The sequence below is a fragment of the Ornithodoros turicata genome, chromosome 1 (genome assembly GCF_037126465.1).
Source record: "Ornithodoros turicata isolate Travis chromosome 1, ASM3712646v1, whole genome shotgun sequence".
In the NCBI taxonomy this organism is placed as follows: Eukaryota; Metazoa; Arthropoda; class Arachnida; order Ixodida; family Argasidae; genus Ornithodoros; species Ornithodoros turicata.
Window position 1 is genome coordinate 146,066,381 of NC_088201.1, and position 72,089 is coordinate 146,138,469.

General features: G+C 46.5%; 1 protein-coding gene across 1 annotated transcript; it reads left to right on the forward strand.

Moving 5' to 3' along the window:
- Positions 1-12,416: 12,416 nt before the first annotated feature.
- On the forward strand, positions 12,417-13,364 carry LOC135386595 (uncharacterized). Its single transcript, XM_064616374.1, has one exon. The coding sequence runs from the start codon at positions 12,417-12,419 to the stop codon at positions 13,362-13,364; it is 948 nt and encodes a 315-aa protein (XP_064472444.1).
- Positions 13,365-72,089: the final 58,725 nt, after the last annotated feature.

The window sequence follows — 72,089 nt, forward strand, 5'->3', positions numbered from 1 at the left end:
GTTTTGATTTTGTTTCAAGTATTCACTCGACTGATATTCTATGAGTTGTGAACTTACTGCCTGAAATAATTATTGTCGTATATTTGTTTCAATTGTTCACTCGATTGACATAATTAAAACTCATCTCTTAGATGGGAATGCCTCGTACCTCTGAGTTGCATTTCGGATTTGGTATTTCTGTGTGGTTCATCCACATAGAACTTTCTGTTGCAAGATATTACAAAAATTGATGTAATTAAATTTGTTTCTCATTTTTGAGTATTGTTGCTACCATTTAATACATGTTCAATAAGAATATCGCATCTGTACAAACTTAGTCGACTTGTCAACCACTTTGACAAAAGATTTCCGTTTCAAGGAAAGGATGCGAAAAGATAGTGATCCCAACGAGTAATATCGGCATCTATTTGCACTGAACAATAAAATATATCGCCTTTGAACTATCTTATCTGACCCCTAGAGCGTTCTGTTTGCTGGACGAAGGAATATAGCTCCCAACCCTTTGAGTGATAAAGCATGCAGAGTGCTTTGACCATATAGATAGAGACATAAAGTCTCCCGATTTTGAGGATAAGAGCGAAAACCGAGATGATAAGGGTGCATATTTTCTATGTCTTGGATTCCTCCATCAAGGTTCGTAGTGTTTGTTAGAATAAAAATTGTATATTTTTCGATTTTCTGATGGTTCAAGGATAGATTATTTTCCTCTGTTGTTGTTTACGTGTCGCCGCTTAGTGTGTTCCTCTGTTCTTCAGCTATGTGTGCTATATTGTGCTATTTCGCCTTTTGATAGATTGATTAGCTATTATTTCTCTATGTGTTGGATGGTGCGCAGGTTTGGCTCTCTATTAATTGTAGCTGTTGGTTGTGTTGTTTCTCGTTATTTCCTTATGTCTATGCTGTAAATTTAATAAGAAAAGGATTAATTAAAAGTTGAGTAATGTTGGAATATGAAACTGAGATTTCCTATTGCGATCGAAATGTTATGACAGATATTCACGCTATTGTAATGATGGTTCTCACGTATAGGAATATTAGACTTTTTATAATACAATTTGTAATTTTATTGTCACCATATTGATTAAGAATATCTTCTGTGTAGTGGTATAGATTTTATTTCCTCTTGTCGTTCGTGTTCCGTGGTCTTCCATACATCTATCGGCACCCGTCTTCAACAAATCAAGGCAGATAACATTAGATCTGGTTGTTGGCTAGGAGCGTGCTATATGGTGAAGTTCATTTTTAACATGTCTATTTTCTGATGAGTTTGATTTTTTCTTCTGATTTTCTGAATGATAGATTAATCTGTTGTTTTGATTAGGAATATCTTCTTTGTAGTGGTATAGATTTTATTTCCTCTTGTGTTCGTGTCATTCGTGTTCCGTGGTCTTCCATACATCTATTGGCACCCGTCTTCAACAAATCAGGGCAGATATCATTAGTTCTGTTTGTTGACTAGGAGCGTGCTATATGGTGAAGTTCATTTTTAACATGTCCATTTTCTGCTGAGTTTGATTTTTTCTTCTAATTTTCGGAATGATAGATTACTCTGTTTGGTTCTCTATTAGCTGTTGATAGTGTTTATCATTATTTCCTTGTGTGTGTGCTATTGTTTACGTTTGTATGGTGTGCCGTTCAGAGTGTTTCTTTGCTATTCAGTGCTAGCTCCGTGCATGTTTCTCGTTTTGATAGATTATTTTTCAATTATTTTCCTGCATGTGTCTGTTGTTTACATGTTGGATTGCGCATTGTTTTGGCTCTCTATCAATGCTGCTGATTGTTTCGTTTCTAATTATTTCCTCACGACTATGCTGTTCACTTTATAAGAAATGAATTAATTAAAAGTTGAGCTAATGTTGGAATATGAAACTGAGATTCCCTATTGCGCTCGAAAATGTTCGTAACTGTCGCAAAACAGGTGTACGCCTCCCGTCTTCAACAAATCAGGGCATATATTATTAGAGCTGGTTGTTGGCTAGGAGCGTGCTATGCGGTGAAGTTCATTTTTTAATATATTTTCTGTGTTGGATTCATAAAACAAAGTAAGGTTTTTAGTGACTCTTAGAATGAAAATTATATAGTGTTCGATTAGACTATGTCAGGAGGATGATTTTATGATAGTTAAAACGATAGATTATTCTCCTCCTCTGTTGTTTTGATTAACCAATGTAGTGGTATAGATTTTATTTCATCTTGTGTTCGTGTCCCATACTCTTCTAGAGTCTCTGCTGTTCACAGTTAATTACATAAAACTATCAGAACTTCCCGCTATTGCACTGATGGTTCTCACGTATAGGAACATTAGACTTTTTATAATACAACTTGTAATTTTGCTTGTAATCATATTGACTAAGAATATCTTCTTTGATTAAATGTGATGATCGTTTTTCGTTGTGATATGGTGTAGCTATTGCTTCCCTACATGTTGGACAATTGGTTCTCTATTAATGTTATGTGTTGATTCGAATTATTTCCTTATGTCTGCGCTATTCACTTCATAAGAAACTGATTAATTAAATTTGAGTCATATTGGAATGTTAAACTTAGCTTCCATATTGTGCTCGAAATTACTTACATCTATCAGGTTCTCACGTCTCAGACTTTTATAATAAAACTTGTAATATTGACTGTAATCGTATTGAGTAAGAATATATTATTTGATTAAATGTGTTATCACTTCTGATTCATTGAAAACTTTTGTGATTACAGTTGATAAAAAATATTGTTTGATCTGTGATACCTATTCAATACTATTGTATCATACCTGTAATAAGTATATTCTTTGTTACGTGTACTGTGTTTCTTCTGCATCAGGTTTCTTGGCTGGGTTTTTCTCCTTCACACAGAGTCATAACATAATTTCTGACACTAATGACTTTAATACATATGTGTTCACTTGTACTTTTGTGTATGGCTATCCTTTGCATGTAAACAGCCTATTGCACACCTGTTGTAGCTGAAAAAAATTACGATTGAAGTCGGCACAGATTGAAAAATGTCGAAAGAAGTCAGCCCAGGCTGAAAAATGTGAGAGTGTAAGCGCGCACGCAGCCCGCTCCCGCCGATAAGCACGTGGACAATCCTCCGCACACGCGCCGCGCGGGAAAAAAATACGCGCAGGGCTCAGGGGCAGGGCGCCATAGTTTCGCCCACCTGTAGTCTCGGCCTGCCCTCCTACTACTTGGATACTAGTAAACGAGGTTAAGATTTGTGCGAACAGATGGCGTCCCGCTTGATTTTCCCTATCGGTGGGTCGTTCTCGGTAACTTTTCGTCTGCAAACTAAAACTGTAGACAAGCGCTTTACGAATCATTCCCACCTACTCTTGAGCCGTATCTGTTTTTCGGAGAGCGTATCGATCGGCGTGTTATCCTGATGGGAACTAAAACTCCCCAATGGTTGTCTTCGTTCTTGACCGCGACCGAACAAAGACATGTGAGACGGGTCAAAAAACGATTACAACAAGGATGGGTCATATCTTATGTTTTTTATTGTTCCGGTGTGGTTCTTTTAATCCGGCCTCTCACATAGCTTTGTAACTCGCGTAGTTAGGTTTTGGTTTCTATTCCGTAGCCGTGAAGCGGTCAAGCCATAAAGCGCATCAAATAACTTGAATTACTGAGTTTACCGGCGATTTCAAGAGTTCCTTGGCTAGCGATGCCTCTAAAAGGAGCCGAAATCCGAAAGCTTTCACGTTCAGTTTCGGAAAATCGGCAACGTCAACTTGCCCATAAATACATCATAGAGAACAGGAAGCAGTGTAGAGAGATATATAAGGAGTTCTTTCCCCAAGTAAGTAGGCTACTTTTCCTATTGTCATGTGTGTGTAATTCTTCAAATATATGTTTGAATAAATAAAGTTTGTCTTTCCCTGGCTGTCGAATTTTGTACAACAGAGTACCAACGTATACAAATCCTTATATTTACCGTGACTTGTAAATTTAAACATTAGAATTTATTTTTTTACTAACAAAGCCTTGACTAAAGGGCACATGCCGTTGTGCACCTACTGCTCCGAGAGCGGCAACCCACCTTATCCCAGTTACTTATACTTGATTGACACCATCCGTCATATTTTTGTTCAACCACCCAAGAAAAAGTACTGAAAGGAGCAGTACAAGTTACTGAGAAAATAAGTGTATATCAGATACTAGTACATAGAGAAGCACCTTGTATTCTCTTCAAGATACACATAATACAAGCACTCAGATACTTTCATTTGCACCATCCCATGAGCAGCTCTACACAGGAAGGCTCAGCCGTGATGGGACGCATGCACCTGTACGCTGAAGACCCTACAGCCTTTTCAGACACATTTTAAGGTGTATTATACATACGTTACATAAGGAAAAAGAGGACAGTACTTCTGTTTGTTTCTGTTACAATATTCATGAAGGTTTGTCGCCCTCAGAGGCACCCTCGACAATATACGGAACGGTTTCCGCCATGGGTTCGAAAGCTTGACGGAGTGAATGCGAAACTCTACACTGCACACACGACCTGATGTGCTCAACTGATTTGCACCAGGCCCCGTTTCATGGTGGATACAGTGGAGCTGTACCGAAGCCTGATGTATGCCCTAGGATTCCGACACCACGTCAAGAAAGCATACATGTTCAGGTGATGGGGCTCACACCTCAAGCAGCAAACAGTATTGGGCCCATATTGGCTGGTCATTGTCGATACGGGTCCAATATGGGACCCGTTTCGCCAAGATTTTCCCCATATTGGCTGAAAATGGGCAATATGGGCCCCATATTGCCTAGTTTGAGGCAATATTGGGAAAATCCTTGCAATATGGGCCCCATATTGTGTGCGTACACCCCATATTGACTGAAAATACAGAAAATGGTACGTACCCGTGCTGCACAAATGCCCAATCAGCACGGCACGATTGAACGTTGAAGCGTGTCAAATACCCAATTCAGGACATCGTTACATCCAACAACTTCACGCAGATGGTACACATTGTTCGAAATAGTCAACGTACTTGGCAATCCCAATGTAACGTTCGACAGGCTTCGACAACGTACGACTACAATTCGACAACTCAACATCCCACGTTCTGGAAATAGTCACCATCTTCCTTCGCGATGCCAATCGGTCACGCCGACTGACAGCGAGCGGGTTGTTTGAGAGAAATCACGCGTCCTACAGGTAGTGCGCGTGCGCGACAGCTCGAACGGACGTTCCATAGGGCTAAATTGTCGCTGGTTGCTGTAATGATAACGGAATTGCGGCAGGTCAAGTAAAAAACACAATGTCTGATAGGAAGGCATGGCTCTTCTGTCAAATTAGGTGCTTTCAAGTTGCTGCAAGCAGTGTGAATTGCTCTGGTGTATGTCCGCCACCGCCACGAAAGTGTGTCGCTCCTTTGTAGTCTCGGAGCGGGTTGGAAAGTTTTAGTTCACAGAAAATTGCGATTCCAATGAAGGCTTCTGAGGGATCATTGGCATTGGCAGTTCCAGGCCCCCATAGCTCCCCCTCTTAGCGGCTCTAAAAAAAGCTTCGCACGTCATAAACACGTTGTTAAGTAAGAGGTGGATAAACAGCTGGGCTCGTGCTAATCCCCGAGCTAAGAGGGCGTGCATTATTATCCTTTTGGGTTTTGTTCAGTAAACGCTTTGCTCTGGCTCCGATCGTCTGGCTCTTCCTCTACACAAATTTGGTGCCGAAACCCGGGAACCCCTGCTAGGGACTTGAGAGTGGAGGACATTCACAGGCCAGCACGATGACAGAGGCGTCACAGGAATCGACTTCGAGGGTTTTTCTCCTGCAAAAGAGGAAGTCGTTTCGGCAGAGATTGACCACTGTACTGAATGAAGCCGAGCAACCTATACAGGTCGTTGAAAGCTCTCAGGATCACACCACTCGTTGTGAGGTACTGCTTGAGCGCATCGTCAAATTGTCCGCCAGCCTGGATGATATGTGGACAGAAAATTGGAGCCTATGTTTACAGTCGAGGAGGTTGAAGCGGAACTGGAGAGAATGATCGACTATCAAGACCGGGTCACCACCTGCTTACTGAAGAAACATATCGTCGCACAGTCTTTGAGAGCTGCTTCCACACTGGAGTCCAGAAATCCTGGTGAGCTGGCGCTTCCCATTGGAGAACGTAGTCGAACTGTAGGAGATGGCCGTCACAGACCACAGTTACTGAAATTGGAACTACTCAAATATAATGGCAGTCAAGAGCACTGGCAGGAATTTTGGATAAGGTTCGACTCCCTAGTCGACGGCAATGCTTCCTTGTCGAACAACGGGAAGATGTGCTACCTGACAGCGGTTCTTACAGGCGAGGCTGCAGCTTCAATAAAGGGCCTCCAGCTGACGGGAGATATGTACGGCACTGCGGTCAAGATGATTAAGGAAAGATTTGGAAATCCAAGCATGCTGGTACAGTTTCATCCGAAGCGGTTGCTAGGTCTTCAGCCAGTACGCTACTCCCGCAATGTCCTCGAATTGAGACGTCTCCACGACACAGTGAAGGCTCATATGAGGAGTTTAGAAGCGCTGGGTACTACCTCAAAGTCATTTTGCTCTCTACTGTTTCCTGTTCCACAACAAGCGGTTCCGCAAGATATGGTTCTCAGCTTCCAGAGGAATGTTCACGGCAACGAACAATCGCTTGGAACTGCATCGTCAGAAGATCGGTATGAGATACTTCTCACGAAGTTGCTATACTTTATCAAGAGGGAAGCTGAGTGCAGGGAGCAACTGCCACTGGCTACAGGAGACAGTGTCTACGACACGAGGAGGCCTATTCCGACGATCCAGAGGAAGTTACGGAAAACTTCTTCTGAAGGACTGTCGTCCGCCTCACTCTTGGCGTCGAGGCCAGGAAACCGACTACAGCTCGTGACAAGACGGAGCCCTGCTTCTTTTGCGGGAATAATCACGAGATGCTGAATTGCAACTTACAAGCAAATGTGGCAGAGTTAGAAGAAAGGCTTCGTAGCAGCCAGAGATGCTTCCGATGAGGCAAGCAGTATCATACAGCAAAGGTCTGCCGATCATTTCGTAGCCTCAAATGCAGAAAATGTAATGGACGGCACTTAACTGTGCTGTGCAAGCAGAAGAGTACAGTACCAAGGTCTGGAGGGACGGTACTCGCAAGTGTCACGTGGCAACGTACAGGTTTGCGACAGGACATAGTCCTGCTGCAGACTGCGCAAGTTTGCGCGGCCGGAGGAAAGGAGAAGTGCGTCCGTATCCTCATAGATGGGGGAAGTCAAATAAGTTTCGTTAAGCGAGTTCTGTCCAAGAAGTTGCAATTACCGACTGTTGGGAAAGAGCATTTGGTAATCAATACGGTAGGCAAGGCTGGAACCGAATCGTTGCATCGTAGGGTGAAAGTCAGGCTTCAGTCGCCGTATACTTCCGAGGAAGTTTGCATTGAAGCTCTTGAGATACCAGAAATCTGCATCGGCAATCCTCCTAATATTGACCGGAAATCTCTTGCTCAGCTGAAGTCCGAGGGAATGTTTTTAGCAGATGAAGCTACGTTCGCTGACGCGTCACCTGAAATACTGTTACTCGTAGGAGCAGATTTCTATGGGTCCGTTGTCGCAGGGCGACAAGTACGAGTTCGTGACAATCTCATCGGCATGGAAACCATTTTCGGATGGACTCTACAAGGCCCTACGGGAAAGCATTCAGGTTACGAGTCTAACGCTCTACATGTGCAAGTGTCCAGCGGTATTTATTTATTATTTATAAATACTGTTGGCCCTTGACGAGCCGTAACAGGAGAGATACAATTCACACACCAAATATTAAGTACAGTAACTACTCAAAGTCAAAACTAAACCTCAGTTGCTGCATGCACCAAAACAAAAAAAAAGAGAAAAAAAAGAAAGAACACTCACCCATACAATATAGAAAAGGAGAAACAACAACGGAAGAACAAACAAAAAAGCGAGAAAACAAATAAAAGAAAAACAAACCATGAAGCTGATGAATGGACGTTTACATAAAGTCATCTAATGCCCTAATAAAAGCTGGTACATTGTGCAGATGTGCTACTACATTTCCTGGGAGCCTATTCCAATCTTTAAGAGTACGAACAAAATATGAGTGCTTAAAAATATTTATTCGGCTTTGGAAAGGTTTTAAAGAATAGCGGTGACGTGATCCCAGTGCCATTCCCTGTTCCTCAGGAACAATGTAGTGACTTGCCTCAATCCCTAATTGACTATTCATTATCCTACAAAATGTCTTTAGTCTTTCAATTTTCCTACGTTTTTATAATGTTTCAATTTTTGCCTGATGTCTTAAGTCCGTTACTGAAACGTGTCTGCCATAAGCGCAGTATATGAATCTCAAGGCACGGTTTTGAATCCTTTCGATTTTTTCAATGTGTATCTTCTTATATGGGTCCCAGACATTACTCGCATACTCAAGAGTTGGCCTGATGATTGATTTGTAAGCGAGTAGTTTTACGCTGACAGGAGTTTTGTTGAGTTTTCTCCGTAACATACCTAGTTTCTTCATCGCCGAAGAGCATACTTTTTCTATGTGCACTCCCCATTCCATCTTTGATGTTATGGTTATGCCAAGTACCTAAAACTTGTCACATTATTTAGAACAATATCGGAAGTGCCGTAACAAAACGGGAATGAATTCTTTCCATTTAGAGTGACGTGGCAAACTCAGCTCTTATCGAAATTAATTTGCATACCCCACTTGTTGCACCACTGCACTAGTGAACTGAATGCATTATTTAATAATTCCTGATCTTCTCGACTTTTAACTGAACAGTACAACAAGCAATCATCAGCAAAAAGTTTCAGTTTAACTGGTAACGGAATGCTTTCAGCCATATCATTTACATAGAGTAAGAACAGTGGTGGGCCCAAGACAGACCCTTGTGGGACACCAGAATAGACTGGGAGAACGGATGAGAAATCAGAACTGATATCAACATACTGTGAGCGGTTGTGCAAATACGCCGAAATCCACGACAAAAGCTGACTACTAAACCCGTAGGTTTCTAATTTTTGAATAAGTTGGTTATGCTCAACCTTGTCAAATGCTTTTTGCAAGTCAATACATATAACATCCGTTTGTCCTTTATCGTTCATAGTACTGCACAAATCATGTACTGTCTCTAGTAACTGTGTTACTGTGGAGTGTCTCTTTCTAAAACCATGTTGATATTTGTAGATTAATTTATGCTTTTCGAGGAACTCAAAAACATGTTTACATATAATATGTTCCAAAATCTTGCAGCATATGCATGTTAGAGATATTGGTCGGTAATTTTTAACATCTGTTTTGCGTCCTGATTTAAACACTGGTATTACCCGGGCTGTCCGCCAGTCATCTGATACCATTCCACTATCTAGGGATGTAGTAAATATTACAGTCAAATAATATGACATCCATTCTGCATACCTCTTTAAAATGCATTTGGCAACTCGTCTGGTCCGGCAGATTTTTTGGGGTCTATGTTGAGCAGTAAAGAGAAAACGCCTTCTCGATCGATATTTACATTATCCATTCGCATATTCGTCCTAGTATCTAAGATCTCACAGTACAGTGTTGAGTCGCGATTAAATACTGTTTGAAAATAATTATTGAACGCGTTAGCTATACCGACGTTATCATTTACAAGGTCATCTTCAATTATAACACTGTCCACCCGCTGCTGATCTTTCGTAAGATATTTCCAGAATTTTTGGGAGAGTCTTTTATGAATGTTTCCAACGTGGTATTGTGAAACCTTTCCTTTGCTTGCTTGAGCTCATTTCTTAATTGTGTACATAATTCCTTGATCCTCACTTGGTTAACAGGTTTGCGCTTCCGTTGTCGTGAAATTTGGCGCTTTAAATGTAGAATGCTTCTGGTCATCCACGGTGACTTTTGTTGATTTTTTTTTACGTTTCATTGGTACAAAGGTTGTTAAACAATACTGCACACAATTTCTAAAGAATAACCACAACTCATTCACATCATGCTCCTCTGCCTTCAGTGAGAACTTAAGTTCCAGATGGTCCAAGATTCCCACATCATCATGCTGGTTAAAATCGTAAACATGTACATATTTCGATGTTTGTCCTGATTTACTCATTTCAAAATCACAATTCAAGACAATCAACTTATGATCGGATACATCTTCAACCACATCGATTTCAGCCGATAAAGAGTAAGGGAGGAACACCAAGTCCAGAATGCTGCTTGAAGATAAACCAACTCGCATAAAATCTTTTACAATTTGCTTGAGGCCATATCGTAGCACAAGATCGATTAACAAGCTAGAATTAGTTACATCCGCTGGGTTTTCTTGCAAAGTATCCCAATTAATGGATGGCAAATTAAAATCACCTAAAAGCAGTAGTTGAGTTCTTCGTGTTGAAATTTTATAAATATATTCAGTTAGATTCGTAAGGAAGGACGGTGGAGCATTAGGTGGCCTATACACAACACCAATAATAAAAACGGCACGACCAATACTTATTTTGCACCAAACAGTTTCATTTGGGGGCTGGTCTTCTAAAAAGCAGCACTCTATGTTTGATTTAACAATAATCGCCACGCCTCCACCCCGCCCATTTCTGTCATTTCTAAGAAGTTTGTAATTAGGAGGTACAATCTGTTCATCTGATATTTCCTCAGTCAACCAGGTTTCGGTAACCGCTACTAGTACAGGATCATTATATTAGCAACAACCATTCCAATTCCAATGCCTTGTTCACCAAGCTCCTAGCGTTGAAACTTAGGATGCAACAACTACTGGGTCATTCATGTACAGTCTTTTGCTTATCTGACAGACAAACACGACTTCCTGTACTGTCGTCCCATTCGTATATCTTGTCACCTATCTTTAATTTATCATGAATTAACTTCACCTTCGCTCCATTTTCGCGTTCCGTTTTGACAACTTTGCCACAAACACCGTCTGTTCCGAATTGTACACTGAGAGTAATCATGGTTAATGAATATGTTTGACCCTTTTAGTTTTTTTTTTTGCATTGTCTAGGATAGTCATTTTTTCTGTGTAGTCGTACAGTCTCATAATTACAGGCCTTCCCTTTCCCTGTACTTTACGTCCAAGACGATGCATTCTTGCAATACTTCTCACATTCATACCAAGCTTCTTTGAAAACACATCCTCAACAACTAGTGACTTTAAATCTTCGGCGTGTTCACTTTCTGGTATACCATAGATCACTAGGTTATTTCTTCTGCTACGGTCTTCTAAATCAACTATCTTAGCATGCTGCTTCTGTACCTCTCCTTGCAGCTGCCCGACTGTTACCTGAAGATCTTCAATTGTTTTCTCATGTTGAGTTATTATAGTTAACCTATCCTCTACCACTGAAAGTCTTTCTCTAATTTCTGTCGCAGTTTGCTGAAGTATGTTGCGTACCTCTCGAATCTCATTAGTTGATTTCGTTTGAGTGTCCTTAATCTCCTGCAGAGTACTTTTCATGGTTTTGTCCATCTCATCTTGTTTAGCTATCAACATTTGCACCATTTCTTGAATGGCGGGCCCTGGGTCTATCTCTATATCCCCTGATGTCATCACTTTGCACAACATGCTCCATGAATCAATTAATTCTGCATACAAGACCACCGGGCACGGCAGCACGACCAGACATAATTCATCACTTTTGAAACTATTCGTCAAACGAACAGAACCAACCTGCACGGCAAACAGAAGAAAATTTGGCATCATTGTCGTTGAGGTGCCGCTGTGCCCTCTGAAGAGTGTCGATCGGTCTCCGGATTTTATATCCTGGTGCGCTGTTGTCGTTGACGTGTAACGTTGGAACCGGTCACAAGTAGGCGGTGCTGGGTACACGAGTTCCTGGTGCTGCAGATCTTGTACAGTTGTGATAGGAAACTCGACCGAGAGTAGCTGCGTTATCTGCACGGCAAACAGAAGAAAATTTGGCATCATTTTCGTTGAGGTGCCGCCGTGCCCTCTGAAGAGTGTCGATCGGTCTTCGGCTTTTATATCCTGGTGCGCTGTTGTCGTTGACGTGTAACGTTGGAACCGGTCACAAGTAGGCGGTCCTGGGTACACGAGTTCCTGGTGCTGCAGATCTTGTACAGTTGTGATAGAGAACTCGACCGAGAGTAGTTGCGTTATCTGCACAGCAAACAGAAGAAAATTTGGCATCATTTTCGTTGAGGTGCCCCCGTGCGCCGTTAACCACGACGAGGTCTCCAATACGCTATAGTCTTTCTGGGAGTTAGAGCACATTGGTATTGTTGACAGTGAAGAGTCGGAGGGCAAGAAGCATGAAGTTTTCCAGAGGTTTCAGGACACAACCAGATTTGAAGATGGTCGTTATACAGTGCGCCTGTCGTGGAATGAAGACCTCGTCTCACAACAGGGAAACAACAAGGCTGTAGCGGAGCAGCGTTTACGCAGCGCCACCCGTACCCTTTTGAGACATCAAGAGGTCATGGACGAATACGATCAGGTGATACGACAGTATCTCATTAACGGTCATGCTGAGCGTATTGATGTGGCATCACCATCACCTGTTGCTGCCCCGGATTATTACATGCCACATCATGCAGTTATCAGACGCGAGAGGGAGACTACGAAAGTAAGAATTGTATTCGACGCCTCATCGAGTGCTCCGGGTTTTCTATCCCTGAACCAAGTTCTGCACGCCTTTCCAAACCTGAACTCTGACATCCTTTCTCTGCTCTTAAGGTTTAGAATGCATCGCATCGGCATGGTGGCAGACATCGAGAAAGCTTTCTTGCAGATTGCACTTCACAAACAGGATACAGACGCTCTGCGCTTCCTATGGTACACTTCGACGCCGATCGCAGGACAGCCTCTACCGTCTATTGAGACATGGCGCATGACACCAGTGTCCTTCGGAGCGCGATCTAGTCCGTTCCTGCTGTCTGCGACCATTCAGCATCATTTACAGCAAGCAGAGGAGGATTACTTGCAGACTGCTACGCTCTTGGAGCAATCCTTTTACGTGGACGATTTAGTGGTCAGTGTCAGCACATCAGAAAATGCCAGGACACTTCATGAGGAAACTCTGAGCATATTCGAAGCGGCCGGCATGAAGATAAAGAAGTGGGTCACTAACGACAAGGCACTTCTACGAGAGATATTTGAAAGGGGACTACAAGGCACTTCTACAACGAAGACTACACAGAATCAGACTAAGAAGGTTCTGGGGGTCATATGGGATCTTCAACATGATCAGTTACGACGTCCCGTTGCTTCTGTCCTGGACTCAATGACGGAAAAGGGGAGTGTTAAGAGACAAGTACTGCAGACCATTTCCAAGATTTATGCCCCATTTGGGCCTCTTAGGACCCTTCACTATTTCGGGCAAGATCATGCTCCAGAAGATTTGGGAGGCAGGATTGCAATGGAATGATCAGGTACCTTCAGACATCGATGCAGAGTTGAGAGAGTGGTGCAAAGGAGTCGCGGAACATTCATTCGTCGACAGGCTGCGCAAGTTGCATATGTTCGCAGACGCCAGCCCAAGGGCATATGGTGCGGTAGTCTACCTCGAGCATTTGTCCGACGACGGTTATCGCGGCATGGCATTTCTACATAGTAAAAGCAGAGTCTCACCTCTCAAGCGCAGACACTTCCGAGGCTTGAACTCACAGCAGCTGTTCTCGCTGCCATATTATATCGCTTTGTATTCACTGCTTTGCAGACAGAGTTCGATTATGTATGCTGGACAGACTCCTTAATCACCTTGCATTGGATCAAGGGATCGGCATCCAGATGGAAGACCTACGTGGCAAACCGAGTGCGCCAGATACATGAGCTGACTTCTCCTGAAAGATCGCGTCATTGTCCTGGTGAAGAGAATCCGGCAGACTTTCTCACGAGAGGGATTAAGGGGCATGAGCTGCGTGACTGTGAAGTTTGGTGGAAAGGCCCACGATGGCTGGCTCAGACAGATTTATGGCCGCACATAGCATTTCCAGATCATACTGAAGGAAACGAGGAATGCTTAGACGCTCAGGTGGCATTGGTCAGCTGCACGGCACATTTGCTTTCACCCGAACGTTTCAGTAGTGCCAATCGACTGCTTAGAGTCACCGCATGGATACTGCGCTACGTGCACAACTCGAAGCGGTCAAACATCAAGAAAACAGGTCCTCTCTCTACTGAAGAAATGGCTTCATCAGAGCTGTACTGGATCCAGGCTACTCAGACAAAGCTACTTTCAGAAAGGTCCTCTCATCTCGTGAACTTTCGCCATTACCAGGATAACGATAGACTACTGCGACTAGAGGGTCGTCTGCAGTGCTCTCAGCAGTCACAAGCAGCCAAGCATCCCATACTGTTGCTGCCAGCGTCCGAGGCTTGGTTCACGTTGCTTATCATACTCAGAGAGCACTTAAGGATGTCCCACGCCGGTGTACAGGAAACTCTGCACCAGTTAAGAGAAGAATTCTGGATAATCAAAGGTCGTCAGTCAGTGAAGTATGCTCTTTATCAATGTCTTTTTGTCGACGACTGAAGACACGCCCTTTCACAGAGCAGGAGGCACCCTTACCTGCCGATAGGGTCACTCAGCAACTTGCGTTTGAAGTCGTTGGCGTTTGAAGTCGTTCGGCAGAAGGGCAACTGAAAGTGTATGTGGCTCTTTTTACTTGCACAGTCGCCAGGGCAATTCATCTTGAGCTCGTCTCCGCCCAATCCTTCGGGACCTTCCTTATGGCCGTCAGACGCTTCGTAGCCCGCCGAGGTTTGCCAAGGAAGGTCTGTTCAGATAACTTCTTAACTTTTAAGAAAGCCGCTCGAGAGATTCCTGCCTTGCTGGCGAATCAGTTCCAAGCGGTACGGGAGTATGCGACAGAAGCAAGAATAACATGGGAGTTTATTGCCGAACGTGCAGCCTGGTGGGGAGGCTTCTGGGAGCGTATGGTATGCTCAGTTAAAGATGCTCTCAGAAGAACACTACGTCGGAGTCAGGTAGACTTTCAACAGTTGCTGACCGTGTTAACAGAAGTCGAAGCGATCGTCAACTCACGGCCATTGACACAAATGTGAGAAGATCCAGCGACACCCAAGCTTTGTCGTAGTCGCATCTGATATTGGGGAAGCGACTCACGGCGTTGCCGCCAATTAAGAGACGTCAGGCAGCGTGCGTAGATGGCGAACCATTAGAAGTGCTTCAAGCAAAGGAAAGGCTCCTCACTGCATACTGGAGGCAGTGGAACAAGGACTACTTGCTACAGCTTATATCTGCAAACCTGAGTCGACATGCAACCTCCAACAGCGTTCAACTGCATCAACTCGTACTACTGGCGGATCAGCGGCAGCCAAGGATGTTTTGGAAGCTAGCAAGGGTGCAGGAGCTTCATACTGGACGTGATGGACTTGTACGATCGTGCACGCTCAAGACAGCCACTGGTTCCTTCATCAGAAGACCAATTCAGCTACTTCATCCGCTTGAGGTCTAGATTTTGAGACGCATCGGGCGGGGGAGTGTTAAGGAAGAGGTGGATAAAGAGCAGGGCTCGTGCTAATCCCCGAGCTAAGAGGGCGTGCATTATTATTCCATTTGGGTTTTAGTTCAGTAAACGTTTTGCTCTGGCTCAGATCGTCTAGCTCTTCCTCTACAGCTCCTCTAGACAAGGTCAACCTGAAACAATAGCCTCGCGGTATGACGTCATCATGCAGGTGCGTGGCTCAACGACGTGTACGCTCTAGACAGGGGACATGTTATTTATTGAATCACTATCCCAAGATTATTTCCTTTATTCTACTATAATGATTGCATAGGAAACTATTCCAGAAGAGCACCATACATGAGAGTAGATTGTAGGAATTAAGCATTTCATTCCCAAAGTCTTACTGTACAGGAAAAAATAGAGTAATGGTTGAGCAAGACATGTCCATCCCATCCGAGAGCCAGGCAGCTAACTGAATAATGATGCTTTGTTCCTCCTGAATAAAGTCACACACCTGTCCCCCCCGTGGTTACTGAGAATGGCGAGAGCCTTCTTTTTGCTCAAGTGATGCGCTTTTCTATAGCGGTCCACACACCCCCAACCACCCGCTGGTTTCTCATATCCCTCCATAAGTCGTCCACGCAATGAAGGCTTGCTGCTGCTGTTGAGGAACGCGAGATTTGGGGAGAGAAATCAGGCGCAATAGTTTAGAGACTTTGGGGAACCAGGAAGGTTTCTTTTCCGTTCTACTGCAACAGATAATTGCAACAAATAATTGACGAGTTCGTAAACGGAGGAGGGCCTGATGGGCTTGTCCAACACGGAGACACAACCCTCGCGATCCCAGGAAATAACTTTCTTTAATTCCGAGACGACCCTTTCCGCTTCCTCTTCGTCCACCTCTGGAGAGAGGAGCGAATAGTCAAAGTCATTTGTAGCGTCGGACGCCTTGGTTTTATTGTCGTAGGGTCAAATTCATACTGCTTGAGTATGCGATACAGTGCTTATAGTAGAGTTTCACTTTGACTTCGTCACTCTCCTTCGAGGAATGAATGTTTCCGATGGAGGAGGAGGTCGTCACTTCAATTCTCTTGGCCATTTGGCGAAAAGGTTCAACACGGCGGAAAGTAGGAGAGGAACCACCGACGAAAGAACGCCCTGTCCTCGCTGCTGAGACAGATAGCGCTTCAAACGTTGCGGATTCTTGTGAATCTTTTTGAAGGCAAGCCGTCGTAAGAAGCGCTTGTGCTTCTTCAAACGTGCGAACGTGTCTGGAGCTAGAGTCACCTTTCCGTTCAATACATTGAGGCAAATTTTGGAGAGGTGTTTCATGTTGGACGAAGAAGAACGTCTCAAGACGTCGCAATCGCGCGGAGGGGGTAGAGTGGAGAGTACTTTGAGTAAAGTGAGGTGAGGGCGGAGATTCATTTCGGAGCTTAGATATATTGACGTTCTCCCGGAAAGATATTGCTACGCAACCTGTGGTTCTCGTGCGTATAGTTGTGAAGATCCACGAGTATATGAGCGTGGGGCGACGACATCCCTTGTTTATATAAGTCCAGAAAATACTCCAGTCTTTTTCTGCCAAATGGCTGTTTGCCGAAATGTTCCATCTGGTGCACGGTGCGCTACAGGACAACGTAACTGGCGTTGTAGCATATAGTTCTAAAATGGCTACTGTCGAAAAAGATGTTTTCAACGAGTAACAAGATCGACACGTTGGCGTGGTGAGAACCTCCAATGAAAAGATCGGTTACCTCCTTCAAGGAATCGGCATCGGTCATGTGATCGTCGACGACGATAAGCGTAGCGGTAGCTCCTTGGTAAATTTCACGGAGTCCCCAAATTTGTCCTGCGTGCCCGGCGAAGCATATTTCTGTACGTAGAATATTTGTGATGGAGGCTTATACACCACGTTGTTCAGGTTCCTCAGCACGTTCGCAACGAACATAGATTTGCCGCACATGGAGGGGCCACTTAAGATACAGCGAAAAAGATGACGGAAACGAAAAAGTTCGGGGGAAGACATGTTGCCTGCATACACTTTGCACGAAGAAAAAGAAGAGACTGAGACTCGTAGAGAAATGCATCGCTTTTATTTACGCGTCGTCATCGTCGTCATCCTCTACATCGGAACTCCGTTCCCAATACAGATTATCCAGGCTAAAGTTGGACTTCTTTTTCGTCAGTCTGTCCGCCGCTAAGATGCGGTCGAGCGTCTTCATCTTGTCCTGACACATTTCTTGACGTGCTTGCAGCCATTCCAGGCAGTGGACTTCAAAGGCTTCCTCCACGATGCCGCGAATAAATTCGCGAACTTCTTCGTTTTTCGTCTTTCCTCGCCGACGAGAAATGCTGGAGAATAAACCACACATGGCGTTTTCCACGTATTGGTCAGAATGATGACGCGAGCGTGGTGCGTGCTGCCTTTATACAGATAAACGCACACGCAAAGAAAGGTGTGCGAGACCGAAACTGAGAAGTTACAACTGAGAAGCCACCCGTCGCCGCTGGAAGCGCTCGCGCGCAGCGAAGAGAGGAAACCGAAACAGCCCGCGGGCGGGCGGCGCAGAGGGCGCTAGGAGCGCGCGCGCAGAGCGGCGTCCCAGTCAGTTGCTGGCTGGCTGTCGCGGCGAGCAGACGTGTACTCGGTTGCTTCGGAAAAGGTGAGTGATTTTACTCCTTTTCTCGCATGTTTGCCGTGCCCCCCCCCGTGTTTAGCGGTGACCAACGAGTGATTTGACGATGTTTGACCGCGCTCGTATTAAGCCTTTTCTCGCATGTATAGACTTGTTTAGCGGTGAGCAAGCCTTTTGTTCGTGTTGACGCATGTTTAGCGATGTGTGCCCAGTGGTTCCCGCCTTGTGTTAGCTGCATAGTGTTGTCACGCTGTGGTTATGGCTAAGCAATCGCTCCCCCTAAGCCTTTTTCTCCGATGTGTACTGTTTTCTCCGTGCTGTTTAGCAGTAGCGGTTAGACCTTTTCTCTCACATGCCTAGACTTGTTTAGCAGTGCTGCCATTTTTGCCTGCCGCTAGTATCTTGTTGTTCTCTTTCTCGCATAGAACTATGATGGTGGCGCCATCTGGTGTGATGCCTTGCAACTAAGTGGCCACCTGTCGTCAATCTCTGCAACTGCCCTTCGCCAACTACCAACATGGCGGGCGCTGGTCACTTGGACGTTTCGGAGCGGTTTCTTCGTGATGGAGTCGTTGATTTTCGAATAAATTGTTTCTCTCCACTCTATTGCTATCTTTTATTTTATTTTCTACCTATTTGTTTATTTTTTATGGACACAGGTTGTCGCCAACGCACAGTGTGGTCTGGACACGAGTTAGATGCTTCCCAATTAGTGTGATGACTCATTGGATGATGCTGATTAATGTCGGAGGTCCCAATTAGCTCTAATTGCTAATTAAACGTGTCCAGAAGCCTTGTAGCGTTGCCGACAGTCTGTGTCCAGTCATTGCTACTGTAGACATCCTTACCATCCCCACATACATCAAGGACTTATTCAGGCTGACTACGGCAGAAGAGCGGAATTCGCGAACTGGGCACTTGCCATGCTAGAGGACGACGAGGACTTTCTATCAAAAGTCATATGGACCGATGAAGTGCGATTTGGGCGCGACGCAAATGTCAACACCTAGAATCGGCACTACTGGGCTTCTAATAACCCGTACTGGCTACTGCCTGGTAAGCACCAATGGCAGTGGTCATTTAATGTCTGGTGTGGCATTCATGGTGACCGCGTCATTGGCCCATATTTTTTTGACGGGCACATGACTTCGCATAGGTACGTCGGTGAAGTGCTCGGGAACGTTGTCCGTGACTACCTCAACGAAATGCCTTTGTGCGACCAACGAAATGCCTTTGTCCGACCTCCTGGTACCGTCTGGTATCAGCACGACGCCTCCCCAGCTGATGCATCGCGGACGTCCTGCCTATGGTTAGACTTCGTTTTCGGAGACAAGTGGATAGGCGCAAGAGGTCCTGTTCCCTAGCCAGCCCGATCCCCTGACCTGACTCCTTTGGACAGTTTTAGGGGGATACATAAAGGACAGAGTGTACGACACCGATCCAGCGACGCCGGAAAACTTGAGGCGAAGGATCGTGGAATGCTGCGCACAAATAACCGTTGAGCAGCTACGAGGAACGGTGGAATTAATTGAAAAGCGGCTCCCTATGTGCCTTGCCGCGGATGGAGGGCATTTTGAACACGTCCTGTGATTTATGTGCCACAATAAATCAAATTTTTGTTTTCCTAATTTTGTAGTTAGTTTGACCTTAGGAGGTTGCCTTCATTATAAGTAAAGAACGAATCTTCATTGCGGTTGCAAGCACAAGAATACATCGTGGCGGTGCATTAGGAGCACATCGCTCTCTGCACTGTCACACCACCGTCGATACATCGTCCAACGGTCGCCTATGGACATTCAGAGAATATGGCATTACAGAAGCGAAACCAAGTGGGGAAATGGCATGATACGCATAATTTCTCCTGCTTCGAGATTGAAAGTGAATAGAAGGTAAATTGGTCAGAAGGCTTGTTATTTCATGGTACGAAAGCTCAGGACAACAACAGAATCCCCGCTTCACTCCTTTGTTTTGCTTGTTTGTTTCGCGCGTACATTCTTTGTTTTGGCGATAACAGCACGTTATCTCGACTACACGACGGCCCCGTAGAGCGGACTGTACATCAATCAGATAAACAGGAAGGAAGGTTGGCGAAGCGGGTTCTGCGGCTGTTACTTTTCCATCAGCACTCCCTGCTGCCAAACATGCGGAAGAACACGTAATTCCGAGGCGGATAGCAGTGTGAAAGAACTTGTGTTTGCGGTCCTACGCGAGGAAAATATGTAAACCGAAACTAATTAATTACTCGCGAAAATGACTAGACCCGATGATTTTTTTCCCTGAGGGGTATGTACTCAAGATCCCCAATGGTGTAGTCGATGTCGCGGTACCTTCGGACGCGTACTTTGAAAGCTGTCATTTCCGGGTAACTGATTTTTATTTTTAGCTAATTAATGAAAGTGCGCACATCAATTTCACACTGCATGGCTGGTGGACGATATCTCAGAGATGGTAACAAAAAAGAAAGTTTCCCGATAGATGGCGCCGTTCCCGAATTATTCAGCCCGGGGATTTATCTGAAACGCCCTGTATAATACACGATCGGTGGAATCCCAGTGCTGCTGCTAGGAAGGCTACTTGACTTGCGACAATAATCCGCTTCAATAGGCTTCGCAACGTAATTTTGTCTCAAGGCCACCGCCAGTGCAGCAGCAAGGTCTCACCTATCAAACTACCAGAACCTCGATGAGGTAAATAACTCAATTTACATATTATAGTATAAATGTCAAACATATTTGTATGCTAAAACCTCTTTCACATTTGTGGTACATTTCGATATGCAGGGTTCTTTCTTTATTCTTTACAGAATTTTAATTTTAAAAAACTAGCAGAACGATATAGATGCCGTTTCAGCAGGTGGGTTATACGGCCAGCCAGACATCCTATAGGACAACGTATGCAACTGCCGAACGACTAATTAGCTAAAATTCATTAATTAACTTAGAAATTAGGCGTTTCCTGGGAAATGCGGGCTAGCAGAATTCGAGCCAGTGAATATTCAAAGCATCGTCCGTATTAACCAGCCTGAGAAGCGAACGTACTTCGAGGTATAAATTGCCAGATTTCGCTATGCAAATGAGCCAAAACCACAACTACGGACTACTCGGGCGCAGAAAGAGCAAAAGACAAACCAGGAGACAGGGCACGTGCTTTGTAGCGAAGGAACTAATTGGAGCAGGCGCAAAACTCAGACCGGTCTCCGACCCAGCTGAGGTGAAGGTCGCGTCGTTCCTGCGGTCGAAAAACTTTCGACCCATTTGAACAGCGAAATCAGTTCAGCGAAAGGTACGTACGCTTCACGGGGTGTTAAATAAGGAAGGTGGAACTGAATAATGACTGGCACCAATACTGCTATGTCACCGAATGTCACCGAACATTTCCCAGAAAACATCAAGTTAATGAATTTTGGCTAATTAAGTTGTCCAGAAGTTGCACATGCTGTCTTACAGGATGTTCGGTTGACCGCATAACCACCTGGTAGAACGGCATCTATTTTTCTCTACTAGATTTTTCATCAAATTTCGTAGCAAATAAAATAAACACCCTGTATATGGGCTTTTTGCGAGCTATTTCCTATCGATAGTTTCTTGCAATACTCGAAATCAGTGTGGCACACCGAATTTCGCTTAGAAGTAGAAATGTAGGAAATTGAGCTCGCACGCAAAAAATAGGTCGTTACGTCAGACCTTGAGGTAATCTGGAGAGAGGTAACAAGACTCGCGTTAACTCTTGAGGTAATAAGGCTCGCTAGTTATAACTCCCACTCGTCCGTGCCAGCGTTGCTTGCCTTTATTTAAGATATCTCAAGATGTGTGTGCGTTTCTTCATTGGTCAATTCTTGCTTTCAGTTCGGTCGCTGGTCAGTTTGGCTTTAGTCTTGATAAGGACAGTTTTACTGTCTAACCCAGGTAACACTTATTGAGTAAGAAACGCTTTCAAGGGACATCCGAAAGCACATCTTTCACACCACTGTACTCGGCGTTGGCCAACGCTCTACCTGGCTAACTTTTTTAAGTCAGAAAAGTGCGGATATACACAAATTTTTGCTACTACACTAAGAAAATAATATGCTAAACTAATTCCAAACATCTGCGCTGCTTCTGCGGGTGAATGAGATCCGGAAGCGTGACATCACTTTCTACGCAGAGGAGTAACGCCGCGGCGATCAAAGGAGGGAAGGCGCCGTTCACACGCCACGTAACTAGCACATGAGACGCTCATACCATCGCAGCATTCCATTTCTGGATGTCGCGCCCTCCTAGGTTCCTACACAGTAAATTTATTTGCACCCCTATCAGTGTAAAATGAGTGTTAGATAACTCATACCCTTATGGGTGTAAATTCTACACCCCCAATGATGGGTGTAACAGGGGCATCACATATTACACCCAGAAGAAGGGTGTATTGACCCCAAAAAGGTTCTAAAAAAAAGACTTGCTCTGCTAGTGTAAGCATCTCAGCTATCTAGACTCTTAGAGATTTTTTTCGTTATTTTGGGTGTTAGCGCCGCGACGCAACTGCGGCTATGAGGGGCGTACAGACGTGCACAGATGGAGAGAGGACAGCAGGAAGGAGTGTGGTACACGGGGATTAGTGTGTGTCCTGCGCCGACTTCAGGGGGAACTGTGCCGACATTCGTCGGGAAACTCTTGCGCAAAGCCAGGGAAAGCCTCAGACAACACAGCCGGTCAGAGGATTCGAACCCGTGTTACCGGCGTGGAAAGCGATCATCCTAACGGAGCTGGTCACTTAGAGCTTAGCGAACTGTGCACTTCAAGGAAGGGAGTTGCGTCAGGACAGAAGCCGCCGATATTTCGAACAGAGACTGTTCTTTTTCTGGGCACCGTCCTCATCATTGGCATGGTATTTAAAGGGTTAGGTGTGACGTGTTTAAAGGTTCATGCGAATTGTGGGTCAACAGCCCCGAGGGAAGAAAGGGTCCGTACGGGCTTCTACGGCCGCAGTGAATGGCTTTGTTAGAGTGTGGAGGGGATTATGTGAACGTAGTGATCTAGGCTACAGACCGGTTACAGAAAAATGGAAGGTTCACGAACACGTGGACGACACGGACAACAGGCAAGAATTGGCAAGCATAGCGAAAGATAAGGAGGTTAGTGATTACGTGGGGGAAATTCCAGAACGAGCAAAGGTTTTTTTTTATTTAGATATTTGTAATACAAAGTTATGGCATGCAATAAAGAAAGCAGAAAGCAGTTGCCATGCAGAACATAATGGCCATGCAGATGATAATGGAGGTAGAAGGGAGAAACATATTTTATTTGTGAAGTGTTTCTAGGGTGCCTTGTGATTTGTTGATACCGGACGGGCGAAGAGCGTTGAACTTGCATATGAGATAAGACTCCCTATCACGTCTGTCACGTGTGGATCTAAACCCGGTTTCTAGAATATATAGTTTAATGTTGTCAAAATTGTGACCAGGAGCGTTAAAGTATTCGGCGACTGCTTTGGGGAGTTTGTTGGACGTGTCGGTTCTGTGTCTGGTACGGCGGTTGTTCATTTGTTGGCCGGTGTATTGCATAGAGCAGTCGCCGCATTCAATGCAGTATATGACATTGGAGCTTGTGCATGTAAATGCGTATTTAACGGGGTGGGTGTAATTGCTCGCAGTGCTTTTGATGGAGTTAGCGTGTTCAACGTGCTTGCATGTTTTGCAGCGCGGGAGGTTGCAGGGTCGTGTTCCCGTGTACGGGGTGCTCGTTTTGCTGATTTTAGCATTGACCAAGGAGTCTGCTAGGTTTTTTGCGCGTCGGTATGTAACCTGTATGGGATGGGTGAATATATTGCTAAGTCGGTCAATGCTTTGGAGGAGGGGCTCGTGCTTCTGTAGAATGGCTTTGATGTTTGGAAGTGCGTTGGAATATCTTGTGATGAAGCTTATTTGGCACGCGACAGGATTTGTTCGGTTTTCCAGAACCTCGTTTCGATCGAGTGTGAGTGCCTTTCGACGGAATTCGGTTAGGAGGGAGTCTGGATAGTCCCTTTGGGCAAGTGTATTGCAGAGTTCATCAAGCTTCTCAGCGTAATCCGTGTCATTTGAACAAATTCTCGGTAGTCTTACACTCTGCCCATTAGGAATTCCAACCTTACAGTGACGCGGGTGGTGACTCTTGAAGTGAAGGTATTGTTGTTTGTCAGTTGGCTTGTTGTACAGGGTTGTGATGAGGTTGCCGTTGTCTAGTGATATTGTGGTGTCGAGGAAGTTAATTAAGTGAGTTGACTGTTGTGATGTGAACTTTATGTTGCTATGCGCGGTGTTCAGTAGGTCTACGAACTTTTGAAATTCATGTTCCCCGTGTTCCCACATTATCAGCATATCATCGATGTATCGAAGGTACACAGTGGGTTTTAATGAGAGGGCGCTGAGAACTTTGTTTTCTAAGAACCCCATGAAGATATTTGCATATGTGGGTGCAACAGGTGTGCCCATACTTGTACCGTGTACTTGTAGGTAGTATTCGCCATTGAACTCGAAGTAGTTCAGTTTAAGGACCAAGTCCATTAGAGCGAGTATGGTTTCCGATGCTTTTATGGTGTTTGTTGTAGAAACGGTATTGCAGAGGGCTGTTTCCGTCGTTGTGTGGGATGTTAATATACAGTGATGTCACATCCAGCGTGGCTAGTATTGTGTCCCTACCAAATGCACGAGTGTTGTTTATATCTCTGATTATTCTGAGGAGGTGGGGTGTGTCTTGTACATGCGGTGGCAGTGTTGTCGGAATATGGTTTAAATAGTAGTCCAGGAATTTGGAGAGTCTTTCTGTTGGTGTGTTGTTATTAGATACAATTGGCCTGCCGGGGATGTCAGCCGTATAGAGCTCGTTGGCGTGTACCTTGTGGATTTTTGCAGTAAATAGAAACGACCTGCGCCTGTGTTTGATGGGATGGCATATCTGAGATCATCACGTGTGAAGAGCTTTCCTTCGTGGAGGTCTTGTATGGTATGGGTTATTAGCGCCGTGTACCCCTTTGTTGGGTCATGGTCCAGTTTGAGGTAATGTTGCGTATTGTTGAGTTGCCTTTGAGGTTCAGAAATATATTTATCTGTGGGCCAGATGACGATACTCCCACCCTTATCTGCGGGCTTGATAATGATATTGTAGCGGCCTCCGCCGACGATGAAGAAGCGCGTGCTCCCGCCCACGCTCTCCACCCGGAGTTCATTCCATCCACGGCCACCGGCCAATAAACATCTGCCTTCCGCTACGCTCCTGGCCTATCTCTCTTAGCCGCGCTCACAAACTGGTGACCCGGACGTTGAATGCCTGACTCTTCTGACGCACGACCACCTGCTACCATGCCACTGCTACGGTCCGGCACCGACACAGGTCCACATCACCAAAGGTCCGCCGGTTCACTCGCGCCCCCGAAGACTTCCGCCAGAGCGGCTCGCCATTGCTCGTCGTGAATTCGATCACCTACTTTCTCTGGGCTACATACGACCTTCTAGCAGCCCCTGGTCCTCGGCACTCCATATAGTCCCTAAGAAAGAACCAGGGGACTGGCACCCTTGTGGCGATTACCGCGCCCTAAATGCTGCGACTATCCCGGACCGCTATCCGATTCCTCACATCTCCGATTTCGCTGCCAACCTTCACGGTGCCAACATTTTCTCCAAAATCGACCTCATCAAGGCCTACCATCAGATCACGGTAGAGCCTGCTGATATCCCCAAGATCGCCATTACAACGCCATTCGGCTTATTTGAGTACATTCGCATGCCTTTTGGGCTGCGTAATGCGGCCCAGACGTTCCAGCGCTTCATCGATGAGGTTACGCGCGGCCTTTACTTCTGCTTTGTATATCTTGATGATATACTTATTGCCAGCAGCTCCGCCAAAGAACATGAAGATCACCTACGACAGCTCTTTCGCCGCTTGCAAGAGTACGGCGTCGTGATCAACCCTGCGAAATGTGAGCTCGGCTTACCATCTATTGACTTCCTTGGCCATCGCATTGACGCCTCCGGAATTACACCCCTCCGTCAGAAGGTCGTCGCTATCGACAATTACCCTATAATTACCCTACAATTACCGACTACCCGCCGCAAGCTCCGAGAGTTCCTGGGCTTGGTAAATTTTTACCGCCGTTTTGTGCCTCATTGCGCCCAGCTTCTCAACCCGCTTTGTGCTCTGCTTGCCGGCCCCGGCGGACCGTCGAAATCACTCGACTGGACACCCGCCGTAGAGCACGCTTTCTTGGCGATTAAGAAGGCGATCGCTGACTGTGCGGTACTTGCCCACCCCATTCCGGACGCACCAACTGTCCTGCTCGTCGACGCGTCCTCCGAGGCTGTGGGGCGGCGCTCCACCAGGTCACACCCGGTGGAGAGCTCCAGCCGCTCGGTTTCTTTTCCAAGGCCCTGAAACCGGCAGAAACCCGTTACAGCACCTTCGGACAAGAATTGCTTGCTGTATACCTATCGATCAGACATTTCCGCCACTTCCTTGAGGGACGCCATTTCACGGTCTACACAGACCACAAGCCATTGACATATGCTATAGCCTCTGGGACCAAGACTCGCTCTCCGCGTGAATTACGTCACTTGGCCTTCATAGCCGAATTCACCACGGACGTACGCCGCATCACCGGCCCCGACAACGTCGTCGCCGACGCCCTCTCTCGCTCACCGGTAGTAGCGCTTACGCAAGCGTTCCCTCCCGCGCCCGACTATACTGCTTTGGCGCACGCACAAGCCTCGGACACCGATTTCGAAGCCCTCCAACAGTCGCCGCAGTCACTCAACCTCCAGCGCATTCCCTACCTCGACACACCGCGCGGGCTACTCTGCGACATGACGACGGGAACACCGAGGCCCCTCGTCCCTCTCGCTTTCCGCCGACGTCTCTTCGACACCTTCCACGAACTCCATCACCCCTGCCTTGGCCTTCCATGAACCGGGACGTCCGTCAATGGGCCCGAACATGTCTGGCTTGTCAGCGCACGAAAGTGCAGCGGCACACAGTATCTCCAACACTTGCGTTTCCAACACCCGACGCCCGTTTCCGACATATCCACCTGGACCTAGTGGGACCTCTGCCCACGTCGTCCGGCCATTCTTACCTACTCACAATCGTGGATCGTTTCACGCGCTGGCCGGAGGCACTACCCATCAAGGACATGACTGCCAGCACTGTCGTCCGCGCCTTTCTGCACAGTTGGGTGGCCCGTTTTGGTGCTCCTGCTGTCATTACTACGGACCGAGGGCGACAGTTTACTTCGCGACTTTTTGCTGATCTCTGCCGTTTTCTGGGAGCTCGCCACCATCAAACCACGGCCTACCATCCCTGCGCCAATGGGATTGTAGAGCGCCTCCACCGAACCCTCAACAGCGCCCTCCGAGCCAATCCTTCTGACCAGTGGGTAGAGCGATTGCCCCTCATCATGCTGGGCATACGGTCCGCCACCCGGTCTGACTTCCCGCTCTCCCCTGCCGACCTGGTCTTCGGTGCCCCACTGCGTCTGCCCGGGCAATTCTTCGATGCAGCCTGCCTCCAGCAGCCGGCCCCCGATCCTCTCAACTTCGCCATCCGCTTGCAGGCTTATTGCACGGACTTACGGCCGCCTCCCACCCGCCCTTCGTCTCGACAAGTTTTTGTCCACCCTCAACTCGCCACAGCGACTCATGTTTTCTTGCGCCATGACGCCACGCGTAAGCCGCTGCAGTCCCCTTACGACGGCCCCTTCCTCGTCCACTCCCGCCAGGGCAAGACGTTAACCATCCGCCTGCCCAACCGTCTGGAGGTTGTTTCAGTCGACCGTGTCAAGCCCGCTTTCCTCCTTCCTGACGACTCGAGCGACCCTCCGGCGCCGCATTCGCACTGCCTGAGCGCGCCTCCTCCTCGTTCTCCTGCCCGCCGCGTCAGCTGGGCGTCTGGTCCACCATCGGTCCGCACTGTTCCGCGGCGACCTCTGGTTCAGCGGGGGGGGCCCCTGTAGCGGCCTCCGCCGACGATGAAGAAGCGCGTGCTCCCGCCCACGCTCTCCACCCGGAGTTCATTCCATCCGCGGCCACCGGCCAATAAACATCTGCCTTCCGCTACGCTCCTGGCCTATCTCTCTTAGCCGGGCTCACAAACCATCTCTGTCAGCTAGCGCTTTAATGATGTCACGCTGTGTTTTAGTGAGGTTGTGACCACGCGAGCTTTGGGAAATACCGCGAAGGATGTCGTTGCTTACTTGTTTAATGTACAGGTCTAATGCGGGATCTCGGCCGTGATTTGGTGTCCAGGTTGATGGTAGTCGGAGGTCGTTGTTGTTTTCTTGTGTTGTATCAGCGAATAATTCTCTAAGGCGTAGCCGTCTCACAAAGTCTGATATGTCTTTGTTGATTTCGTATTCGTTAACAGAATTGAGTGTAGGGCAGAATGTTAACCCCCAAGACAGGACTTGTAGTCCGTCGCTGGTTAGTGAGCGTGATATATCTATTACGGTGCTTGCGTCAGCGTTTTCTCGGGGTGGCTCAGCGATGTTGCGGAGAGTTGTGGTTGTGATGCTGGAAATGATTTGTTCGGCTGCTGCGTGTGTCGTGTGCACTTCAAAAGCTTAGAAAAGCTTAGCTTCCATTCATTAAGTCACATGTACGCTCTTCCCGCATGAACATTGCTTAAATGTACCTGTATGGATATATATATATATATAATAATAATAATCTTTATTAGTGCCCAAGAACGCCGCTAAGGCCATGGTGCTGGCGCACACAATACACATAACTCACGGTGGATACAATACAGACGTAAACGCACAAATAATTATGTACAGACATATATAATACATATACAGTGGGATACTAACAGAGGTACATTACAAACATAACAGGCATACGTACTTACATATTTACAGACAAGTATACCATGCAGTACATGCAATGAAATATCAGCAACAAAACTACAATACATAGATTACCCGCAGCACATAAGTTATAAGATGGAATGAGACGATAGACTGTACAAAACAAAGGAAAGAATATCACTATTGAAAATTCACTGATGAAGGAAAGAAATAACGTCGCGTGTAAGAGATGCGCTTGAGGAGTGGAAAATATCACATGTCGGGGTAAGCGAGTTCAGAAGAATTTGGCATCGGGTAATTGAATCGTTGGGGCAGAAGCGTTTAACGTAGAAGACTGGTGGATTACGAAATGCCGCGCGAGGAATACAAAAGTTTAGGAGGCTCAGCAGGAGTGGCGAATCAACACGGGCATGGACACATTTGTACAGAAATAGGGCGTCGGCGATAGAGCGATGTGTGGCCAGTGGGTGAAGGTGAAAATATTGCAATAGTGTGTCATAGTCATACAATAACTTTTTTAGTAAAAAGCCATTGTGTATGATATGGAGCGCTCGTTTTTGTACAGCCTCGAGACGCTTTGTATCAGTACCTGAAAGTGCGTTCCAAGCAACAGAGGCATATTCAAGCCTAGGAAGAACATAGGACTAGGAAAGTTTAACGAAGACAGCAGGAGTCTGAAACTCCTTGCATGTATATGACAGGAGGCCCAGCGTGCGAAGAGCGGAAGAACGGACCGCTATGACATGTTCATGGAATAGCAGTTTGGCATCAAAAATAACTCATAAATCTCGGATACTGTCAACACGACATATTTCAATGTCGGAGAAGTATCGAAACACAGAGATATTTGTCTTGCGTGTGAACGAGACAACCTTCGTCTTTGCGCTGTTAATTTTGAGACCGTTGGCACTGCACCATGACAGTATATTGGATATATCTGCCTGTAGCTGTAAGCAGTCGGAAACCGAAGATATCACTTTCATTAATTTGAAATCATCCGCATACTGAAGTAGAGTAGAATGTTTGAGGCAGGATGACATGTCATTCACAAAAATATTAAAAAGCAGGAGACCTAGGTTGGATCTCTGAGGGACCCCAGACGTGGGAACATACGCATCTGAGTACGCGCCCGAGACAAAAACAGAACAGGAACGCTGACTTAGGTATGACTCGAAGAATGCAACAAGCGGGTCAAAAACACCGGATGTACGTAGCTTATCTAGTAGGAGGCCGTGACTCATTAAATCGAAAGCTTTTGATACATCGAAGTAGACATCGTCAATCTGACCGCGAGCACTGACGACAGGGGCAACGGAGGACATGAAAGATACCAAATTTGTTACCGTAGATCTACTTGTCATGAAGCCATGTTGAGAGTCAACGAGCTTGCGTTTGAAAAGCGACGACAGGTGCGTATATGTGATGTGCTCAAACGCCTTAGAAGGCGCACATAGAATACTGATCGGTCTGTAGTTGGTCGCAATGTGCCGGTCTCCTGACTTGTGGACAGGAATCACAACGGATGACTTCCAGTGACTTGGGAAATTATTGCATCCCAGTGACAAGTTATAAATAAACGATAGTACAGGTGTAACAATATCAGAGTAAGCTTTCAGAAAAATAGCCGGAATTCCATCAGGGCCAGGTGTTGTGGGTTGCAACCTGCGGATCGCGTCGCTTACATCACTCTCAGTGATAATAAATGTAGGCAAATCATCAGTGTACGGTGCGGTCTTGAAATCAGCGGAAGCAGTAGTGTTACTGGTACCGTCGTACACCGAACTAAACTGCGCAGCAAACATCTTTACAACGGTTGGAGGGTCAGAATACAAGGCGTGACCGTCACTGAGAGAAGGTGACATGACCGGACCGCGTTTCTGAAGTTTGTGCCACCTCCAGAAGTTACGAGGATTATCATTTACATTCGCTTCGACGGTGCTCAAGTACAACCTGCGCTTTTACAACGGCTTTTTTTAAACGTGCGCGAAAAATAACATTCTTCGTAGTCAGCCGCGTTCCCATGTTTTTATACCTCCTGTGAAAATACTTTTTCTTACTGAGATAGCGACGCGATTCAGGGGAAAAGCAGTGTAGATACTTTGAACGACGTGGTGTATACTGCGGAACATACTTAGTAATGCTGTCAACAAAAATTTCGGTAAAGCGAGATACGGCGTCGTTGGGGTCAGAACAGCTAAGTACAGACGAAAAATCACACGAATCAAGATGATGATAGAGGCCGACATAGTCGCCTCTATTGAGAGCCAACCTCGAGGACTGGGGACGCGTGACATGGGCCCGCACATTTGGGAGTACAATGGACAGAGGGGGGTGATAACCATCAATAGGAACGATAGGCGAGAGCGCGCGCTCGACAGAGGCACTGAAGTTTGAAAAACATAAGTCCAGCGTGTAACCGTCCTTGTTAGGGACATTATTCAGTTGCATGAGCTGATGAAAGTGAGCAAAGTCAAGAAGTGAATGGCAGAAACGGACTGAGCAGGAGCTATGCGCTGTTACGTTATTGCTAGTAAAGTCGACACCAGGAGCATTGAAGTCACACAAAATTAATATTTTACATTGTAGTCGAATTAATTTTTCTCTCAGAAGTAGGAAGTACCTTTCAAGGGCATCTGGGCTATATCCAAGTAGTAATGTTACAACCCAAGATTTGCACAGAAAATCCACGACAAGTATTGCACTTTTTACTTTAAATTATTTTAAAATTACTTTAAATTTTTTTAAAAAATTTAAATTTTAAAAATTTTTAAATTGGGCAAAATCTGACTCAGTGCAATACTTGTCGTGGATTTTCTATGTAAAACTCGGGTTGTAGGAAATAAAAAACTAGATAGGAAGGAAGCAGACAGGGGGAAATGATTTATTTGAAAATCAACGACGCCATCTTGAAGAAATCACGCCGGTGCGGGCTACTGGAGCACGACGGTTACAGAGGCAGGTGGCACGCTAGTTCCAAGGCATCACACCAGATGGCGCCAGCATCGTAGCTCTAGACGAGAAAGACAGAACAAGAAAGTACTAGTGCCAGGTAAAAATGGCAACACTGCTCGACAAGTCTAACCATGCCAGAGCGCGGGGAAAAGGCCTAACCGCTACTGCTAAACAGCACGGAGAAAACACTACACATCGGGGGGAAAGGCTTAAGGCAATCGACAAGGCCTAACCACAGCGTCACAACACTACGCGGCTAACACATGGCGGGAACCACTAGCCACACGATGGTAAACGTGCGTCAACAGGCTTGGACACCGCTAAACAAGTCTAAACATTCGTGTACGGCGAGAAAAGGCTTAACACGAGCACGGTAAAACAACGCGCAAACATCGGTAAGTCACTCACCTTTTTCCCCGCTGCGATGGAGCGTCCGCTCTCGTCGACAGCCAGGAATCAAGTGACGACGGAGCGACCGACCGCACGTCTTCTGCCTACGAGAGCCAGAGCTGGACTGACGTAAGCGCCTCTCTACGGGTGCTACGCATGCGCTCCTAGCGCCCTCTGCGCGCTCCTACCACCACCTGCGAGGAGGAGGAGGAGTGTCGCTGGGAGGAACCCGAGAGGTCTGCCTGCCTGATTAGGCGGCATGTTTCTCGGGAAGGGAAAGGTGGTGGAGAGGAGGAGAGGAAAGGGTGAAGTGCAAGACCGAGCGGAATCCGCTCGGGGGAGGATAGCTGCGTCCATGGGCCGACTTCAGGGGAACTGTGCCGGCATACGCCTATTACACATCTGAGGGAAACCCAGGAAAAACCCCAGACGGCACAGCCGGCCTGCGGATTCGAACCGCGGACCTCCCAGTCTCCAAGCGCACGCGTTACCGCTGCGCCACCGGAGCTGGTGGCGAGAAGCTAAGAGAGAAGAGCATTCCTGCACCCCCTGCTGGCCGTTCTCATTGGTCGTGAGGCTAAGAGAGAAGAGCATTCCTGCGCCCCCTGCTGGCCGTTCTCATTGGTCGTGACGTCATCCTATTGTCTCACGGCTACCCTGTTTTTCTCCACTAATGCTCCTCTAGACAAGGTCAATCTGCAGTGAAGCCATGGTATGACGTCATCATGCACCTGCGTGGCTCAAGGACGCGTACGCTCTAGACAGAGGACCTATTTTATTGAATCACTATCCCAAGCTTATTTCCTTTATTCTTCTATAACGATTGAATAGGAAACTATTGCAGAAGAGCACCATGTATGAAAGCTAATCGTACCAAAGTGTTACTAAATGAGACTTGCAAAAGAACAAAATATCCTAACACGTAACTCCATCAACGGCTAATAAGAGGACTAGGCACTTAACAAATCAACACAGAGTATGGCTAACAAGTCAAAAAAGAAAAAATACAAAGCGTCAACAAAGGAAAGCATGCATATCGGGGCATGTCAGGACACGTCAGGACAAATCGCACGACTGTTGGGCAACGGAGGAAAACAAACACTTGAACAGAGTGAAAAGACACTCACTATCATCGGACACGTACACTACATTCCCTCATTGTAAATCCGCTCGTCACAAAATCCACCTGCATCGTCGAACACCATTCACCAGTGACGAACCACACATCCGCACCCCATCAGAGGCAGACAGAACCCCACCTAAGCTACGCTCTTCCACTGACGATCAACGCAATTGCTAGGATCATAATTACCATGTCTACACCCGCCAGTGTCCAAGACAGAAGTGAATCCTTGCGCCCCCTGCAGGCCATTCTCATTGGTCGTGACGTCAACCTCTTGTCTCAGGGCTGCACTGTTTTTTTCCACTAATGCTCCTCTAGACGAGGTCAACCTGAAACAATAGTATCCCGGTATGACGTCATCATGCAGGTGCGTGGCTCAAGGACGCTTACGCTCTAGACAGGGGACCTGTTACTTATTGAATCACTATCCCAAGATTATTTTCTTTATTCTACTATAATGATTGCATAGGGAACTATTGCAGAAAAACACCATACATGAGAGGAGATTGTAGGAATTCCAAAGTCTTACTGTACAGGAAAAAACAAAATAATGGTTCAGCAAAGTAGTAAGTACTGGACTCTCACAGTGCACAACGCCCAATTGGCCTGAACACGATTTAATTAGCAATTAGAGCTAATTGGGACCCCCAACATTAATCAGCACCCTCCAGGGAGCCACCACACTAATTGGGGAAAGTCTAACTCGTGTCCAGACCAGCTGAGCGTTGTGCACTATGAGAGTCCATAAAAAGGAAAAATAATAGGCACAAAATAAAATAAAAATATAGAAATAGAGTGGAGAGAAACAATTTATTCGAAAATCAACGATGCCGCGGCGAAGAAGCCGCTCCGCAACACCCGAGTGACCAGCGCCCGCCATGTTGGTAGTTTGCACCCAGCAGTTGCAGAGATCGACGACAGGTGGCCACGTAGATGCAAGGCATCACACCAGATGCCGCCACCGTCATAGCTCTAGACGAGAAAGACAGAACAAGATACTAGCGGCAGGTAAAAATGGCAGCACCGCTAAACAAGTCTACGCATGCGAGAGAAAAGGTCTAACCGCTACTGCTAAAACAGCACGGAGAAAACAGTACACATCGGGGGAAAAAGGCTTACGGGGACGATCGCTTAGGCCTAACCTCAACGTCACAACACTATGCAGCTAACACAAGGCGGGAACCACTGGGCACACATCGCTAAACATGCGTCAACACGAACAAAAGGCTTGCTCACCGCAAAACAAGTCTAAACATGCGAGAAAAGGCTTAACACGAGCGCGGTCAAATCACTCGTTGGTCATCGCTAAACACGGCAAACATACGAGAAAAGGAGCGCGTCAAATCACTCACCTTTTCCCCCGCGGCAACTTCCAGGCAGAAACTGAGCGAGCGCGGGGAACACACGTCTGCTCTCTACGAGAGCCAGCCAGAAACTGAGCGAGCGCGCGGAGCGCACGTCCGTCTTCCGCGACAGCCCGAGAGAAACTGAGTGAGGCGACGCGCAGCGGCAGCTATGGATGCGCGCGCGCCCTCTGCTCCACCCGTCCGCGCATGCGCGCGCGCGCGCTCCTAGCGCCCTCTGCGCCGCCCGCGGGTGTTTTCGGTTTCGACTCTCTGCTGCGCGCGCGCGCTCCTAGCGGCGACGGGTGGCTTCTGAGTTTGTTTCACTTTCGTTTCTTTGCGCGCGCGCGCGTTTATCTGTATAAAGGCAGGGCGCACCGTGCTCGCGTCATCACTACGTGAAGATGTTCACCTACCACTCTTTACAAAATTGTTCCCGCACCCACGCTTCTTGGGAAGAAGTGGAGAAGGAATGTTTCAACAGCGAAAGTCCCCGCAACGAGCTCGTCATCACTGCTTTTCGCTACGTGATAGACATGGTAGGCTTTGGCAATATAGGAGAGATCTCGCCGGGGCCGCTGCAGGAGATGGTGCGACGAATTTACGCCCGTTACAAGAACGTTTGCATAACGGTTCCGGACGGACCCCTGGGACTGATGAGCGAATTTGTGAGCTTGTCCAACGCAGAATTCAACTACATCGCTGCAGACATCGTGGACCTTCTCGCTCGTGCCATCGCTCATATTAAGCACGCCCTGCGGAAGCAGCGACATTTGCAAGCAGTCTACATTGCCAACTTTGTCATTGATTTATTGAAATACCGATTGGTTATTGACATGCAACGCATTAAACAGTCCGAATAACTTCGACGAGACTCTGTGTGTTCTTTCACTGAAACATCTTTATTGTATACAAACAAACAAAAGAGTTGGTCAATAGATGCCTGCACCCTCCCTCCCTTGTCTGATCATCTCGTAATGCTGCGTTCCTGAGATCAGACGTGCCGGAAAAGGGGAATCTTCATCGCAGCGTCGTCATTGCGCGGGTCACTGCACCAGCACGATGACGGAATGGTCATTATTTTCGTACACCCATTCCGCTACCACACTGCCACGATGACCCGTGCTTCTCCTGTCTGAGAGAGAGAGAGAGAAGCATGTCTCGACTAGAACTTTTATTCTCGATTACATGCGCGTGCAGCTCTTTGTTCCACGGTTACTCGATGCCTGACGTCGACGGCCTCGGGCTCTCTTCCGGGTTTTCCGTTGCTGCACAAAGAGGGAGCACTATCGTAATGCGATACGCTTCAAAACACTAGGAAAGCTTACCATATTTGCAGCTCCCATAAGGGAAGGAGTGTACGGCATTCACGAGATAGCGTTTGTCGTCGTACGGGACCAAGCTCTTCTTGAGTCTCAAAATGGTGTACATCGTTTGCTTTATACTCTGGATGGTGCACTGCTTCTGAGAGACCGCCTTTTCATTGAACAGAGAATCTCGGTACACTTCGTGCAATAAATGTTTCCTCACCACGTCTTTCTTAACTCCCTTCGCTCTCGCGATCTGTTTGTGTGTCCCAGCCAAGAGAATGCTGTACATTTTCGCTCGGATGGCTACGACTTCCTGAATAACTCCGCCCACCGTCTCGTCTTTGAAGTACCCCATCTGATTCGTGTGCTCGCAGTTGAAAAGTGGGTGGTCTGGCGGATAGGAAGACAGATCTAACTCACTCTCAATCTTCATCAGCTGCTCTTCCAGGCTTTCACACGTGAGAGAAAAAAATATTCTGTCCGTGTCGCTATAGATCAATTGCACTGGACACGTCAAGCGAGAAAAGAGCGACTCGTAGACGAAGCTGTACATTCGGACTTTGGATATTTCAAGAATGGCAAAGCCCACGTAAAGGGGGTGCGTGCATTTGATGCGGCGTTGCTTCATCTCGTACAAGATGCACTTATCACTCAGAATGTGAAAATGCTGACTGTCGACGGAGCTAGCTTTTCGGAGCGCGCTTTCTTTGTCGTAGGCTAGGGCATACTTTTTCATGCGTCTCACATTTTGTATCGACTTACCGAACGTGCTGTTCGACATGGTTTTGTACAAAAGTCGCTCGAATTTCGTGGTCGCGGCATTCCTCAACGCGACGTTTCTCTGCACGAAGGTTCGCAACAAGTTGTCTTGGCGGAATGAGAGGATGCTGTGAACACGTTTTATTTTCATGCCCAACCTCACGTACAGAGCGAGCAATGCATAATGAACGACGTAGCGTTCTTTGTCGTAGCACGTCAGCAAGAGTTTCGTTGTGGAAGGGGCGTTCAGCGCCAACGCATCTTTCAGGTGGCGTTGGTAGGGGGAGAGTTCGTTCTCGTCCACGCACCTGTGTTCGAGTGCCAGGGGAAAATCCCTGGTGAGCGCGTGCAGTTCTTCAGGATATGACAAGTCTACCACGTAGACGTAACCCACTTCCGAATCGTGAGGAATGTTGAGAAAATTGATCTCGCTCCACCTCGAAGGATCGACCCACTCCAAACCACCTGTCGGGAGATGGAAAGTCATCGCGTACGGGTATAAACTGTTCACGTCGAGGTACTGGATAAAAGTCTTTTCTTGCTGGGGATCGTAATCGTCACACCCCTCGTGATTAGCCCGACAGTATCTGTGGAAGCTGTTACAAATGCCTCCCCTGATTCCCTTCTCGATTGTTTCGTACATCTCGCGATCGCTCATGAGCTCGAGTTTGACTTTGGTGAGCTTCAGAGCGCTGCTCCACGCGTAACTGGCGAGGGACACTGTGCGTAGGATATCTAACCTATCCGTCTCTAGCGCAATCTTCCTGAAATACAGTACGACGTCGCAGAGCTGACAGGCGTCGAGCGTGACGTAGAGACGCGTGTAACCGCCGAGGTTCTTACATTCGAACAATTCGAAAATCTCGAGGGCGTACTGATAGTCCTCGTCCGTGATCTCTTGGTCGTTCGGGTCACTTTTGAAAGCTTCCTTTGGCGGTAGTGCGGGCAAATTGTACGCTTCGAAATTGTCGACGAAGGTGTACGGGTAAATGCCTTTCCTGAGAAGGCTTCGGAAACGGTCACCATACATTTGACAGGTACAATGAAACGCGTTCTCGCCACCGCTGGCGAGCAGGGTTTCCACCAGGTTTGACAAGGAGAGGTTGAAAAACTGCGTGGTATCGCGGAAATGGAGATCGCCAATGTTGAACCCTCTTATCTCTTCCGAGCTCGAAGCTAAGATCCACGGCTCGCCCAGATTTAGAACGTGCATGTGGCGGAGAAGGGAGCTCAAATCGTACTGCAGGTTGTGCACACACACGACGACTTCTTTGGTGTTACGACACGTAAGGTTACACGTATCACACAGCGTCGCGACAAAATTCGAAGAACCGGGCTCTACGAAGCAGGTGTGGTCGTGATGCGATACCTTCCGCGTATGTCGGTTAAATTCGATTCCACAAAATTCGCAGTGTGTAGCGCTCGCGTGCCGAAAGTGGTCTTTCATACTCATGACCAACGGCGCGGGACAACTGTTCAACCTATCGATTTGATCGCTAAATTGCTTTAGTGCGAGCAAGCATTTCTCTGCCGCGTTGGGTCCCAAATAGCCATCTACGCCCATTATTTTTCCCATCACAACTTCTCACTAGCACGATGCTATACGAGCTCATCCTGTGCACACTCGAGGCGTCCTTAACGAGTGCATCCTTTTCCAGTATGCTTTCCGTGTCCAACACCGCAAAATAGGGGTAGGGATGCATGTACTGTATCTTGGTGAAGGAGAAACTCTCCCCCGCTTTTGGCATTTCGAGAATCACTTCGTTTACGTCTCGACACAGACGTTCGTGTTGCTGCAATGCCTCTCTCGTTCCGTAACCGGACGTGCATTTCTCGCAATAAAAGCACTTCGTCCCATGAAAGTGCTAAATTTTCGGATCCCATAGAAATGCTCCTTAACCTCGAGCAAGTGGACTTTATCTTTATAGAGCGTACAGGGAACCCGTCCTGTTGTTATCGAACTCGTCTGCTCGTCGAACACGTAGATGTACACGGAGATTTTGTTTTTTCTCTCCCACAGGGAAATGTCTTCGTAAGTGACTGGGAAGCAGGGCGGCCAGTACGTTACGCGCGTCTCCGGATTCGAAGGATTCATGTACTTGCGGTATCTAACATAATCGTTTGGGTTGTTTCTCAACGGATGCAAGAGTGCCAGCACGCTATACTTGAAACACTCGTTTTCGTGATTTGGTGGAAGTTTGACGTTTGTGAGAGTCTTTCGTTTTCTTTTTAGCAGCTCGGGAAGCTCGATCGTGCACCCAATCCGCTTCGGTTTTAAGCGCGTTAGTTTTAAGTCGACACATTGGACGTCGTTCGAGGTGAAACCAGACCCTTCTCTCGCATAGTTTTCAACGCGTTGCGAGGATTCTGCGATAGCAGCATTTATCGCGCCTTCGATTTCTTGACGGTTATGAACCACTCTCATGTGAAGGTTCACGTGAAGGAGATGAGAAGTCAACCCGTCGGCTCCGTCCTTAATCATGAGCGCTTTCGAGCACAGACAAAATTTGAAAGGCATGGGATATGCTTCGAGGACGCGCGAGATTACTGGAGCTATGCTCGGTAGATAGAGTCGCAAATCGTCGACGTTGTCATCGTGCGGGGAACAGAGAATCGTGTACCTAGTAGCCATTCCGTCAAATGCCTCGTCTGTGACAAAGAAAGGAAGGAATCGTCTCTCCGTGACGGAGGGATGATTCTCTACGACGTGTTCTCGTAATTCAACGATTCTACGACCCTGGACAAGCTCAGCTTCGTTTCGAAATTCTGGGCTTGCATCTGGTGATTCATCTCTAACCCTACCAGACGGAGGAATGAAATCTGCATACGACTGATCCCCTTCCCACATGAGCAATTCGTCTGCATTGTCATGTCCATCTAGGGGTTCGTCGTCGTCGTCCGTTTCACTTATTACGAAAGGTGGACTACTGACTCTGTTGTCGTCGTCATCGTCTGAAAGGATGACTGGGCTGTTACCGAGATTCTCTATTCTAGCTTCGTGCTCTCTTTCTACGGCCACGAGCATGGCATCGATGGGGTCGTACAGACATACGAGACAGCGCGGCACTGCGGTCAAACAAAATCAGTACGAGATTCACCCTCACGAAACAATGCTCACTTTTCCCTTCAGTTGAGGAACGCTTGAGATTGATGGTGAGAGAGGATGGGATGAGTCCCTGTGTGTGTGTTCAGTATCATGCGGTGACAGCGGCTATTGGTTCCTGAAAAACAATGTCATGCATAGAATACACTTTCACAGCAGAGACGGTCAACTTACATTTTGCTCCACGTCGTGGATGGATGGATGGATGGATGGATGCCCCTCGTGGGCTTCCTGTCAATCGTCGTAGAACCAGCGCACCTTTTATAGTCGCTACACCGCTGTCCTCCTCGCATTGCGACGGTGTCGTCTGTACTTTGACCACCCCGCCTTCCGTCTTTCGCGCCTTTTTGCGATGTCGCATATGACAATGATGTCATCGACGTTGAATAAAACATTACACTAATTTCTAGCTAACACTCTGGGACGACTTGTATATGACGACGAGAAGACCCAGAGTGGGATTCGAACCCAGGATCCTTCTACACTGGGCGCGACACACTAACCACCAGTCTAATTCGTACTGCGTGAGGTTCTTCGTATTGCGGGGTTCGTGTCTACACACGTCACAACATGTTCAAACACGTCCAAACATGTTCACACATGTTCAGTGACGTCACAACATGTTCAAACACATCCAAACATGTTCAGACATGTTCAATGACGTCATAGAGAGGAAGAGCGAGGAACGAGTGTGTCCAGGGACGACTTCACCGCCTGTGTCCGAACATGTTCAAACACGTCTTAACATGCCCAAACACGTTCAATGACGTCATAGAGAGTGAGAGGAAAAGCTTTACTATAAATGACGAAGCGAACGTTCGATCGTCTTTCCATCATGATCAGCTTGGTAGATCCTCGTAAGTAATACACATGACGTCATCATCATCGTCGAAATGTTTGAAGAGTTTCGTTTCCAGTGTACAACACTTTTGCTGCGCGTGAAGTCGGTTTTTTCCCGCCTCACATATTTCGGGAGATTGGCAGCGCCTGCTTCTTCTGCACCAATTGCGGTGGATTGTGGTCCAAAGGTACGCTTCCTTGTTATTTTTTTAATACGTTCTATAACCAGTCACATTTTTTTCAGAGCAAAAGCATTGGACGGACCGATTGATTCGCCCGTTTCTCGGCTGTCGGACGGTACCGTTCGACGTACGTTGCGAAGGACTTCGACTATTGAAGGAAGATGGAGAAGATGGACCATCAGTGTCACTCTGTGACTGAAGAAGATTGTACGTGTGTGTGTGTTTGAATTAAAAAAAACACGCGTTTCTCATACTCCTTTCGTTGCAGATTACGAATGGCTACTGACGGGAGATCTACCCCTGGTCCTAACCTTCAAGCCTCCTCCAAAGACCTTCTTTTTGCGAATCGGCGATCAACTGACTACCTGTCGCTGGGGTGGACTCTGGTCGAGAAACCCCAGCCATTGGTTAGACTCGAGCCTTCGTCCGTATTTGGGCTGCCTTCCCGGCTACGAAACCAAAGCTGGAGCCTAATTCATGTGTAACGAGAAATAAAAAAAGGTTGTCTACTCTCATTCCGTCTCAGTCATGATGACGCCCGAGCAGAGGTTTGCCACCTTTGTGCAAAAGCGAATGTATCGGGACTTGCTGCGATTACGCGATTATATTCACGGCGATAGCTGCGAGGGAGACTTTCGCTCGATTCTCAAGACGATACCCTTACGTCTGTTCACCGTCAGTGGGAAGATTGCAAAGAAAATGAAGCGTTTCGTAGATTACAAGCTCGAGCTGTTGGAAAAGTATAGACGAGGAGAGACAGTCGACCCGTGTCTCATCAACGCGGGTTTCAACCGACCTATCGTCCGTCGCTACTGGCTTCTCCACACATCCCTCGACGTCACGGTGCAGACCGGCGACGACGAGCGTCGGGTCAGCACGTTGGAAGATCGTCTCGCAAGGGTCTTGTGTATGTCGTGAAAAAATAGTCTATTTTTACGAAACGAGTTCGCTCACGAGGAGACGTTTTATTGTTTCGTCATTCTCTTCGAGGTTACAGGAAAACATGGATACACAATTTTTCAAGCTGTACCGTTTCGACATGCGCGTGGCTACGTAGATACAAAAAAGCCCGCAGCAAGGCGAAAAAGGCGATTGAATACACTTGTCGTTATACTCGTCCACTACAGGTAAAGTCCTTCGAAGGTTTGCTTCGATGGGGGGAAGTCCGTAGCTGTCGAAAAACACGGCAGACTCGTCGTAGTTTTTTCAGGTAGAGCACCCAGTGCTGCCCGTGCCTTCTTCGCTCTTCGGTATTCATGATTAAATAGCCGGGCTTGCGTAAAACGAAGCTTCGTCGGAAGCGCAAATGCCTCTCAGCACGGAGGAAGCGAGGGGGTTCAGGGACACGAGTTCCAAGATGTCGCTCTCGTACATCTTTTCTTATGAGAAGGTGACCGTACGGTCCTTGTCGACGCACATGAGCTTGGGACACTCGGAAATCAAGAGGACGGTGACCGCGTGTGGAAGGGCTTTAGCGAAGCGTAATTGCAGGCGAACGTTTCCTTTTCGCCACTCGTTCAAATGCTAAGGAGAAGAACACTTGTCCACGTCCAGGTTGAAGTAGAGAAGGAACCCGTTCGTTTTAAATCGCTCGTAGCTATACTTGAAATGTTTCTCTCCCAGTTCTTGCAAGAAGTTAAAGTAGGGAATTTTGACGAGGTCGTTCTGAAAGTCGTACTCGGCTCGCACTTGGTGGCCGTCCACGGAGAGCATCGAATGAGACAGGTCGTAATGGCGGAATTTGTAGGGGTTCGATTGGATGTCGCCGAGAAAGTCGGACGTGGCGAGCAGGGCGACGCATAATTTGGAAGGTACCCTTTCGGGGTAAACGTTTTCAAAGTGAGCGTCCAAGCTCCCGGCACTCAAGCTCCGCACCTTGGTTTCCAATCCGCGTAACACGTAGATGGCTGGCGTGGTCTGAAGCCGCCGCTCGTATTCCAAAAACAGGGAAGGTGCCAGCGTCACCTTTTTCAAGTGTAACGTCATTTCTTTAATGTCCACCTCGTAATTGTACGTTTTCTTGTCGTTCGGGACCGATACGAGTTTAAATTCGTCGTTGTTTAATAGGAAAACGACGCGAATTTCGACGGCAGGTACCATCAGGCGCGGCTGTTGAAACAGGTCGGTATTGATCTGACCGACCAGGTTAAAGTATTTTCCACCCTTCGTCGCTTCGTAACGTTGTTTCGGACCGCGAGACGAGACGTCGTAATCGTTCTTTAAATGTTCGTCGTCCTCGACATAGAGTCCAGCCGCGTGCACTGTTTCTTGAGCCATGGGCGTGGAATGAAGCACGACGTCCAAAATACTCCTGTAGGCGTACAACTCGTTGGAACTGACGAGCTTGTTGTTCGCATAAACGGTGACCGTCTTAAACATGCCGCTCAACAGGTGGTTTATTGGGAAAACGACATCTTTCTCGTCCATTTCTTCCCCGTCGTCGCGAACAATGCGCACGGTTAAAGACACAAAACTGCCGTAGAGATCCAAGTGTGCCCTTTGCAAATTTCGAATAGAAAATTCGATTACGGAATTATTTACCCCGTTGACCGGATAAAAGAGTTGGTACGAAGTATCTTCCACGCCGTATTGAATGGAAGGGGGTTCGAATATCATCACGTCACTCGTAAGACAATGCGGTGACCGTTGCGTCTGTATTTTTGCTTTCGTTGACGTCATGATGGAGCGCGCGCAGCGGATGTGTGACCTTCACGGCGTACCAAAGATATCTGCAGGTGCGTCGTGTGTCGGCGCCTTTTGTTGTCTTTTGCGGCGTTTCTTTCCATTGTTGTTGTTTCCAGAGCCCTCCATGGAATCCAGCACGTCTCTCCCCGTTGCTATGGCCGTCTTTTTTACTACGCGCGATATTCCTTCGCCATCGGCCAAATTCCGCGCCAAGTGCTTCAACGTTCTCTTGGCGATCGGTTTTATTTGCTGCCAGATGGGAACGATAAACTTGGATATGTTGCTCAACACACCGCCCCCTCGTTGGAAAAGGGGTCCCGTGTACACGGGAATTATTTTGGGGGAATTACGGTACATATTTGAAATGCAACGTTAGATTGGTTCTGCCTTTGGACCGCAACGGCAAACGTCTTCCCGTTTCGTCCGCGAGAACGATCGTCACTGAAGGAATTTCGAATTGAGACAGGTTAAAATACTGGATGTTATCTAACGTGTAGGTGACGACGTGCTTGTCTTTCTCATAATAAAAGGGTAGTATTTTTAGTATAGGTTTTTTCCCGCTCCCCACGTACGTGGGTTCCACGATATCCGTGTAGACGATTATGTTGTGAAACGGGGGTTCCAGGAGTACCTCGACTGAGCTCGTGGCATCCTCCCCCGTAAACACGGTACGCGATTCGAAGCCCAAAAACACGGCCAGGTACTCGGAAAGTCTTAGGGTGGAGGTGCCCTCGGAAAGCCGAATTTTACATTTCTGTTCGGTTCCATCGAAGCTGAAGCGCGCGCGTTCGCCTACGCGCTGGTTAATCGCATTTAGAAGTGCTTGCGGCGTCGCATAATAGCCGGGAGGCAGATGTACTTGCAAAGATCGAGGAATTTTCGTCTTGATCGTGAAAGAAAATCGGCGCGCTACGGGGAGAGAGACGCGTAGCGTTTCTTCGTGTCCCTCGACGGGTGTGAGATGTAGCAGCTTGACAAAGGGCTCCGGTACGTGCAACCCTTTCGGTGTCTTCAGAGAGTAGACGTTATCCACGAATTCTAGCGAGGCGTCAAGCTTGTGCGTCTGGAAATACTTGTTGACTGTGTTCCGTAGGGACGTGGTTTCCGAATTCAGAGTGACGTCGCCGAAAGCGACGGGTGCGGCGTGCTCCAATAAGATGGAGGTGGCTTCGCGTTTGCTCAATTTGGGAGGTTTCACTGCGCGTCCTGCTTCGCGGGACACTAGCGAGGCGTCGAGCGCCTGTGCGAGCCGAGGGTCCAATTCCACGGCTTTCACGTCCACGGGTAAGACGAAGTCGTATCGCGATTTATTGTACGCGAAAGAAACGTTGAATTCCGAAAGGGCTTTTCCCAAATCCCTCTCGAGATCCGAGGTGACATGAAAAGTTCTGCCGGCTTCGACCGTGTCCTCGAAAAAAACCTCGATTTTCGCATCTTGTCTTTCGTACCCGATATTTAAAAAATCGTTACTTATGCTGAGATCCATCAGACCGACTTTATACCGATTCGAGAGCTGAAGCGGACTATCGAAAGCTACCGTGAAGGCGTTGATTTTATTCGAGGGAAACTTATCCATGCTGGCGTTCGAGAGCAGGTGGACGTAGATGTCTGACATCATTTCCCAATCTTGACCACTTCGCTGCTTGGAACCCAACTGTCGTGTTCTTTGTCGTAACCGAACCAGCGAACCAAGGAGAAGCTCGGACCGTTCACTTGCTTCTTTCTCAGCGCTTTCGTTACTGGCCAAGGCTGATTGGCGTCTCAGCTTACGACGAGTACCTCCTCCGGGTAGAAAGATCCGTCCACTTCCTTACCCCGGTAATCTTCCAGGTGTACGACGGCAGGAGAGGTGTCTCTCAGGCGGGAGACGGTGAAAATCTGAGGCGACCAACTCCCTTCCGAGCTCTTATGAAAACCTTTTCTGTGTAGTAGGACCCTCACTTTATCCCCCAGTTTGAGCTTCTTTTTCACGGAGGGTACGACGGGCTTCCCATTTATCTTATTGAACAGCTCCAATTCGTTTTCGGGCGTGACTTCGCATGGGCTGATGCCCAATGTCCTGTGTTTGGTGGTGTTGTAGTCGCGCACGATCTTGGGAAGCGCGGAAACGAAGTGGTATTTTCCCGTTACTCTAAAATAACGGAATATTCTGTCGCGTAAAGTGCGTATGACGCGTTCTGCCTGCGATGCTTTGATTACTGGAGAGAAGGTCGAATACATGTGTACCTTCTTTCGTGAGAGATACTCCCTGACGGTCTTGTTGTAGAATTCCCCGCCTCTGTCGCAAAAGATGCGTGTAGGTACGTTACCTCCCCGAAAAAGTCTAATCATGGCCCTTTTCATTTCGGCGGGGCGCTTCGTCTTTAGTGGGAGGGTGCGCAGAAAGCGGGAGAGGGAATCGATTGCCACGAGAATGTAGCGGTAGCCACCGTTGAATCTCTTGTATTTTGAAAAATCGGCGAGATCCATTTGCCACACGTCGTTGATCTTGAGCGCGATGATGCGCCTTCTATGAAACTTGCTTCTGACCGGATGGTGTAGCGTGTAGGCATCCAGCTTTCTGAGAATGGCGAGAGCCTTCTTTTTGCTCAAGTGATGCGCTTTTCTATAGCGTTCCACCCCCCCAAACCACCCTCTGGTTTCTCATATTCCTCCATAAGTCGTCCACGCAATGGAGGCCTGCTGCTGCTGCTGCTGTTGAGGCTCGCGAGATTTGGGTAGAGAAATCAGACGCAATAGTTTCGAGACTTTGGGGAACCAGGAAGGTTTCTTTCCCGTCTTACGTTGCAACAAATAATTGACGAGTTCGTAAACGGAGGAGTGTCTGATGGGCTTGCCCGACACGGAGACACAACCCTCGCGATCCCAGGAAATAACTTTCTTTAATTCCAAGACGACCCTTTCCGCTTCCTCTTCGTCCACCTCTGGAGAGAGGAGCGAATAGTCAAAGTCATTTGTAGCGTCGGACGCCTTGTTTTTATTGTCGTAGGGGTCAAATCCGTACTGCTTGAGTATGCGATACAGTGCTTGCAGTATGAGTTTCACTTTGACGTCGTCACTCTCCTTCGAGGAAAGAATGTTTCCGATGGAGGAGGCGGTCACTTCAATTCTCTTGGCCATTGGCGAAAAGGTTCAACACGGCGGAAAGCAGGAGAGGAACCACCGACGAAAGAACGCCCTGTCCTCGCTGCTGAAACAGATAGCGCTTCAAACGTTGCGGATTCTTGTGAATCTTTTTGTAGGCGAGCCGTCGTAAAAAGCGTTTGTGCTTCTTCAAACGCGCGAACGTATCTGGAGCTAGAGCCACCTTTCCGTTCAATACATTGAGGCAAATTTCGGAGAGGTGTTTCATGTCGGACGAGGACGAACGTCTCAAGACGTCGCGACGGCGTGGAGGGGGTAGAGTGGAGAGTATTTTGAGTAAAGTGAGGTGAGGGCGGAGATTCATTTCGGAGCGTAGATATATTGACGTTCTCCCGGAAAGATATTGCTACGCAACCTGTGATCCTCGTGCATATAGTTGTGAAGATCCACGAGTAAATATGCGTGGGGCGACGACATCGCTTGTTTATATGCGTCCAGAAAATACTCCAATCTTTTTCTGCCAAATAGCTGTTGGCCGAAATGTTCCATCTGGTGCACGCTGCGCATGGTGCGCCACAGGACGACGTAACTGGCGTTGTAGGATATTGTTCTAAAATGGCTACTGTCGAAAAAGATGTTTTGAACGAGTAAGAAGATCAACGTGTTGGCGTGGTGAGAACCCCGAATGAAAAGATCTGTCACCTCCTTCAAGGAACCGGCGACGATGTGATCGATGTGATCGTCGACGACGATCAGCGTAGCGCGCAACGTGTCCCACTCTCGCGGTAGCTCCTTGGTAAATTTTACGGAGTCCCCGAATTCGTCCTGCATGCTCGGCGAAGCATATTTCTGCACGTAGAATACAGTCAAACCTCGTTACAACGAAACGCGATACAACGAAATTCGCGATAGAGCGAAATAATTTGGATTCCCCGGCAGATGGCCATAGAGATCAATGTAATTTAACTCCCGCTACAACGAAACACTTTTTAGCCGCCGCCTCGATACAACGAAAGCACGAGATAAGGTTTATGACCCCAAAGCCGACTTTAGGGTCATGAAAACAAAGGGCGCGAGCTGCGTTCTGTTCCCGCGGCGAAAGATGGCACGCGCGATTATGGTCGGGAGGAATCTGGTGCCTACAAAAGGAAGTCTGAGTCATTGGAAGGTTAGGGATTTTCTTCCGAGGCTTGTCCTTTTCGCGCTTGTTTTGAACTGTCCGGTTGCAGCCAAGTAAAAAGAGCACGAGACGCAAGGCGCCATCGCGCGCGTGGGAAACGCTTCGTTCGCGTGGCGGCGTAAATGACGAAATCAGCCTAGATGATTTTCTTGACGGGGACAAACATGCCGTAGCAACGGAGAGCCTTACGGAAAACGCACTGTCATAGACGTAGAAGGTTTGCGGGAGATCGCAACACGATATGGAGAAAGCTGCGGAGGCTTCAGCGGCGTACGAACAATGCGTGACACCGCGTCTTCTAGGCACGACGCAGATGCGTATAACCGGCTATTTCACGCAAGAATAAAATGCCGTAGGTGCACCTTGGCGCTGTATTTGTAGTTGTTGTCATTTTTCACGAAAAACATTTCCGCATCGTCGCGGGAGTTATCGACGCTTATCTACAGCGCGCACCCTCGCAAAGGTCGCGATCCGTGACCTTCAATTCGGTACAACGAAATGTTCGATACAACGAAAGAAATTGCAGTCCCCGTGGGTTTCGTTATATCGAGGTTCGACTGTATTTGTGACGGAGGCTTGTCCACCACGTCGTTCAGGTTCCTCAGCACGTTAGCAACGAACGTAGATTTGCCGCACATGGAGGGGCCGCTCAAGATACAGCGAAAAGTATGACGGAAACGAAAAGGTTCGGGGGAAGACATGTTGCGTGCGTACACGTTTCACGAAGAGAAAGAAGAGACTGAGACTCGCGGAGAAATGCATCGCTTTTATTTACACGTTGTCGTCGTCGTCGTCCTCTACATCGGAACTGCGTTCCCAATACAGATTATCCAGGCTAAAGTTGGACTTCTTTTTCGCCAGTCTGTCCGCCGCTAAGATGCGGTCGAGCGTCTTCATCTTGTCCTGACACATTTCTTGACGCGCTTGCAACCATTCCAGGCGGTGGACTTGAAAGGCTTCCTCCACGATGCCGCGAATAAATTCGCGAAGTTCTTCGTTTTTTGTCTTTTCCTTGCGACGACGAGAAACGCAGGAGAATAAACCACACATGGCGTTTTCCACGTATCGGTCAGAATGATGACGCGAGCACGGTGCGCGCTGCCTTTATACAGATTAACGCGCGCGCGCGCAAAGAAACGAAAGTGAAACAAACTCAGAAGCCACCCGTCGCCGCTAGGAGCGCGCGCGCGCAGCAGAGAGTCGAAACCGAAAACATCCGCGGGCGGCGCAGAGGGCGCTAGGAGCGCGCGCGCATGCGCGGACGGGTGGAGCAGAGGGCGCGCGCGCATCCATAGCTGCCGCTGCGCGTCGCCTCACTCAGCTTCTCTCGGGCTGTCGCGGAAGACGGACGTGCGCTCCGCGCGCTCGCTCAGTTTCTGGCTGGCTCTCGTAGAGAGCAGACGTGTGTTCCCCGTGCTCGCTCAGTTTCTGCCTGGAAGTTGCCACGGGGGAAAAGGTGAGTGATTTGACGCGCTCCTTTTCTCGTATGTTTGCCGTGTTTAGCGGTGACCAATGAGTGATTTGACCGCGCTCGTGTTAAGCCTTTTCTCGCATGTCTAGACTTGTTTTGCGGTGAGCAAGCCTTTCGTTCATGTTGACGCATGTTTAGCGATGTGTGCCTAGTGGTTCCCGCCTTGTGTTAGCTGCATAATGTTGTGACGTTGAGGTTAGGCCTAAGCGATCGTCCCCGTAAGCCTTTTTCCCCAGATGTGTACTGTTTTCTCCGTGCTGTTTTAGCAGTAGCGGTTAGACCTTTTCTCTCGCATGCCTAGACTTGTTTAGCAGTGCTGCCATTTTTACCTGCCGCTAGTATCTTGTTCTGTCTTTCTCGTCTAGAGCTATGACGGTGGCGGCATCTGGTGTGATGCCTTGCAACTACGTGGCCACCTGTCGTCGATCTCTGCAACTGCTGGGTGCAAACTACCAACATGGCGGGCGCTGGTCACTCGGGTGTTGCGGAGCGGCTTCTTCGCCGCGGCATCGTTGATTTTCGAATAAATTGTTTCTCTCCACTCTATTTCTATCTTTTTATTTTATTTTCTGCCTATTATTTTTCTTTTTTATGGACTCTCATAGTGCACAACGCTCAGCTGGTCTGGACACGAGTTAGATTTTCCCCAATTAGTGTCGTGGCTCCCTGGAAGGTGCTGATTAATGTGGGGGGTCCCAATTAGCTCTAATTCCTAATTAAATCGTGTTCAGGCCAGTTGGGCGTTGTGCACTGTGAGAGTCCAGTACTTACTACTCAGCAAGACATGTCCATCCCTTCCGAGAGCCTGGCAGCTAACGAATAATGTCGCTTTGTTCCTCGACTGGATAAAGCCATGCACCTGCCCCACTCGCGGTTACTCTCTGAAATAAATGAATCGCAAAACTATTAAGAATAGCTCTACTCCCATTCGAGGCAGCACTATCGTCTAGAATATTCCTTGTACAAAAAGAAAAAAACTACATGTAGAAGGAAAGCATGTCAGAACAGGTCAGAGCATGTCAGTGCATGTTTGTCAGACAACAAGGGGGAAAAAAGCGAAAAGAAACAAAGAAGGAAACCAACATCAAACTATTTCTAAGCACACGCACCCCTCTTATTCAAAAACAGTGCTCATCTTAAATCCGTCCAGGACAATACACACCATTTTTCTATTGCTACACTTTTTTTCAGTAACGGTCAATGCTTTGCTACAGACTGTGTGACGTCATCACATCCTGTCTGAAGAAGACAGCGGCAAAGACTCCTATTATTTATTGAATCGCAAGATTATTTCCTTTGTCCGATTCTTAATGACGTTCAGTTTTACAATAAAATTCAACAAAAAAAACCGTGCATATTAGCGATTTTCACCCCAAAGGCTCATCATGGTCATTAGAATTATAGTAAACTACCACTGCTCTTTTAAAATAATAAGTGATACCACTCAACACCATCACCAGGCTTATGTAATACATGACCCTTTCTATGCTCGTATACTCATTGTCTGAGGCTACACCTGCGAGCAAAAAGGCGCGAAAGCCTGGGGCAAAGTTCTATTCGCGCTCGACGGAGGACTAGACAGAATGCCTTTACGGCAACATGATGGGATTCCTATACTATATTAATGATTAATGCATTGCAGTTTAGAAAAGCTACTACAAAACTATAATTTTAGGATCTTATTAAAATTCTACTTTCTATGGCAACTATAATTGCCCTATTACTTGGATCGCTATTATTGAAGCGCTCCAATTTTTTCTCTCTTCCCATTTCAGCCTTGTCATGCAGTGAAGCAGACTCACATACAAAATAATTAATTTACACTGAGGGTGCCGTGCTTCAGGAATTCCTATCCTGCGCTCACATGCCAGCATTTCTGCACGGATACCTATAACAGCTTACTTCTTCAACATACCGAGCTCCTAACAACATCTAACAAACAAGCAGAGAAACCCACTTCTCAGATCTACCTTGCGACTTTCTTCTTCGCAAAAGCAGTCATTTGAGGAACGAGCAGCAAAAATTGCGCGCACTTGTGCTTGTCTTCAAAAAACTCACGCATATGCTGATAAACTAAGAAAAAGACACTCATGTCTGGCATCAGATAATGCTACATACACAGCCGCATTGTCCCTTCGTAAAGAAAGCACAGGACAAGGGCACACAAATTCCTTTAAGCGAGAAGGAAAAAGGTTTAAGACGGAACGCTCAGGAATAATAGCAGAGTCACAGGTCATCGCTACGCGGCTAACACAAGATAACAACAAGATAATAGCGGCGGGTAAAATTGCAACACTGCTAAACAAGCTCCAACATGCCATGATAACGTCGCAAACCAGGGGAAAAAAGCACGCGCGCGCACACAGCAGCTCAGGAATGCACAAGGAGAGGTGCTTTATTGGAATTTCTCCTCCACGCTCACATACCAGCATTTCTGCACAAATACTTATAACGGCTGACTTCCTCAACATATCGAGTAAAGTGAATACTGACACTCACCAACATATAACAAAAAACAAACAAATTCCATTCTCATGAACTCTTCTCTGCCGAGCGGCTTTCTCCTGCTCTACCTGGATGCTGACTTTTTCCCCTCACCTACATTCTGAGTAAAAGCAGTGAAACAAGAAAAGAACCGCGAAAAATTACACGCATTTGTGTCACAGGACAGGGATACACAAATTTCCTTAAGTGAGCAGGGAAAATGCTTAAGTCGTACCGCTCAGGAATAATCGGAGAATCACCGCTTATCGCTACGCGGCTAGCACAACATGACAGCAACAAGATATTAGCGAAGGGTAAAAATTGCCGCAAGAAAGACACTACTGTACAAGTCTAGACATGCGACATCGAATGCGAAAACACTGGTGATCGGGGAAAAGGGCTAAGCCTGCGGCGGATCATCATAGAGCATACATAAGTTCATTTTTCTATTTCGCGTAAACTAAACGCGGTCTGCTTGGAAAACGACGTACAAAGTTTCTTTGGGAGAAGAGAAATATAGTAATTTCTACTCCGTGCTCAGATACCAGCATTTCTGCTCAAAAACCTGCAAAATTAAGCACTGCTTACTTCATCAAGATATCGAACACCCAACAAAATCAAACAAACAACCCCACTTCCACTGATAGAACACTATTCAGCTTTTACCAGGAGGCTTTCTTCTGCGTAAAAGTAGAGAAAATAAGAAAAGAGCAGCGAAAAATTACACGCACTTTTGCTCGCATAGCGATAAGAGAAAAAAATAAAATAACGAGGCACACGCTAATAAACTGTGACAAAGACACCCATTTCTGCTATCAGATAATTATTGCATGATGCTAAATACCCAATTGCATTGTTCCTGCGTGAAGAAAGCACAGAAAAAGGACACTCAATTTATCTTAAGCGACCAGGAAAAGTCAATTCTACTCGGACAGCTTAATGCCATAAAGTCTGAATTTGTGCAAAGAAGACAAAGCTTGAACAGCGCTACGAACGTGACAGATACATACTAACAAACAAACAACAGCAGGACCGGCGTCGGGCACTCATAAAATACCATGCCCAAAACAAAGACTTCACCAGGTTCGCTAGGCAATTCCAATAAAAAACGCTCGTCCTGTCCTACAGATAGCAATGCAAACGCGACTGCCCTTATTTTTTAAACCACTATTTCACGCAATAGTACATAAATGTGTCACATTTACGCGTCTGTATAATGATCGCTGCGTAGAAGCACGGCGCCGTTTTCTTCGTAGCGAACATGCATTCCTTTCTTTCTTTATTGGTTCGCGCCGGCCGAGTGGCGATATCCTATTACATCCGGAACGAGGACCGATTGTCTTGCGTAAGCATACATGTCTGTGCCGTCTTTTGGCGATGGTAGGATAATTATTGACCTGAGGAATAATATGGATTTATGTGGTTGTGAAAATAGACTTTGTGTTTGTGAGTGTGAAAATGGTGAGTGTGTGTGTGTCTGTGTATGCGCGCGCGCACGCGCTGGGACCCCACTTGACAAGTAAGTGTTTGCCTTTTCGTGGAACATGAGTGACACATTTATGTGCTATTGCGTAAAATAGTGGTTTAAAAATTAAGGGCAGTCGCGTTTGCATTGCTATCTCTGGGACAGGATGAGCGTTTTTAATGGAATTGCCTAGCGAACCTGGTGAAGTCTTTGTTTTGGGCAGGGTATTTTATGAGTGCCCGACGCCGGTCCTGCTGTTGTTTGTTTGTTAGTATGTATCTGTCACGTTCGTAGCGCTGTTCAAGCTTTGTCTTCTTTGCACAAATTCAGACTTTATGGCATTAAGCTGTCCGAGTAGAATTGACTTTTCCTGGTCGCTTAAGATAAATTGAGTGTCCTTTTTCTGTGCTTTCTTCACGCAGGAACAATGCAATTGGGTATTTAGCATTATGCAATAATTATCTGATAGCAGAAATGGGTGTCTTTGTCACAGTTTATTAGCGTGTGCCTCGTTATTTAATTTTTTTTCTCTTATCGCTATGCGAGCAAAAGTGCGTGTAATTTTTCGCTGCTCTTTTCTTATTTTCTCTACTTTTACGCAGAAGAAAGCCTCCTGGTAAAAGCTGAATAGTGTTCTATCAGTGGAAGTGGGGTTGTTTGTTTGATTTTGTTGGGTGTTCGATATCTTGATGAAGTAACAGTGCTTAATTTTGCAGGTTTTTGAGCAGAAATGCTGGTATCTGAGCACGGAGTAGAAATTCCTATATTTCTCTTCTCCCTAAGAAACTTTGTATGTCGTTTTCCAAGCAGACCGCGTTTAGTTTACGCGAAATAGAAAAATGAACTTATGTATGCTCTATGATGATCCGCCGCAGGCTTAGCCCTTTTCCCCGATCACCAGTGTTTTCGCATTCGATGTCGTATGTCTAGACTTGTACAGTAGTGTCTTTCTTGCTGCAATTTTTACCCTTCGCTAATATCTTGTTGTTGTCATGTTGTGCTAGCCACGTAGCGATAAGCGGTGATTCTCCGATTATTCCTGAGCGGTACGACTTAAGCCTTTTCCCTGCTCACTTAAGGAAATTTGTGTATCCCTGTCCTGTGACACAAATCCGTGTAATTTTTCGCGGTTCTTTTCTTCTTTCACTGCTTTTACTCAGAATGTAGGTGAGGGGAAAAAGTCAGCATCCAGGTAGAGCAGGAGAAAGCCGATCGGCAGAGAAGAGTTCATGAGAATGGAATTTTTTGTTTTTTATTATATGTTGTTGAGTGTCAGTATTCACTTTACTCGATATGTTGAGGAAGTCAGCCGTTATAAGTATTTGTGCAGAAATGCTGGTATGTGAGCGTGGAGGAGAAATTCCAATAAAGCACCTCTCCTTGTGCATTCCTGAGCTGCTGTGTGCGCGCCCGTGCTTTTTTTTTCCTGGTTTGCGACGTCATCATGGCATGTTGGAGCTTGTTTAGCAGTGTTGTAATTTTACCCGCCGCTATTATCTTGTTGTTATCTTGTGTTAGCCGCGTAGCGATGACCTGTGACTCTGCTATTATTCCTGAGCGTTCCGTCTTAAGCCTTTTTCCTTCTCGCTTAAAGGAGTTAGTGTGCCCTTGTCCTGTGCTTTCTTTACGAAGGGACAATGCGGCTGTGTATGTAGCATTATCTGATGCCAGACATGAGTGTCTTTTTCTTAGTTTATCAGGATATGCTTCAGTTTTTTGAAGACAAGCACAAGTGCGCGCAATTTTTGCTGCTCTTTCCTCAAATGACTGCTTTTGCGAAGAAGAAAGTCGCAAGGTAGAGCTGAGAAGTGGGTTTCTCTGCGTGTTTGTTAGATGTTGTTAGGAGCTCGGTATGTTGAAGAAGTAAGCCGTTATAGGTATCCGTGCAGAAATGCTGGTATGTGAGCGCAGGATAGGAATTCCTGAAGCACGGCACCCTCAGTGTAAATTAATTATTTTGGATGCGAGTCTGCTTCACTGCATGACAAGGCTGAAATGGGAAGAGAGAAAAAATTGGAGCGCTTCATTAATAGCGATCCAAGTAATAGGGCAATTATAGTTTCCATAGAAAGTAGAATTTTAATAGGATCCTGAAATTATAGTTTTGTAGTAGCTTTTCTAAACTGCAATGCATTAATCATTAATATAGTATAGGAATCCCATCATGTTCCCGTAAAGGCATTCTGTCTAGTCCTCCGTCGAGCGCGAATAGAACTTTGCCCCCGGCTTTCGCGCCTTTTTGCTCGCAGGTGTAGCCTCAGACAATGAGTATACGAGCATAGAAAGGGTCATGTATTACATAAGCCTGGTGATGATGTTGAGTGGTCTCACTTATTATTTTAAAAGAGCAGTGGTAGTTTACTGTAATTCTAATGACCATGATGAGCCTTTGGGGTGAAAATCGCTAATATGCACGGTGCTTTTTTGTTGAATTTTATTGTAAAAGTGAACGTCATTAAGAATCGGACAAAGGAAAGAATCTTGCGATTCAATAAATAATAGGAGTCTTTGCCGCTGTCTTCTTCAGACAGGATGTGATGACGTCACACAGTCTGTAGCAAAGCATTGACCGTTACTGGAAAAAAGTGTAGCAATAGAAAAATGGTGTGTATTGGCCTGGACGGATTTAAGATGAGCACTGTTTTTGAATAAGAGGGGTGCGTGTGCTTAGAAATAATTTGATGTTGGTTTTCTTCTTTGTTTCTTTTCGCTTTTTTCCCTCTTGTTGTCTGACAAACATGCGCTGACATGTTCTGACCTGTTCTGACATGCTTTCCTTCTACATGTAGTGTTTTTTCTTTTTGTACAAGGAATATTCTTGACGATAGTGCTGCCTTGAATGGGAGTAGAGCTATTCTTAATAATTTTGGGATTCATTTAGTTCAGAGAGTAACCGCGAGGGGGGCAGGTGCATGGCTTTATCCAGTCGAGGAACAAAGCGACATTATTCGTTAGCTGCCAGGCTCTCGGAAGGGATGGACATGTCTTGCTGAACCATTATTTTGTTTTTTCCTGTACAGTAAGAGTTTGGAATTCCTACAATCTCCTCTCGTGTATGGTGTTTTTCTGCAATAGTTCCCTAAGCAATCATTATAGTAGAATAAAGGAAATAATCTTGGGATAGTGATTCAATAAGTAACAGGTCCCCTGTCTAGAGCGTAAGCGTCCTTGAGCCATGCACCTGCATGATGACGTTATACCGGGATACTATTGTTTCAGGTTGACCTTGTCTAGAGAAGCATTAGTGGAAAAAAACAGTGCAGCCCTGAGACAATAGGATGATGTCACGACCAATGAGAATGGCCCGCAGGGGGCGCAAGGATTCACTTCTCTCTTGGACACTGGCGGGTGTAGACACGGTAATTATGATCCTAGCACTTGCGTTGATCGTCAGTGGAAGAGCGTAGCTTAGGTGGGGTTCTGTCTGCCTCTGATGGGGTGCGGATGTGTGGTTCGTCACTGGTGAATGGTGTTCGACGATGCAGGTGGATTTTGTGACGAGCGGATTTACAATGAGGGAATGTAGTGTACGTGTCCGATGATAGTGAGTGTCTTTTCACTCAAAGTGTTTGTTTTCCTCTGTTGCCCAACAGTCGTGCGATTTGTCCTGACGTGTCCTGACATGCCCCGATATGCATGCTTTCCTTTGTTGACGCTTTGTATTTTTTTCTTTTTTGACTTGTTAGCCGCACTCTGTGTTGATTTGTTAAGTGCCTAGTCCTCTTATTAGCCGTTGATGGAGTTACGTGTTAGGATATTTTGTTCTTTTGCAAGTCTCATTTAGTAAGACTTTGGTACGATTAGCTTTCATACATGGTGCTCTTCTGCAATAGTTTCCTATTCAATCGTTATAGAAGAATAAAGGAAATAATCTTGGGATAGTGATTCAATAAAATAGGTCCTCTGTCTAGAGCGAACGCGTCCTTGAGCCACGCAGGTGCATGATGACGTCATACCGTGGCTTCACTGCAGATTGACCTTGTCTAGAGGAGCATTAGTGGAGAAAAACAGGGTAGCCCTGAGACAATAGGATGACGTCACGACCAATGAGAACGGCCAGCAGGGGGCACAGGAATGCTCTTCTCTCTTAGCCTCACGACCAATGAGAGCGGCCAGCAAGGGGTGCAGGAATGCTCTTCTCTCTTAGCTTCTCGCAGGTGGCGGTAGGAGCGCGCAGAGGGCGCTAGGAGCGCACGCGCATGCGTAGCACCCGTAGAGTGGTGCTTACGTCAGTCCAGCTCTGGCTCTCGTAGGCAGAAGACGTGCGGTCGGTCGCTCCGTCGTCACCTGATTCCTGGCTGTCGACGAGAGCGGACGCTCCATCGCAGCGGGGAAAAAGGTGAGTGACTTACCGATGTTTGCGCGTTGTTTTACCGTGCTCGTGTTAGCCTTTTCTCGCCGTACGCGAATGTTTAGACTTGTTTAGCGGCGTCCAAGCCTGTTGACGCACGTTTATCATCGTGTGGCTAGTGGTTCCAGCCATGTATTAGCCGCGTAGTGTTGTGACGCTGTGGTTAGGCCTTGTCGATTGCCTTAAGCCTTTCCCCCGATGTGTAGTGTTTTCTCCGTGCTGTTTAGCAGTAGCGGTTAGGCCTTTTCCCCGCGCTCTGGCATGGTTAGACTTGTCGAGCAGTGTTGTCATTTTTACGTGTCACTAGTACTTCCTTGTTCTGTCTTTCTCGTCTAGAGCTACGATGCTGGCGCCATCTGGTGTGATGCCTTGGAACTAGCGTGCCACCTGCCTCTGCAATCGTCGTGCTCCAGTCGCCCGCACCGGCGTGATTTCTTCAAGATGGCGTCATTGATTTTCAAATAAATCATTTCCCGCTGTCTGCTTCCTTCCTATCTAGTTTTTTGTTTCCTACAACCCGAGTTTTACATAGAAAATCCACGACAAGTATTGCACTGAGTCAGATTTTGCCCAATTTAAAAATTTTAAAAATTTAAATTTTTAAAAAGTTTTAAAGTAATTTTAGAATAATTTAAAGTAAAAAGTGCAATACTTGTCGTGGACTTTCTGTGCAAATCTTGGATTGTAACATTACTACTTATCCAGAGTGAAAGTAGTGCACGCCTATTAGTATCCGGTCATTGCCACTGAGGATGAGCTCAAACCAAACACAATCGGGCACTACATCAAGATCGGAACGACGGTGACAGCTATAACGGGACCGCACAGCAATAAGCGAACCACCACCCCTTTGGGCTTGCGTCTCACAACGGTCGGACCTAAAGACAGTGTAATATTCTGGAAAACACGAGGAACTTGGTATGCCTGGCCACAGCCACGTCTCAGTCAAACAAAGGACATCAGAATCAAGATCAATGACATTGTGGAAGCACTCGACGTTTTTCGTACGAAGGCCGCGGACATTCTGATAATATGCGGTGAAGTCAAACACATTATTTCTATCGTTATGCAGGTACTGCATCGTGTTGAGGGGAGGTGGCTGCGTCATTGCGGGGAGCCGCTTGAATCATGGTAGGTCGGAGAACGCCAGAAAATTCACGGAATAGACAGTCGCTTGTCCAGACGTTCTCATCTAGCAACTTCGTGATGTCGGCGTCACTGCAAGTAATGTGGAATGACGCATAGGCCGGGCTGCGGGTAATCAACTTGGTGCACACGGGAGACACTACACCTACACTGTCTCGCAAGTAGGACGCGACGTCTTCAGGACTAGTCGACGGGCACAGACGGGTGACAAAGACCGCTTTACCTTTGTGTGCGCTGGCTGGGGACGCGGCCTTGAGTAGCGAGGCGGTGGCCTTCCCCCGTGTGACCTCCTTCCTTTCACGTTGGCGGGTCATATTGGGATGTACAGAAAAATGGCCAACAGGAGGAATAGACGGCACTGAAGGAGGCCTCAATGGCGGAAAATGCTGCGGTTGACCGAAAGCGTCGTTAGAGGGGTGGCTGTTCCAGGCTGAAGCACTGGCTTCCGGCAGGACTCGACGGTCCTCAGATGCGCCGGGTTGTCTCGACGTCAACATCGGTTGTTATGAGGAAGGCACTGAACTCCCTTGAGGTAAGGTCACTTGCATTGCCGGGGGCAGCTTCCATTGCCGGACACCGTTCAGCTGTATAGTGGTCGCCGCGAATCCTTCAGTCATAGATTTCTTGAGCGTGCGATTCTCTCCGCGCAAGGAGATCACTTCATCGGTCAGGAAAGACATCTGTTTTTGTAGATCCAACAGCAAGGTGCGAAGATCGTCATCAGCGGCAGAACCTTTCGGGGTCGGGGCATTCTTAACCCTAACGTCGGAAGCCGATGTAGAGCAAGTTTCGCAGACATATGGTGCGTTACCAACGCACAGTTCTACATATTCGGTGCTCAGAAGGTGTAAACATGTCACATGAAAACACAGTGCACACTCGGAACAACGCAGGGACTGTTGCTTACTGGGAATCCTCTCAGAGCAAACAGCGCATGATTCTAACCTGGGCGCCATCTTGAAGAAGGGTATGTAAGTATATTATATACATATGCGAAGGAAAAGGTAGAATGACAAACAGAAAATGCAAGGAGGTTTATTAAAGATTACGGTGGCAAGTAATTACGGTGGAAGCAGCAGCCTGCCTTCGAAATTTGCAAGCACTGTTGAGGGCTGCTGCTGTCGAAACGTCGACTTCCCTCATAATAATTTTCTTTTCGTATATTAATTTCACAATCACCCACAATAGTTAGGTTAGCCCTTTACTTACATACATGTATTATGTATATGCATTTTAATTTCGTGGTCGCCCGCACCAGTTAACCTTTCAGCCAGGGGTGAAGCCCCTGTTACCTCTTTTCAAGTTTACTCCTGTTGAAGGCAGCGCTGACTGCCGAAACGTCGACCCCTAACTGTAACTACAGTTTCCTACAGTTGGCTACACGACTGTAAATCTATTTCTAGTAATTCCCATTTAATTTGTTTAATGTGATAAAAGTAGCAATAGTTCTTAATACTTATACGGCTTCCCAAGACTCTTCATTACTTGTAGTCTATGCCTTTTTCGCGTTCATCTGTACTAAGTTATCTATATACAGGATGTTTGCTCTAACGTGCCTAAAAAATTATGTTTAAAGTGAGCGATAAAAGAAAAACAAGTGGTACTTTTCTGCTACTTAAGTAAGAAACAGGTACTGATTCACTAGTGGTACCTGTTTCCTAGTCAATAGCTGGAAAGTAGCGCTCGGTTCTCCTTTATCGCTCGCTTTCAATAAAATTTCTGGACACGTTAGAGCAAACACCCTGTATATATTACGAACATAGCACGATTAAAAAGAAATCTACACGAGCGTTGAGCAATTAATGTGTGGCATACACCCCTTTTGCACTGATATGAGTGTTCCTAAATATAGCATGGTGTGTAACATAAGTATGATGGAGGTGTATTGGTACATTACATTCCTTTTACACCAACACTGGTGCTTGGTGGAGTGTAGTATAAGTGTGATGCGGGTTTGTCCCCATAGTGCACCCTTTTCACAGCGGGAAGGGCGTAAAAAAACATTTTCTCTTTTTCTTCAGATAGAGGCATACACTCCACATCCACCGTGTGCTCTTGCCACGTGATCAATCGAAAAACGGCCAAACTACGCCACCGTTTCGCGCGGGATTTCCGATAACGTAGCCAATCGCCCACGAGGAGTAAAATTACGCTACACTTTTCGAAATCGACGGGAACGGACGCGACTGTCCTTTCAAAGGATCCGAGACGTCGCACATTATATTGTAGAGATGGAGGCGCGAGGCTAAGCAGGAGCAATATACAGTAATGGAAACCTTTACTCACATAGCTGCGAACACGTGACAACGACGACGATGATCGCTAGAGCAATCATCTTCTTGGACCCGGAGTTCCAAATGAATGTACGATGTGTGTGCGAACCAAGCAGGGTTTCTGCGCAAGAATAGTTCCAAGACAAGTGTTCACGCAAAATAATGAGCGATTGTTAAGTAACAGGATATCTTCTTCCTAACAGCTGTATTAATGAGCCGACTCATGAGTACTCCTGTCTGACATTAAGAACATCTATGTAGAGTACCACGCCACCGTTTGCAGATGACGAGGAGAGCTGCTGTCAGCTTATGATTTAATTACTGATGACGGATTGTGTTGAGAAAGTGCGTGGGTTACGGACTAACCTTCCATGAAATGGCAAGATATGGAACGCTTTCCCTTTAGAATGAATCTTCGAAGCAGGATTTTCGGGGCAGCATTCTTTGAGCAATATACAACAAACTTGCCTATGTGATTGGAATGTCACCCGTACACTCATTTTTATTTTCGGCATATATTTTAGGGGTTTATTTATTTGAATGAAATCGGCGTTTTTCGATGATGTTTCTGGCTTATGCATGGTATAACTTACAGTTAGCGGGGAATATAAATCGCAACGTAATTTCTAAACTGAGCGCCTGAAAAATAGTTGGTCTGTTTCCTCTAATCAAGCGAGTTCCATAGCTGTTGAAAGAACACAACGGAAACGTTTGCTCACCTTGTTCTGTGCGAGTCTTTGTTACAAACACGTTTCATTAAATACCGAGGCGCATGAAATAAGCGCTACAAAAAAGCCCCACATTTTGGTAGCACACCCATGGTATGGTACTTGTCAAGTGACATGCAAACAATGTACGAGCGAAAGTCGAGGCTTGGCGACTGAGGGGTAACACGTCCGATCACCCCTTCAGGGAAGCGTTTGCAGTATTCGCGGCTATTGGTCTCGTCGGTACGCTCCTCTGCTATGCTCAGCTGCTATTCGGGAAGGCGGCCTTTCAGTGAAAAACTACGTTGATGCCACTTAACAGAGAAACAATAAAAATTGTAAGGTGTCATCGTCTGACACGGAAGAACACGATGTAAAGAACCCCAGGAACATAAAAGGCGCTAACAGGATATAAATCAGGTGTAGCCTGGCCAAATTAATTTTAATGCATTGCGCCTATGGGATTTCGTCTATTTCTCCATGGAGCCCATGTTTGGAGTATCATTTTTCGACATTGAAGGCCCGAGCCACTCCTTCCGCATTCATATAGCCCATAGCAGGAAAAAATGTGCTGTAATTTGTGATGCATTAATACGGTTTTCTGGCTTTTATCGGCAAATAAAACCAAAATTTGTCGTGTCCTAACATCCGTACTCTAATCATCACAGTCGGAATGTACAGCCGTATCTGTTCCAGGCAGTACATGCACCGACCACGCTAACTCCATCAAAAGCACTGCGAGCAATTACACCCGCCCCGTTAACCGCGCATTCACATGCACAAGCTCCAATGTCATATACTGCATTGAATGCGGCGACTGCTCGATGCAATTCATTGGTGAAACCGGCCAACAAATGAACAACCGCCTTACCGGACACAGAACCGACACGTCCAACAAACTCCCCAAAGCAGTCGCCGAACGTTCCTGGTCAAAATTTTGACAACATTAAACTATATATTCTAGAAACCGGGTTTAGATCCACACGTGACAGACGTGATAGGGAGTCTTATCTCATATACAAGTTCAACGCTCTTCACCCGTCCGGTATCAACAAATCACAAGGCACCCTAGAAACACTTCACAAATAAAATATGCTTTTCCCTTCTACCTCCATTATCATCTGTTATGTTCTGCATGGCCACTGCTTTCTGCTTTCTTTCTTGCATGCTACAACTTTGTATTACAAATATATATATAAAAAAAACTTTGCTCGTTCTGGAATTTTCCCCACGTAACCACTAACCTCCTTATCCTTCGCTATGCTTGCCAATTCTTGCCTGTTGTCCCATTTCATCCACGTGTTCGTGAACCTTCCATTTTTCTGTAACCGGTATGTAGCCTAGATCACTACATTCACATAATCCCCTCCACACTCTAACAAAGCAGCCATTCACTCCGGCCGTAGAAGCCCGTACGGACCCTTTCTTCCCTCCGGGCTGTTGACCCACAATCCGCACGAACCTTTAAACACGTCACACCTAACCCTTTAAATACCATGCCAATGATGAGGACGGTGCCCAGAAGAAGAACAGTCTCCCTGTTATAAGACTTCGAATAGATCGTTCTGCAATACTTGGTTTCGTATTTGAATTAGAGTGGATGAGAGATATCCCTATTGATTTTAAAAATGCTCCGACCGATTTATTGGTGAACTCTCTACCTCTGTCTCAATGAATCAGTCTCGGAGTGTCAATACGTCTAAAAGCGAGTCTCAGTCCCCGTATAATTTCCGCTGCTCGTTTATTCTGCACAGGCACTACAGCAAGCATACGAGAAAATGCGTCGATACAAAACAAAAGATAGCGAAAACCCTTGTTGTATCTCGACGGTTTCTGAAGGTCTTTCAGATCTATTTGGAATATATCCTTCACAGCCAAAACGATGGTCTTCCGGAACTGACGTGGTCGCTTAACTTCTCTGAGTACACATCTCTTTTCCATGCACTAGACCTCCATAGTATAAAACAATACAATCGTGCTAAGGGGGTGAAACAATGTGAAGCCCAGAAGTTGCATTATTCAGTGTACAAAGCTTGTCAGAACCTCATTGTGCGCAAGGAAAATATGAATAAAAGTGGATGTGTTACGAAAGTAGCTTTAAATCCCCTAGACACAAAGCGTTTCATTTGTGAGGATGGTATCCACAAGTTACCCTTTGGGTACGCATCCAATGGAAAGAAGTAGACAGTTTTCATACATATGTTGCCCTAGCTGGCTGTTGTTGTTGTAATGCTGTTTTTTTATATAAGATTGTGCCTGTAACGACATGGATATAAATACCATTTTATTGTGTCAAAGTACACTGCAACATGACATGTTGTCTGTCTTTCTTAGGAATTGCTTGCATACAAGGACGGGTATCAGCTTGTCGTTCAGTGTGAAGTTTGTTGACTGAAATCTCTGAGTGCACTCTTGGAGCGAGAATCCACAAGCCAGCATGCTGCCTACATACAGGCAGTAGAGGCCACATGTAGCTGATCCGCAGCCCTGAAGTCTTTTCTTGTTATAGTAAAATGACCTGGTAGGATGAATGAATTGGTAGAATTATTTGTAGACGGGCTGAATGCCGTAACTATCAAAATACGTAACCACATTGTCACCGGAAACATAAGTCATGGTCCACTGTTCACCGTTACTGCTCCTTGGAGCTGTGTTAATCACATAAATGCCGGGTCTGGCTTCCTGTCTTGCGATCTCATTGCATGCAAAGGTTCCCCAAAACAGTTCTCTGGTGCAGTAGTGTCTACTGAATGCCGCATAGAACTGCCACTCCTCCATGTTTATTCTTCAGACAAATTTCATTCGTCTGTCTTTGTTGATTTCTAGCACACAAGGTGTTTCGGATACAAACAACACCGTAACTGCTTCTGTGAGATTGGCAGCAAACGTTAGAGTCAGACGAACGTTGGCTTGAACAGGACAAAGGGCATCCACTTCTGCATCTGTAGTCAGATGTTAATAAAGCATAAATGTCTCTTTTGCATACGCAGCTGGAGCCATTGGTATATCCTTGCATTTTAGTTTGTGAAGCAGGTGTATATTGGCTTTGGAATAGATGTCTCGTTGGAAGTCGAACACATCCGTGTACTGCTGTCCACCAACGTCCAGTACTGCTCGTTTTAGTTTGAAGTTCTCAAGCTTGAATGGGTTTCGTGGTCTGCTACCTTGGTAGGCATCGCTCCTGACCGTCAATACTGTTAACTTGGAGGGAACTCGGTCGCTGTACAAGTCGTCAAGTATCACAGCTGGGTGATTCCACCGAAAATCAGCCAAGCATGGAACCTCGACATCGCCGATCTCACCGTAAAAAAAATATGTGTTACCACATCGCAAATGATGAAAAAAGACCATAAAAGAAACTTCCATATTATAACCGTTCTCGAGGGAGAGAAGGAGAAAGAAATGCGGTGTATTGGCTCCTGGTCGTTTCGGCCTACTTTGAGCGCTTCCCAAGCGGCAGCGGTGGGCCGCACGGCAGTTTTTTTTTTCCTGCTTATCCTCTGGCAGGCGAACAATGGATTGACGGCTTCTTACTGTTTTGGTGCAAAGAGCCACTATTTAAAAAAATGCCAAACTTGGGTAAGAGCGTTAAAATGGCTTCATTTTAAAGCCTTCTGCCGCGCAGACCACTTGTCGCACAGACATGTAACACACACCGCTGTGCTCGCCGTTAAAAGCTCCTTCTGTTGGTATCAAAATCATCATCATTTCATCAGCGCATCGCATCCATATTGCCCTGAACGCAGAAGCGGTTTCATAAAATTGGCAGATTTAGCACGCTTCTGACCCAAAAACCCCACAAAACACATGCCTCGATTTTCTTATATGTTACGCAGAAATCCTTTCCCCGCACACCCACAAAAAAATCGTGATTCGTTCTTGATCGTGCTTCACGCAGCGATTTTTTAAATGAACGCAGGATACGCACCCTACGGGGTCGCCTGCAGGGAACCCCCCAGCGCTGAATTCGTGCGCGCGCTGACCGAAAGCGGTTGATATCTGCAAAATAATTTTAGGAGGCAACGTGAACAATTTCACGTTGCGCGTTTCCTTCTGACGCCATCCACTCAAACGTTGCCTGCCTGCGTACTCTTGATGAGGCCCAACAAGGCCGAAACAGCTGTCCAGTACTGGCATGACGACGTTTGAGTTACAAATATATATATATATATATATATATATATATATATATTGTATACCTGATACACTTCAGATACAAACCGAGATATGAGCGACTGCTCCATCCATGGTTGTATGTGAGAATTTGTACACACATTCGCGCATTTCTGAATTTGTATATACTTGGCTTTGCACTGCGGCCTATGGAGGTGCTGCTAACACCCTGGAACATTCACGTCTTGCAAATACACAGTGCTTGTACGGGCCCAAGTGCGCGTTCACATCCCTACACTCTGTCAATGAGAGCAAACGAGCACCAAACGGTCGTCCACAGCTGCGATTGTGGCACACTTGACTTCTAATGCTCCGTATTCCCCATACATGCTATACTGCACACCGCATATATTTTGCAGAAGCTAGCGTACAAGACCGACGTGACAAATTAAGCTGCATTTTTTTTCATCAACCAGAGGAAACGTACAGCGCCCACGCATGAAAATTTTCCTCCGATAAATTTCTCGCCAGACGCTATTTTTATTAACAGAGTAGAATACTTACCGGTTGCAATATAGACATGTTGGTTGCCAGACGCAAAAGTAGAGGTTTTAGATATATATATATATGGAATATATGGTATTTTCGATAGCTAGTGATTGAATCAATTCCTTTTTGATGCATCAAAGAAAACTTTCCGTCAATGTCGTGTATTTAATGTTCCGAGACCTATCTCACTGAGTCCCCGGGCCCCTTGTACATGACAGCAGCCATGACAATAAGCAAATTTGTGACATTGACGCTTTCGACTGTGCCATAAACCTATCAATTTTCCGATGTGTTATACTAACCACTGCATCATATCGGAAGGCCATCGCGCTGGTTATGAACAAGTAATGAAACTGTACTATGTATAAGTGGACAAAAAAGGTGCACTCTAAACCCGGTAGCGGATAAATAAGCGCTATTTTTTTGGAAATCCATAGCGCTTACTCTGAGGTCGGATATATCCGCCCCAGGCGTTAACAGGCACGGCTTCTATGAGCCTCCACCTTACTACGCCGCGGCTTCTATACGCGCCACTGTTATGCGTTGCGCGCTTTATTCGCTTCAACTGGTACGCACTACTTCAACTATACACTATGTCTCCAATCACCACACTTTACACACCTGTGTGGAAAGCAAATTCAGTACATATTTATTGGCACACAACACACAAATATCATCTACACGTCGGTATCTACCAGGCCTGTGGGTGTATTTCTTACAAGACAGTTGTTTTCTTAGGCCACTGTGTTTTTACAAAAAGAACTATTGTAGAGCAACGTGTGTAGGTGACCTGAAAACATGTGCAGTGCAGAAGAATTTTTTTTATGCTGCAGTCAAAATGCATTGACCAGATGACAAATTATATACAACAGCAACAGAAATTAAGCTGAACAAATCCGTGCTTCAACATGATGTTCCCTTGCTAATACAACAAATCAGTTTTAGAGAAGGTAACAGTATTGTACCAGGAGCAGAATGCCTGATGAGCACTGCAGTGCATGAAGTACTTCAATACATAATGACTTCTTCAGTTGAGCTTGAGGGACGAGGGTCACTATGAGAAAAGTAACCCGAGCATGATGTCTGTCCATTCTCACTTTGGTAGGATGCAGTGAATTTGATATCTCTCAGTAGATTATAATCAACATAATTAAAATAAGAGTGCAGTTATGAAAGCTGATACACACTTAGGATAGTAAGGGATTAAGTAGGCGCTCGTGAAAACGCCAAAATATGAATGCGAGACACAACTGCTTGTCTTGCATTACAATCCAAGTTCGCAGGTGAATCCATATTATTCGCGATCCCAATAAGACACATGTATACTGTGCATAGGAATCTTACTGCATCCAGGTTTCTGAAAAAAAATAGTGCAGACATTTAAGCATTTCAACAATTAACCGAATAATTTGTGACACACATTCACATGCCCACACTCTTCTACATTCAAGTGTCGTGTTTGTACCTTGTTTATGTGCCTCTCTTTCCAATTTATTATCGAGAATTAAATAGTGCGGCATAGACAGGAGTTGATAAGTGCTTACCTTTAAGCTATCTCAGTGAACGAACACCAGCTGCTACGAATAATTCGAAATGTATTTACCCGAAATATTCAGATCACAGTGTTCCCCCTAGTGTAGGATGGAGGACAGAGTGTCACCAGTTAAGCCTGAAAGCAAGAAGAGTTTCACACCAAGGAAAACTAAACGCAAGTGCAACAGTATTTAGAAATGCAATCTCGGAAAAGTGAATTACCGCGGCATAGACACGCAGAACATAATTTTCTTCGTCTGCGGCAACTACGAGAGGTGATTGTGCTGCAAAAGGGACAATATTTTGTAAGCGTGTTCGAAAAGGTGCACAATGCGCAGCCTGTTGCTTACCAGCATTCTCATGGCTGACCGGCGGATGCCAACTGTGCACGGAGGCCCGGCTGACAAAGTTGTTGTTTCTTGCGAAACACGTACGATGTCAACGATGCGTTCATGCTGCCCATCAGTCTTGACACCGGTCTTCTACAACGCCAGCGATGTCACAATGTATCAGAGCCAAAGAGAAGCACCGACAAACTGCTTCGAAAATGAGCGGCGCCGCCTAACCAACCACCACCGAGACGCCGACAGTTGCGCAACATGATGCAACCTGCAGCAATGACACAGCCGCGAACTTCGGAAAATTGGTAACCGCCACGATTCTATCCAACACACAGTTTCGCGATGCAGTCACCAAACAAAACAAAGAAATACGTCCACTTTTCTTTCATTGAACACGTGCGGGAAGCGCTTGTTTTCTTTGTCTTGTTACTGAGTTCTTTTTGTTGTTGTTAACGTTTCGGTGGTGTGGGGGATATGGCTGCTAGACAATTAACAACAGCAGCAAAATATGCGACTCTTTCCGTCCTTTATCCGCGACCGGTCTGAGAGTGGTATGGACAGCAACACCTGCGAGAGTTCGTAGACCCCGCAGCCGGTGCGCCGAATATTCGGATGACACGTGAACTATGAGAGTTCCTTGTTTGGTGATATGGTGATGTCGGACTTTCTCTTGGGTTACCGTCAGGATACCATGTACTATAAGTTCAGGGTTCACTTCTCAGAAAGAGTCCGAGGTGGTCACACATCGGAAAACGACTGGTAGGACCCTTGGACGACTTTTCCTATAGGCGACTAGTTGAAACGCCGCGTCAGCCTTGTGTTCACGGGCGTCCTGAACATCCATGCGCAGGTTGCTGCCATCATCTGGCTGAGACTCCGCATCTTCGCTGTCTAGACCCTGGAGAATCTCAGTTCGGGATGTGCGAGGTGTGGACAGTTTAATGTCACTTGAGCGCCTTTCACCGGGGACCGACTCCTGTCGCCTGACTTAGAAGTGCCCCGATCTTTGCCGCACCAAACGGGGGGCCGGCGGCTCCCCTCACGCAGTTCCATGGGTGTGCCCGTTCGTAAAAGGTTTCGTAAAGAAGGGGTCTTCGAAAGATTACAGTAAATGCAGAGGAGCTTGCTAAGAACACTTCCGCTCAGCGCGAGCTTCTTCTTGGTCTAGTGGGGAATTGCAACTGAAGACGATACACTGAAGACGATGTCTGTGCTGTTCTGAGATGGATCTTAAGGGAGGCAAAACTCAAGAGAGAAAGCGAAACCCCTATGATTATTCCATACGTTCACCAGGTATCCCACCAACTCAAAAAGACAGCGTGGATGTGTTTGAGCCCTGTGCTACTTAAAAATATTGGAAATCAGGACGCCACGCGTCAACAGAACACAACGGTAGGAGTGTCAACTCACTGAAAATAGTTCGTAGCATGGAGGAAAAGAGTAATCAAGTTCCGCTATGGATTGAGATAAAACCGGAATAGTGCACATGCCAACATTGGTGCAGTACCACATGCTGTTTTCCATGTGTGTGCCTGTGTGTGTGTTTTCTTTTCACTGTGTGCATCTCAGCGCTCTCTCTCTCTCTCCTGTCAGTCAGAACATTCGCCATAACAGAAGAAATATGCCAGACATGAAAAAAGCACCGCATGCAATTTCCCCTCATTTCGACCCTTCTGCAGCCCATTACGTTCAACTTTTAATTGTCGCAATAGTATATGCGTCAGGGAATCAAAGTAATGCGAAAAATGCGCATTTTGGAGGTCGGTGTCCGTATGACGTGACATTGCTCAGCCTTGTTTGTTTACTTATCGCTGCACCGTTTCAGTAGGGAAGGTTAGAAGGATGGGAAAGGCTAGATGATATTTAGCACATTGAAAGGTCTTTTGGATAAGTGTTCCCAGAACATGGTACGCCGAGCACCGGGTTCCTATGAAGTGGGTGTCATCACGTTCCTCATCCTGGACTTGAAAGCGTCCTGATTGCTGTTGGCTTGTCTCCTAGCACTCTTGCGATGTGCTAAAGGTAACTAATGCGTGCTTCCATTTCATTCATCTGGCGAGAAAGTTTTTAACCCAAAGATACGGCGACCTCCTTAAACCGTCCCCATAAGACGTGCCGCTGTAAAAAAAAAAGAAAAAAGGAACATCACAGCAATGTGAATGAGGGTGAGATGGGGGGACACTGACGGATGAAATGGCACAAGACTGAAGGGCGTGCGCTGTGCATGAGACCTGTGTCACTCAGGAATGCTGGAAATACTTTTATCATGGACAGCTATACAAGATGTACACTAGGCCAAGTGGAGTTGCCAATGTTCACCGTTGTCTGTGTCGTCTGAGGGTGGCTCGCGCGGTGTCGCATTTTTCACATTCGAGGTGTAGATGGGGAATATCAACTTCAGCATCGCAAGTAGGACATTTGAGCAAGTAGAGAAGACTCATCTTCTAGAGAAACAGAGGGGTTCTGGCGACATTAAGCCGTAGGCGGTGGAACGTCGGCGGTTCTCAACGCAGTGTTGTGTGGCAACAAAATTTATCATCGTGCCTCTCCATCAGATCCATTCATGTGGTACGAAGTACCCGAGTTCGAACAGGAGATGGCGAGGTCCCTTCGCCTAGTGTAACTTCCGCAAACAGGAAACCAATTACACCCGCGTGTAACTTCCGAAAACAGGAAACACAGGATTAATTGGTGGGAACTGTTTCCTGCTCTCGGTCGCTGTGCGTGTGAGAAACATACATCGTGCTTGAGGCAGGCAAGGGTAAGACATACATTTGCTTTGAAGCTGAGAGGTAAGTGTATTTTTGTTTATGTCCACTGTTCAAAGTCTGCACGAGATATGGAACGATCGGCACCTCTGAAACACGGTCCACCTCTGAAACCCAAGTCTGGTTACCGTATAAGGCTGGTCAACATTACTTCCTCTTAACTAGAATCTCGAAAATTAACTTCATTCCTGAAAAACGTATGGAGGGGGTTGCTTTCTTTCGCCAGTAACCTTGTGTTAAATAAAATATACAGTACGCACATGAGACGTGAGGGCTTACAAATTCGCGATTGAAGTACATATACACTAAGCAGCCTGGATTCACAAACCTCTATTATTATTCGAAATGTTCACCTCGAAGTCCAACGCCCTTGGCACATCGTTCCCGAAGCTTCTTCCACCATTGAAAAAAGGAACGGGACGTCTGCTCTCCGAAATATACTTCGACGGCTTCTATTTCCTCAGTATCCTCCGAATTTCCATTCAAACTTCTTGGGTTAGGAACGAAACGAAACAACAACGAAATATTACGATGGGGAAAAATCGCAAATCACAAGTCCGTCAGAATGTGCACTGTCTTGTCTTGTGAGTCGGCGCGTTGGCTTGCAAAAGGAGAATGACTTTTCGTAGGTTCTCGCGCAGTTTTCGTTTGAAAGCCTCCTTTGGTCGTCAAACTTAGCTACACTTTGGATGCTTATACGGCATATTTTCCTTCCTTTCCTTCTTGCCTTATTTATGTTGCAGACCCAATAATGCGACGCACTCTCTCGTTTCTGCTGCTCATTGGCCTATTGTATGTCTCGTCATTTAATTTATCAGGTGGAAAAGGTATGTATATTTATTGTATAAGGTTCAGAGATGCCCCATCGATACAAAAGCAAAGTGATGAACGCAAAAGAGAAGCGATAACAGCCAAAATTAAAAGAAATGGCAAGTGACAACGCATTCGCATCGCGTTGTCACATGGTATTTTTGTATTTTGTGGACTTTCCATTTAGACCGGGAGAACAAAAGATAAAGCCACACCAAGCATGCCCCCTTCGCAACATCTCGGTCATCTCAAGTGCTCCACAACTTTCTAATGG

What these genes read in the sequence shown, in the direction of transcription:
- LOC135386595 (XM_064616374.1), top strand. Translation starts at nt 12,417, where the DNA reads ATGGACGAATACGATCAGGTGATACGACAGTATCTCATTAACGGTCAT.